We start from the raw sequence: 72,089 nt of genomic DNA on the forward strand, positions 1-72,089 counted from the left end.
GAATTCAAGGAATGTTTCTATAGTACTGGAGAAAAGGGGGGGGGTGCATACTAGTACATGGTGCATCTTCGGGTCCAATACATCCAGGCTGGCTCTACCCATACTACATGGCATAGATTCAATGAGCAAGTAGTTCAACACATGCTTGAGATCACAGTGAAGAGCTTACTGTGATCAGTAATACCAAATACTGTGAAAAAGAAAAAAAAAAAACACTGGAAATCAGAAGAGGGCTGGTTTTAGGTTCTGAACAGAGGCAAGTTTCCCCCCCTCACATCCCATGAAGGTCAGAGCTGCATGTGCAACATTACTGCAACTCAATTATTTTAAAACCAAAGTCACATTCCCTTGATGGAAAGGGAACAGGTTTTTCTTTTAGAGGCTGCATGACCTCAAAGAATCCTAGCAAGATTTATAACTAAGTTTTTTATCCATAGGAAAAATAAAGGAGGAAAATGCAGAAATGCATAAACCTCTTGTCATGATAAACCATACTCATGTGATCTGCTCTAATCTTGCAACATTACCTAGTTACTGACTTTGCAATTTATTCCACAGCCACACAAACTTAATATTAATAACTCTAAAAATAACCAAACACTGACTAGAGCATCCATTCGGTGTAATCAATTTAATGTAATGCTTCAATGAATTGGCAAGCCTTTCTTTCACAAAGAAATTACGGGTTGGAAACAATATACAAGGGGAAAAAAGGTCCTCCTCAAGATTCAAGAATGTCAAACAAAATTCAAGAGTAGTATGAACTGAATAAAATGACAAAGAGTAACAGATATTTTGTTGTTGCAGAAGTTCAGCCTTTTCAGATATGCAAATACTCCATTACTGAAGTCACAGTGGAGTGGTAGGGCTAAAATACCATGCTACAGAACCTGCTTACTGAAATTTGTACGTAAACATGAGTGGAGAATTGCAAAACCAGTGAGAGACAAGTGGCAGATGCATCTGGTTAGCCACAGCCCTTTATAGCTTGCAGCTGTCCAAAGATCCAGCTTATAACTGTTCCAGTACTCCTTTTGTTACCTGGCAGCAGATTCCTAACAGTACATGCTGTTACAGAAACAGACTTCCACAGACACAATTAGTAATGTAAGAGAATCTACCACCACCTCCATTACAGAAAAAAACAAATCTTCCTACTGTGCAACATACAATGACAGGTTTTATGACGCTGAAGGTCTTCAGTGAGTTTTGTCATCCAGTGTTCAGCATTAGTCAACAGTGTGCAGCACTAGCCAAGTGTAAAATCACACTACTGACTTGTAAAAACAATAACATACCAAATTAAAAAGCATTATTAAAACTAGACACATCAAATTTACATGAAAAAACAGCAAGTGGATGAAGACAAAGGATTGAATAAACACCTCTGCTTTGAGTACAAAGTGCTTGGAATAGCTTGTACTGCTCTTCTTGAGGCAACTGAATATGCACATCAAAGTATAAAAAGGTCACACAGACCAACCATTTAGTAAAAGCTACAAGAAAAACTCAGAGAAGCTGGAATCTTCCCTGTGTAATACTGCAAACATCCTGGAATTCCACAGGATACATAGAAATAACCCCTTAATGCTACACCATTTTTTCATCTACATGTCTACTGAACGCCCAGGAGTTTCAAGTGTTTACTGGTGTGTTCAGGCCAATACATCCAAACCCCAGCTTAGACATTCTATGTTTCTTTTGTCTGAGCTTGTCAGTATAGCTTAAGTGGATGGAGACAAGTTTAGAATGTTGATTAGGCTTGTAACAGATTTCCCAATACATGCCTATGAACAATAAAACAGACTGGCTTGCAGGCAAGCAGGTCTCTCTTTTTTGTCTTCACTTTGTAACACCATCTTGTACAGCCACAGTTTAGATAAGTAATTACATGGTCTGTAAGTGAAGACAGTACAGGACTAAGCTACTAACTCTGGACATTTTCAGTATGAAATGGCTTTACTTTTATTACAAAGGCAAAGAAATAATTTTCATCTGGAATAATTATGAAAACGAAGGTATGACCTAGTTAATTCATCCAGCCGATGCATTTACCAGTATGGTAAAGACTGCACTGAGTGGTGGCTGGAATGGTATTGAGGCAGCCCATCTCTGTGCTCCCTATATGCTACTCCATTCCAATCTATTCCATACCAACACACATTCATCTTACATTCACATCTTCATCTCGTCAAAGAAGAAAATATGGACACTATATATATATATATATATATATATATATATATGGACACTATATATATATATATATATATATATATATATATATATATATATATATATATATATATATATATATATATATATATATATATATATATATATATATATATAAAAATATAGTCATAGTTGGCAGCCTGCCTGAAGGACATGTGCTGATCCCCATCATACCTTTCAACTTTCAGAAATCTTGACAAAGCCATAAATAAAAATGGGACAAAAGCCCAAATGTAGGGACAATATATATTGTTCTTATTAGAAAGCTGACAAAATAACACATTTAGCATTAGCATGAAGTTTCTGAAAGGAATAAGTCTGAAACTCAAATATCTATCATTATTTTCCAACTTCAATCTTTAATGATTTGCCACTAAATTGCCAGAAAACCACATTTGAAAAACAGACCAAAAATGAGGCAAAAATCTGTACAGGTGAGAGGTATGACCCTGTGTTTTATTATGTATGGTTTGGAAGAGTATTACTGTTAAGACTGACACAGCACCCCCGTGAATTTTCAATGTACAAGAATTACCTTCAAAAGAAGGTTTCTGTGTCAATCCACATGCAGATTCTACTCCACACAATAACACTGTAACCAGCCAAACAGTTTTTATTTAACTGAACACCCTGACATGGCAGACCATCTATTTTTGGGGAAGGTACTTACCTGGCAAAACTTACTAGGACATGGGGTAACAAACCACAAAAATCAAGGAGAAAAAACAGAAATGCAAACAAACATGGTCTTGCCCTCCATTAAGGCAGGTGACAATCCCCCACAACTTTAATGTACTTCAGCCTTAAGGAGTACATTATGTAGGATTGTAGATAAATTAAGTGGGTTAAGAATGGGAGGAGAGGACAGACACACAACCCCAACTCACCAGTTGGGTAGATAAGGGAAATATGTAGCGGCACTAACACATGAATGAGCAAAGGCAGCTTAAATCCAGATATACTGTAATCGCACAACAAAGTGTAATGCGTGAACTACAATCAAAGCTTTAGATGCACAGGAAGACCATAGCAATTAAAGAAATGCGCATACGTCAACATATGCTAGCTCGATAATAGCTGCTACAAATGCAAAACAGATTCAAAATTGTAAGAAAAAGGACCAACACTGGCATATGGCACCAAACTGTTTATGTGCATACACAGCAAATTCTGCTAGAGATTAAAAATGATTCAGTTCCACGATTCTTCTATCCATTCAGTAAGATCCTGTACGTATATACTGATGTTTCCAATTAATTTGTATTAAGCATGCCACATTTTAATAGCAAACTACAAAAACGTCAGCACAATATAATAGTCCCAGACAGGCAACCAATGATTTCCAGCTCAAGAAACGTAATACCTCTTCACCAGTCCTAACCAGGTTTAGCACTCAGTACACCCACTAGTGTACAAATCAGCTTGTACACCCTCCAAGCTAGATGACTGGCTGTTTTACCTTCATTCTTTGACGGAGTGAAGACCTTGTGAAATTTTAAGTATAAACTGTTTCACCCCCATGTCTGCTAACCAGCTGCATTACATGGTCAATACATTAACTCCTTTCACTTGAAAGCTGAGAAGATCTGATCAAATTGCAGTTAAACTGTTAATTGAAAATGTGCACAGTTTATCAAGTGGATGAGGGTACTGACTGAGGTGTTGTTACGTTGCCTACTGCTGCAGCTCCACTCTCCTCCTTTTGCAAACGTTTAAGGAGTTTTCTCTTCTTTCTCTCCTCTTTTTCTATCTCTTTGACCATATCTTGGAATTTGGGGCTGCGTGGATCTATATTATAACCAAATCGCTCTCTGGCCATGGCTAGCAGCTGATCCCGCCTTGCTTTCTCCTCTCGCAATTTCTGCTTCTGCTCCCGCTTTTGCCTTCTCCAGTCTTCTACCATCTGTGGCATCTTGGCCATGTTCTCTGCAATCAGTTTCTCCCTAGGAAAACCAAACACAATAAGATGAACATAGAAGTAGATCAAAGCTTTCATCACAATGGGGAGCTGAGAAATTGTCAATATGCGAGTTACTGTATGCTCACACAGCTATAGATTTTTTTTTACTGGTTTGGCATTTATTTACCGGGCAAGTCCAACTGGTTCACGAGGCACCCATTTTCAGAGGAGGCCTGGGGAGAAAAGCTCCAGATACATATAGTTCACAAAATTAATGTTACGACTATTATTTCTGTCTAGTTTTTCAAGCATAAATATGAAACATTAGTCAGAATGAATCAGGCATAATAAAGTCACAGCATTTAAGTGCAAAAGTTGAAAAACTACACATTAGTTTGTCAGAATAAAAATTCAACAGACGTGATAAAGTTAGTGTTCAAGCACATATTATATGAAAAACTTGATAACAGAAAGATGCAACATTGTTTAACAGATAATTATAATAATTAATATTCTACAGGTCATGAGATATGGTAACAGATTATATTGGTGAAAGCGTATGATAGTATGAGTAGAGAAGGATAGGGTGTGATAAAGGGGATAGTAGGAATAGATGTGGAAAAGGTATGAATGTAACCTCGGAGGAGTATGTGTCCAGGAAGGAGGTTAGTAGTGGGGATATTAAGGGTACAGGTAGAAAAAGGGATAGGAGCACCTCAGCCTGGACTCATACAGGAGCAAATCCAAGCATTGTTGAAGTACTCTTTTACAGAGGTTTTGAAGGAGTGCAGGTTAGTAGCAGTTTTGATAGTTAAAAAAAGGGAGTTGCATAGTTTTGCCACAGAGCAGGAGTAAAGGCTTAGGCCAGGGGTTTTGTTAAGTTTATAAGTTGTGAGGAGATGTTTGTCTTCAGATCAGAGATGTTTATTTCTTGTTATGTGATATAGCTGAATATCTGTTAGTGTTGACCTCAGCAGTTTGTAGTGAAATCCTTTGTCTAGAGATCTGTTTTCTTAGTAAGAGAAAGTGAACAGAACTGGTTCAATCTAACCAAGGCATTCCTGCAACTGTTATTGTTTGGATAATTGGTCTGGTTTCTGTTCTGTGCCTTAAATAGCCAGCGTTTTAAATCAGATATACATGTTGCTCAGGCTGCTGCAAAGAGACTGACCTACTGCCAGCTGTGATATTGAGAAAAGGTAAGAGTTTACTCTGATTTATCATAGTCTGCACTTTTGATTTAATATCTCTGTAATCCGTACAACTGTTTTTTTTTTCTCACCCACCCTCCCAGTTCTTGTTATGGTCTTTTTTGTCTTGATGGCTTTGAATTCCCGCCTCTGGTATAAAGTTGATTCTGGACCCCCCCCCCCAAGTCACATTATATCAGTTCATTCTACTGAGAATAGTGAGAACTTAGCAAAGGCTCACCCCTTTAGCTCCTGCATATTGAATCATCTCACTATCTTCAGTCTCTTCACTTTCTACTAAAAAAAAAAAAAAAAGTTTCCTGCCTTTCCTGGAACTAGTGTAGTCCAGATACGGATTTGCTGTCTTCAGGATTTTTTGTAAGCTTCTGAGTGGTGCTCTTCAATTTTTCCCTTAGATCTGCTAGTTCTCTGCTCTCCTGCACTTTTTCTTAGCTTATTAGTCTAGCACTTTACCAGACATCTTTGTTGCTATTATTGTAGCACACAACAGTGCTACCACCAACTAAACGTTCTACAAGGAAACGGCTCCAGTAATTATTAATGCCCACCCCTCCAGACATGTCTAAAGATCAGTTCCCTGTGCTTTCTCCTATTAGCCAGGTGAGCGTGGGCATCCTGAGGCAATGTAGAACTGCCTCATGTACACCGACAACCCTCTCCTCTTACCTCCCCAACACTCAAGACTTGCGAGAGATGCACGTATATATCCAAATTGGAAGCCATACACTCTGCAGCCGACCGGAATAGCTGGTCAAGAGGAGCAAGTCAACACTTGCACCACAACATATGGAACACATAGCCCTACAGAACACACACCAGCACTGCCTTCACATAAAAACACAAACCACACACCCACCTCCTCGGAGGCTCACAAAAACCTATGCAAACTGCAGACACCTCCAAGGCAGAAATGAACTCTACCACCACGACACAACACTAATCATGAGGTATTTAACTCTCCTAAACAGTGTGCCACTCAACCAAAGCCCCCAAGGCAAAACAGCATGCCCAACACACTAGTCATAGGTGACTCGATAGTGTGACACACTGATGTCCCACTCACTAGGTTGAATAAGGAGAAATAACAGTCAGGTGCCAGGATCCGCCACATAACGCACACACTCAGGTCCCTCAACAACAGGTACAAATATGACTGTTATTGTGCACGTGGGTGTGAATGACCAGAGACGTACCTCCCTGGACTACATGAAGAGAGACATGGAGGAGCTCTCGGATTATGTAGCCCAAACGGGTATGACCCTAGCCCTGAGCAGCCTCCTACCATCTCCCAGAATAATACCACAGTACAAGCAGAAAATTACTGACTTCAACAATTGGCTAGGTTTCTGGTGTCATTCTAAGGGGATCCAGTATCAGTCTGCCTGGGATGACATAACTGACAGACCTAGACGCTTTGCCAGAGACGGCCTGCATCTGTCACCCCTGGGCTTCCTGATACTGGCCAAGGCACTTGCTACCCATATAGTGCCTTTTTTAGGTGGTGATCCAAAGACCAAATTATCACTGTAACAGCCACAAACAAATGCAATCAGAGGGTCATGCTGCTCAACACTAGAAGTCTAAATCTCAAAATCCACTCCTGTCGCTCAAAGCACTCCTTAAAATGGAGAACATCGACATTTGTGCTGTACCAGAGACCTGGTTCAAGGCAGCAGATAGCACTACTGCACTACCAGGCTATAACTCATTCCATATCTTTTGGTCCCAGAACTTGGACCGAAGCTCCAAAGGCGGTAGTGTTTCCATATTCATAAAGGATGCACACACCTCCAGACTGGTAGCCAAACATTACGCATCAGATATACTTCAGGTGCATCTAACAATGGGTAAGACAGCGATTCAGGTCATAGCCTGCTGTAGGTCTCCAACCATGACCCAAGACACACACTCCACTTTCCTAAGCACTGTGGAGAATATTAGGGTCCAACCTAACACTCTCATATTGGGCAACTTCAACTACCCATTAACTGGGAAAACTACTCGTGTACCAATACACTTGCCCAACGTTTCCTGGAATTCATTAATTCCAATGCCCAGGACCAGCTCATTCTTACCCCCACTAGAGATAGCAACATCCTTGACCTGGTCATTGCTAACATGGGTGACCATTGCTCTGTACCAACAGTCAACTCCTCCCTGGTTAGATCCGACCACAAACTATCACCTTGGAAATCCACCCCCCCCCCCCCACAAAGGTAACCACCATGAAAAACTTCTCCAAAGCTAACTTTGGGCTCCTAAAAACAGAGGTGGCTAACTTCATAGCACCCATGCAACTGGAGAACAGCTGCATGACTGCCGAATCATACACTAATGCCCTGTATGAACACGTACACAAATGCATGGATCTCGCCATACCAAACAGAACCAAGACGCTCTCCTCCAAAAAAAGTAAGCCAATCTGATGGCCCCCTGCCATAAACAAACTCTACAGCAGGAGGAGGAAACGGATGAGAAATAAGGTGAAGTCCCAAGACTGGAAAAACTTCCTTATCACCCTGAACAAAAAGTTGAGATTCCTCATCAAATCCTCTAAAGCTAGCTATAAAAACAGAACTGCAGCTAATAGTAAAGACAACCACAAAACAACCAGTAGGCCTTCTATAGTTAATGTAAAGAATCTCCACGGCAATACCCAGATTTGCTCAGAGCTGTTGCACAATGTCACCTCCTATACCAAGCCAACAGATATTGCCAATATACTGGCAGACAGATTCAGTGCCAACTTTACCCCTCTCTCTCCCCCACCAATGGGCCAATCACAATATCAGTTGACTGCCAAGCACCCAGTATTACTGCTGCACAGGTTAAAACAGCACAGTCCAAGGCCAAGAATACAGCTTCTATGGGACCTGACAATATACCTGGCTGTGTTCTACATGAACTACAGAGTGAACTGGCACCTCACCTGTGTGCCCTGTTCAATAACAGCCTCACCTCAGGCTTTGTCCCTACCGAATGGCACACTGCTACAGTCATCCCTCTCCACAAAGGAGTGACTACAGACCCTGGGAGCTATCACCCCATTAGCCTGAAAAGTCTGATATGCAAAGCTATGGAACGCATCATCATGGACCTAATACACAAAGAGATATGGAACCTCCAAACTCTGGATCCCACACAGTTTCGTTTTGTGAAGGGTAGATCATGCCTGCTCAACCTGGTCAACTTCTTTGAGTCAGTCACCAGAGCTGTGGATGAAGGCAAGGTGGTTTATACAGCCTACCTTGATCTGGCCAAGGCCTTTGATACCATTCCCCACTCAGGAATCATAGAAAAACTCACTAAGCTAGGCATCAACTCCTATATCACTAGGTGGGTTGCAAATTGGCTCACAGATAGAACCCACAGTGTGAAAGTAGCTGACTCCAAGTCAGACTGTCGACCAGTCACAAGTCGAGTCCCACAGGGTTCGGGTCCTGGGTCCTCTCCTGTTTGGTATCTACTTCTCTGAAGTCCAGGCCAACACGAAGGGACTCTGGCTGACAAAGTTCACAGATGATTGCAAGTTGGGAGCCATAATTAACTCCCCAAGTGATGCTGATATCCTACAGAAAGGCCTCACTGACACCAATGACTAGTGTCAGAACCATGGCCTTAAGCTCAATACCAAAAAAATGTGTCATCTCCTTTGGGAAAAACCCAGTTCCCATGAATTACCACATCGATGGTAGTCCACTGAACACGGAAGGTGTCATAAGAGATCTGGGACCACAGGTTGACAGCAACCTCTCTTTTGGAGCACCACATTGCCTCTGTGGTCAGAAGGTCCTTCTATGTGGCACATCTCATTACTAAGGGTTTGCATCCAGAAAGGAGGAGGTTTATTGTCTTCCTCTACTCTTCCCTCATTAGGCCAATCGAGTACAATACCCCATCTGGCATGTACCGACACCTACAACAACTGGAGAGGCCGCAAAACCTCACAAAGATGATCTTAGGCCTTAAACACTTGTCCTATATGGACAAACTCAAAAAATTCCAACTATTCTCAGTCTCATATCGCCTACTTAGAAGGCAATCTCTGCTGACTTACAAAGCCATGTCTGACCTAGCTCTGTTAGAAATGCTACATCTAAGAAATCCCAATCCCTCCGCACTACATGCTCCAGAGACTTCAACCTCATTACCACAAACAGAACAAGCTGGAGGGACAGGTTCATAATCCAGACTGCCCATGCATGTCAAGCAGAGCGCCTCACTGGTCCTCTTCAAGAGAAATCTTGAGTGGATGGGAAACAGAAAATTCATCCCAGGGATCACTCCAGTGGCTCTACTTGACAGAGGCACTGGGAACTAAGGTCGGGTGGCACAATGCCAGGGTAATCCTATGGGCTAGGCTTGTAAAGGCTCCAGGGCCATTAGCCTAGTACACACCTATGAACCTACATAAAAGTTGATTAATGGGCTAAGAGCAGGACAAGCTAGTGGGTGGTGGATGATTTTGTACACCATAGCAAGTTGTACAGTTGGAGAGGGAGTTAGAGCCATCTTAGGGAATGTAGGGCTTTACAGTGATTAGAGTGGTTGCGTTTGTGGAAAATTTGGCAATTCTGTTATAGCAGGTTTCTAGTTTTTTTTTTTTTTCTTAGGGAGGTCTGTAAATTCATTAGTGTTTACTAAGCTAATAACCACAAGGGCCTTTTTTTAGCTAGCCAGCATCCCAGCAGGGGTTTTTTTTTTTTTTTCCTTAGGGAGGTCTGTAAATTCATTAGTGTTTACTAAGCTAATAACCACAAGGGCCTTTTTTAGCCTAGCCACGCATCCCAAATCTCTGACACATTCTGATATCCCTGATAAGTGTAATCACGGGCCTGGGAGATGAACCAATTACAGGTTACATGTTTGCATTAGAGACAGAGGTGCATTAGAGACAGAGGTGCCAACCAGGGATGGGTTTCTGGTTTCCCATCCAATTGCCCAAATTGCACTTGAACTGGGTTAGGGAGGAACTCTGCTTCACATGGATGGGGAGCCTGTTCCATTGATGGGGTAGTCTCTGGGATACATACATCTCTCTCCAGCAGGTCCTATTTATATCACAGGCAAGTTTCAAGTCTTTAGAACAGGTAATTCTGGTACTGTGTTTTGTGTATATGCAGGAGGTCCATCAGAGTGGGGACTGACAAGCTGGAGGGACAGGTTCATAATCCACAGACTGCCCATGCTATGGAATAGACTTCCCATACATGTCAAGCAGAGCGCCTCACTGCCAGGCATAGATCTCCCCTCAAAATGTTGTGTGTGTGTTCTCATCGATTGAGGCACCTAGTAGTTTGGTATGCTGAACCAATTCAATTTCAGTATTGTTGGCTGAAAAGAGTTTGTTTTGCTGGAGCTATGGGGTTTGTGGGTGAAGAGAAGGAGCTTCGTTTTTTTAGGATTCAGTAGTTCAGCACTGGAGAGCCATGTTTCTATGGAAGAGAAAGCTTGCTGTGTTATATGTTAAGTGAGTTAGTGTGTCTGATACAAAGATGATAGTCGACGCTGAGCATAGCAGGCGTCCTATCCTCAAGGTCAATTTATAATTGAAAGCAATCACTTTGTATCCGGAACAAAGACAGATGCAAGTAACAAGTTTCCTGTCATTTCCTGCGACTAAAACACCTGGTATATGCAGTAGAAGACTACTGGTCAAGCAAAATGAGACCGTGGCCAACTTAGTAAGGGGTCCTACTATTTCACACAGCAGGCATGTATTTAACTGATTAACGTTAATACGCAGCAAGGTTCTTCATGATAAATATGCTTACGTGAAACAATGACAAAATCTCAGTCAACCTGTAGGTGTACGGCTTTATGACAGCGCTCCTGCAATACTGGGGTCAGATGTAGTGACCGCAGGCTATGAAATAATGATAAAAGTCCCAGTAAACTTGTAGGTGTAAGGCTAGATTAGTATGTCTGTACACCAAAAACAAGTTGCATCTCACATGCACAATTCTGTATATGTGGAAAGGCAGCTTATAATGACAAGACAGTTACAAGGCGATACATTTCTAAAAAAAGTGAGCATATGCCATCATTTGGCAGCTTTAAAACAGCAACAACTACAGGAGGAAACTTCCGAACATGTCTATAAGTCATATAAGAACAGGGTCATATCACTAACTGTAAAATCAGTTCTAATCCAAAATGACTTGAAAGGCAGCTAGTCAAGTTTTCCTCTTATGATGCCCTATAACACAGGGTTTGCCCTCCCAGTCTGCAACACTGAGGGCAGACTTTCTAGCTCCCAAGTTGGTGCTCAGGATTTCATGGCTCAGAGAGTTTTCGGATAGTTTTCATATAATGACAGCTCTTTTTTGTAAGTATGCAAAAGGAAGTGACAATGGCTAGTTTTCATAGCTCTGTAGGGGGAAATGTGCAAGTATGAAGGAGACAACTAGATAGACAAGCATCATAAGCTATTACAGTTTTTTTTAATACAGTTTTGCTTTATATTTTTTTTCATTACTAAAGCTCCTCTTGTGCTTTGCTTATATTACTGTACGTGACACTTGTGGTGCTCTGAGTGCCCAATTTCCCCAAGACAAATATGCAATTTATGTTCCATGAGTTACGTGCCTTTCTGCATCTGAAATTTTGGAAAAAAAATGATAATAAAAAAAACCTTGAGAGAGAGGGCAAGAGAGAATTCCAGACTGTCCCACTTTATTATACAACAGCTTGAATGGAAGCAAGAAACTGACCTATGAACATATGGCTGCACTCTAGCCCTTTTCAAAGTAAATGGGTCACTACTTCCACTAATTTGTTGGCCAGACCCAAATGCCTTCTTACTACCAAGTATGCCGAATTCATTCTCGATATCTTTCTTGGAAAAGGATGAACAGAAGCAGTAATGTCTATCACTGTCCACCGTCATTTCCCAAGTTGGTATAGCTACTAAGATTAAGAACTCTTGCACAGAATATCACCCTAATATCCTGCTGCTTGTAACTTCTTATATATCCCATACAATAACCCCATCCGAGGCGTATTTTCCTCTACATATATAAAAATACTTCGTACACCATTCTCTCTCTTCTAAATCAGCCCTCTACACCAGTGGCATAGAGGGACAGAGCACTAACTACAACTTAAGCAACCAGAGTTGTATTCGTGGTTTGGGCAACTGACAGAGCAGAAGGGAGGGTGGTGTGTCCTACCTGGCAGGAATGTGCTGAGGCACAGAAGTTGGCAGAATAGGTCAAACTGCCCTATGGCCTAGGGAAGGACCATGCAGTCCTCTCACTGCCTGCCCCAGCCTATGCAAAAGCTGTCTGCAAAGAAGTGGGGTGATGGGCCAAGAAAAAAATCTTTCCCACGGTGTGATGACAGCATCTCTGGTAGCCAATCCTACAATTTATCTGGCAGGGTGCTTTACTCAACATACCCCTATAGGAGACACCCTCCAGCATTCTTCCAGGAAGACTGCTCTCCTCAAATTAATTTTTCCTGGTTGCCTGTGACTGAAAAAAATTCTCTCCTTCCCCACTATTAGCCACTTAACATACCTTGCCTTCCTCTCCACCTAGCTGCCAACCTCCTTGCACGTTCAACATTTTCCTTCATAATTCCCATACTACAGTAAAAGCTCAGTTAACCAGAACTCAAGCAAGAAAACCGAATGTCTGGACACTACATGTAAGGCACCACACAAAGGATTTCTGGAAATAAATTCCTTTATTTAATGCTGCAAAAAGAGATAAAAAAGCATTTTTGTCTTATTCAGATTAAAACAATAAAATGGCAATTTCCATCACTTTATATACACCCATTAGTTAATTGATCGATCAAGTATTTCAAGCAACAACCATTTAAACAAGTATATTTCTAAACAACTGATATAAAATCAAGTATATGTAATAAATATATTCATTCATACCCTTCCTCCTATGTGTAAAAATGTCATTTTTTGGCAGATTCTAGGATGTTCTTAATGTGTCCCTTCTTGAACACATTTTTCACCTGACATAATATTCGCCACAATAGATGTGGTAGATTTATTTTCTGTCATTCTACACCATACAGGTATTACTTGGTTAGAAGAAGCTTTGAGGATGAAATCTGCAGCAACAGAAACAGAAATCGTCTTATGCTTAGAATTAGCACAGCTCGTCCTCAAGAACGATTTTCTATTTTTTGAGAGCGAGTTTTATCGTCAAGAGACTGGACTTGCTATGGGGGCCAGTTGTGCCCCTACTTTTGCAAATATCATAGTATCAGTACGGGAACAAAAATTTGTTCACAATTGTCATTATACTAGGTACTGGAATTTATATACCAGATTTCTTGATGATATTTGTATTTTTTCGTTACGGAGACTAGAACTTTTGGATGAATTTTTCAAATACTTGAATCAAACTACTGATTTTTTTTTAATTTAATTACCAGGCCACTATGCAAAGTGTTATCTAGATGTTTATTTGCAGAAGGTTGAACTATCTTAGAAAACCAACTTTTTCTAATAACTACATTAGTTTCAATAGTGCACATCCACTTTTCCAGAAAAAAGGGATTGTCAAATGACAATATGTATGCATAAGTCGTATGACATCGGACGACATTCACTATGAAACTGACTGTATGGTCTTAGAATGTATGTTTTTTTGAGTGTGGCTACCCTCATGAGCTTATAACTACCATCAACCCTCATGAGCTTATAACTACCATCAAAACTGAAGTCACAGATGGTAGGAAAAATAAATACAGTCCTATTTTGGGCATGGGATCTAACTTTTTCAACAAACATGGATCTAGACCCTGCACTGACAGTTATAACAGAGCCTTTGTCATTGGTTTCAGTGCCAATGCTTATCAAATTAAGAACACTGTACAAAGAGAATTGGGTAGATTCTCAGATTTACCTAATTAAATCCATTAAAGTAGTGTTCAAGAAGGGATACAGCATTAAGAACATTCTAGAATCTGACAAAAATGAAATTGTTTTTACACATGGGAAGAAGGTTACTTATAAATGTGGGGCCTGTACCCAGTGCACTTATTTCCAACAAGGAACAGATTTTTGTTACATCTAGACAAAAATTATTAACAGCTAAAACCTATAGTAACTGTAACTCCCAAGGCCTAGTTTATTGTCACCTGTGCTCCTGTGATAGGTTTTATGTTTATGTTGGGAAAATTGAAAGACAACTGAAACTAAGAATTTATGAACACATGAATTATGTTAATAAAAGAAACACTAACAATGCACTTTATAAAACATACATTATCATGCCCTAATGCCAGTTTTTCCTTCTTTGTTATTGAAACAGTCCCTAAAGAACTGAGTTATGAACACATGAATGATGTTAATAAAAGAAACACTAACAATGCACTTTATAAAACATACATTATCATGCCCTAATGCCAGTTTTTCCTTCTTTGTCATTGAAACGGTCCCTAAAGAATTGAGAGGGGGGCCTTGGGAGCACAAGTTAGAATATAGGGAAACTTTTTGGCAGATAGTACTGGCGTCCAATAGACCGCCAGGTTTAAATGACTACATCTCCTTGGTATCCCTACTTAAACTTAGGTCAGCTAAACTGTGGACATTATGTTGCTTTATTCAGTTTTGTTATTGTCATTATTTGTACTATCCAGAGGATTTATATATATATATATATATATATATATATATATATCTTTTTTTTTTATTTCTTAGACAAAACATATTTATTACATATACTTGATTTTATATCAGTTTAGAAATATGTATATTTTTAAATTTCAGTTCATAATTCATTTTTATAAAACATTTTATTTACAGTATACACATACTTTAGTAAATTTTCCACCAATTTTATCCAGCCTTTCACACGATTAATATTTATTTTTTAAACGTATTTACTTGTTTAAATGGTTGTTGCTTTAAATACTTGATGAATCAATCAATTAACTAATGGGTGTATATAAAGTGATGGAAATTGCCATTTTATTGTTTAATCTGAAGAAGTCTGAGGGATGACGAAAATGCTTTTTTCTCTCTTTTTGCAGCGTTAAATAAAGGAATTTGTTATTTATTTCCAGTAATCCTTCATGTGGTGCCTTAGGTGTAGTGTCCAGACATTTGTTTTTTTTTTTTTTATTCTGGACTGGCTCCTTTCTTTTGGTTTTCAGAATTCAAACAACCACAAAAAAATTTAATACAGTATGAACAATTCAGTTTTTCATGTGTTGCACTGTTTCCCCCCACAGAAATGCACCTTGTGTGTTTTATAGTTTTAAAAAGAAAGACACAGATAGATTCCCTCTCTCCCCAACCTGAGAACAATTCAAACCAAACAAGGCAAATCGCTGAAATGTCAACACTCGCTCCATACTCACTCATTTTGCATCAGATCGCACACCCTCTCTCTGATCTCTCATATACACAGTCACTTCTGCTTGCATTCATACATTCACTCTCCTGTCTCTATTCAATTCATTCAATTTCAGTGTACCACTGAAAACCATTCCATATGCCACTCTTTCTAGCGGAAATACAAATTTAAAATATTATTCCAGCCAGGCTTTTAAATTATTGTATTTCAATATTAAAGTCAAATCAATACAGTGTTTATGGTATGGTATGATATAGTATAGGGTACAGTATTTGTCAGGTCTGTTTTTAATAGTAACTCTCAAGCAACCAGAAACTACACTTATCCTGCAGCACTTTCAGTACAGACCTCACTTCTGTGAATTTGCACAGAGCTGATATAGACCAATTCTCCTGGCCAAGTTGGATGCTATTACCATCCAATACCCCAAACTGATAAGTACACTTTTTTGCAACTTGATTTGCACTGTGGTGTATTTGTATATCTGCCTTATTTACATATTTGCTTTATTGTTTCTCTCTGTTGTTTTTCCCATCCTCCCAAGTGTTGCTGTAGTCTTAAACGTAGTGCAGTGAGATCATTTGGGTAGGACTACCCCCTTGCTTCTTTGACTTTGAACACTCCTCCCAGTCTTATCTCATCAGCTCAGCACACTAAGTAGAGAGAGAGCATTTGGGAAGGCCAACCCCCTTAGCTCCCTAATCTTGAGCCATCTTTCGTTTCCTTCTTCTCCACCTAAAAAATCTACACTTTATTCAGCTGCTTTTACTGTAATTGTGTTCTTTATACTTTATTACCTTATTTCTGCTGTATGCTCAAGTACTTTTATTCTGGTGCATTTATTACTGCTTGTTATTAGCCTAATTAAATCTGTTATTCTAAGCATTTTAGCTTTGGTCTTAGCATTTGTGTTTCAGGCCAGTTACTTTACAAGAAGGTTCTTTTGATCTACAGTCTTGTGAAGACAAACCCTTATCAAAACCCTCTCTATATAAATCCGCCCAAGCATTCGGAACACTATATCTGGATAATTCCCATCACTTTCTCCTGGCAACCTGGTTGACATCGGCATAATGAGAAAGTGTAGCAACTGCATCATGTTTACTGACAACCCTTTTCGCCTAGCACATAATTCTTTCACCGGAGAGAAATGCATGTACATCAACAACCTAGAGTCCATGCCCACTCATGCCACAGTAAGTAATCGGGCGGCGCAGTGGTGCAGCGGTTAATGCTGTCGCCTTACAGCAAGAGGTTCTCAGGTTCGATTCTCGGCTGGGGTGCCTTCTGTGTGGAGTTTGCATGTTCTCCCTGCATTCGCGTGGGTTTCCTCCCACATTCTAAAGACATGCTTCTGGAGCATTTCTCCCCGGGCCTCCGCTGAAAACAGGATCTGTGGAACCTAGTCGGACTTTCCTGGTCAACAAATGTTAAATAAAATAAATAAATAATCCTGACAAAAGTGGAGATTGCCAGCACAAACACCACACCGTTCTCATCACACAGCCAAGCACAACACAGCCAGACATGCACAGACCTATGCAATGGTCCTCAATAAAAACTTAACTAAACAGCAGAGACCTCCAAAACGCACTCAAACATTCCAAACACATCACACATAGCAGACAACACACCAACACAGCCCACAAGACATAACAATAAATCACACACTAGTCATCGGTGACTTAATTATGAGGCACACCAATGTCTCCCTCACCAGGCTGGACAAGAAGGTCACGGTCAGTTGTCTGGTGCCAGAATCCGCCACATCACGCACACACTTAAGTCTCTCCACAACAAGTATGACTCTCACTGTCCATGTTGGTGTGAATGACTTGAGACATACCCCCCTGGACTATATGGAGAGAGACATGATTGAACTCTCAGAGTATGTGTTCCAGGCAGGTATGACCCTAGTCCTAAGCAGCATCCTACCTTCACCAAGAATGATACCACAATACCATCAAAAAAATGACTGACTTCAACAACTGGTTTAGTTTCTGGTGTCTTTCAAAGGGGATCCAGTATCTGTCTACCTGGGATGACATGGTCGACAGACCTTGATGCTTTTCCAGAGATGGCCTTCACCTGTCACCACTGGGTTTTCAGATCCTGGCCAAGGTTCTTGCCTCCCCACTGTGTCTTTTTTAGGCAATGTCCCAAAGACAAACCTTCCAACTTAAAAGATCTGTCAAAAAGCAAATTGAAGGTCATGCTGCTTAACGTGAAAATGGACTCACTGGAGGCCCTCCTTGCACTGGAAGATACCGATGTCTGTGCAGTCACAGAAACTTGGTTCAGGGCTGTGGAGAGCACCCCTACCTTACCAGGCTATATCTCAATCCATATATTCCGACCCCCAAAATGAGGTCGGGAAGACTAAGGGTGGTGGTGCCTCTATCTTCGATAAGGACAGGCACACCTCCAGACTGGTTTGCCAGTATGACGCACTGGAACTACTCAAGGTACAACTGACAATGGGCAAGACACCCATCCAAGTTACAGCTAGCTATAGACTCCCTCCATGACTCAGGACATCCATTCCTCTTACCAGGCCTACTTGACCCCATCATGGTACCCCCTAACACTCATCCTTGGTGACTTCAACTACCCCACCACAGACTGGGTGAACTATTCTTGCACTAATGCATTCTCTCAACGATTCCTCGACTTCATCAATTCTAATGCACTAGACAGCTCGTCTCATCGCCCACAAGGGGAGAGAACATTCTGAACTTGGTTCTTACCAATATGAGTGTCCGATGCACCACTCCCATAGTATGTTCTTCCCTGGTGAGATCAGATCATCGGACTGTCTCATTCGATTTTTCTTACCACCCCCCCGCCATAATTAAGCTGAAAAACTTCTCAAAAGCTGACTACAGTACACACTCTGGCCAGCCTACAGACATGGACATCCTTAGACAGTGTACCAGTCGTCTCATTTATACTGACAACCACTTACTCCTGAAACAAAGAAATACTTTGTGAGAGATGTAGTTACATTATGAAACTGGGGGCAAGAGTCTCACATAAGGACAAAACGAATGTCAAACAAGTTATCAGCACACGCGTGCACACACACTTTACATACTAAATAAGAGCACGATACAAACCCACATATGTGGAGGTACTCACTAGTAGCTTACCAAAAAAAGAGGCCTCCCAAATGGAAACAGCTTATGCACAACAAAGGAAAAAACAACCACAACACATACCACACACACCAGTGAGTGTCTCAATAAATAAATCCATATTGTACTGGTCATAGGTGACTCCACTGAGAGACACATGGAAGTTCCCCTCAACAAGCTGGATAAGGAGCGAGTTATGGTTAGTTGCCTGACAGGTGCCAGAATCTGTCAAATTATTAAAGCACTCAAGTCACTCAACTACAAGATCCGGTACAACTCATAGTCCATGTGGGAGTGAATGCTTTGAGGTGTAACTCAATGGACTACATGAAGACAGGCATGACTGAGCTCTCAGATTGTGTGTCACAGGAAGTCATAAGCCTAGCCTTAAGCAGCATTCTAAAGATGATGCCACAATACAAACAAAAAATGATCGACTAACAACTGGCTTAGCTTCTGCTGTCAGTCCACGGGGATCAAACATCTGTCAGCCTGGGAAGACATGGTTGAAAGGCCATGCTGCTTTGCCAGAGATGGTCTGCACCTGTCTCCTCTAGGCTTTCGGATATTGGCAAAGGCATTGGCAATCTCCTATTGTGCTTTTTTAGGCAGTGTCACAGGAAGTTATAAGCTTAGCTTTAAGCAGCATTCTAAGGATGATGTCACAATACCAATTGGCTTAGCTTCTGCTGTCAGTCCAAGGGTATCCAACATCTGTCAGCCTGGGAAGACATGGTTGAAAGGCCATGCTGCTTTGCCAGAAATAGTCTGCAACTGTCTCCTGTAGGCTTTTGGATACTGGCAAAGGCATTAGCCATCCCAATTGTGTTTTTAGGTAGTGTCAAAATAAGCATCAGTAAGCAAGTACTGCTACTTAATGCTAGGAATCTAAACAAGAAATTTCACTCCCTGGAAGCACTGCTCACTTTAGAAGATGCCGACATCTGTGCAGTCACAGAGACATGGTTCAAAGATGCAGAGAGCACCCTGGCCATGCAGGGCTAAACTGAGTGTGAAAGAACCAAAGGAGGAGGAGCATCTTCATTAAGGATAACTACACCTCTTGAATAGTCAAACAGTAGGACTACCTTGAGCTACTCTACGTCCAATTAATAAATATAGGCAAAGCCCCCTACCATATCATAGCTAGCTATAGATCACCCACCATGAAACAGGGAAAGCATACCACAAACCTGGACTTACTGGAGTCATCTCTCATACAGTCCAGCACCTTACTCATGGGTGATTTTAGATTATCCTACCATTGACTGGGAAACATGACCACAAACATGCTGGCTCTGAGGTTCTTGGATTTTGTCAATGCAAATGCTCTGGAAAGCTAGTCAGCACACCCACAAGAGGCTTACATGTCCTGGACATAGTACTCACCAACATGAGAGAGCACTGCACACCCCCCATGTGATATCATCCCTGGTAAGATCGGACCACAAATCAGTCTCACTCTACGTAATTATAAGATCAGATACTCCATCAAGCTCAAAAATGCTTAAGAATTATTCATAGACATCACCTTCTACTAAGTGATGGTATAAGAAATTTCAAATCCCTCTTGAAAGCAGACAACACAGACTCCTATGCAAAAGTGTACACCAACGCCCTGTATAACCAGGTGTACAGAATTAGAGAAACACTTCAGAATAAAAACAAAAAAAACAAAACAAAAAAAAAAAAACAGTTCTCAGCTGCAAAACTTGTGTAGAAAAAACACCAGGAGTCGAATTAGCGCTTTTGTTTCATTTACTTCCAGAACTTCATCAGAAATAAAACACCATTACAAAAACACACTTTAAATACTCAAATTAGATGACATCATCATTCAATCAAATAAAATGGGCTCTATTAAAAGTGACGCTAACCCAAGTATAATAAAAAATTCACATGCTAATAATAATATACAAAGACAGAAAACTCAAAATGCAAAAGTTATAATAATACATATGCTTAATAAAATATAGTCAAACATATTTATATTTTAATAGGCTCTTTATAGAAATAGCTTCATTTAAACCAGGGTGAACATCCGCCCTTAAAAGCATCTGCCATTTTAGTTCTAACATTTCTAAAAAAAATTATTGAACTGATCCACAAACCCGCTTGTGTTAACTTGTGACACTAAAAAATAAAACTTATGAACGCGCTAATTCGACTCCTGATGTTTTTTCTACACAAGTTCTGCAGCTGAGAACTGTTTTTTTTTTTTATTTTTATTCTTAGTTGTATAGAATTGTCTGTACCTGACTGAATTAAAACCAGGTCTTGCTGAAAATACAAGCCTGGACCCTTTGTATAAACAGGCTATACAAAAGAAACTAATGTCCAAGAACAAGGGGGAACTAGCTCTGCAGAGGAAAAAACTCCTCTCTAGTTTAAACAAACAAATCAGAGATTTTGTCAAGTCCTCCAATGCTAATTACCAAGCAAAAGCAACCTCCCTAAAAGCCAACCTGCTTGATGACAGATTTAAAGCAAACTTCACCCCCGTCCCCTCCAGTCATCTCCCAAAGTATACCTGCCACTATTCCTCAGTCTATTATCTCAAGACAGCAGGTCATCTCAGCACTCTCTAAGCACAAAAACAGGATATCAATAGGACCAGACATCCCAGGTTGCCTTTTAAACAACTTAAAACATGACCTAGCAAACCCCCTTGGTTCCTGTTTAACTCCAACAGGGATCCCTTTGCACAAGGGGGACCATCAACCAACCCTGGAAAACACAGGCCCATAAGCTTGAGCAGCCTCACGTGCAAGGCCATGGAAAGAATTATTACGGACCTTATTAGGAATATAAGTAAACTCCAAACTCTGAACCCAACCCAGTTTGGATTCGTTAAAGGTATATCATGCCTATTAAACATGGCTGACTTCGAGAAAGTTAGCAAGGCCCTGGACGAGGGAAAGACCGTGCATACCATCTACCTTGACCTAGCCAAGGCATATGACACAATCCCCCACTCAAGTATAAAACTCTCCCAGTTGAGAATTAACCCCTACATTACCAGATGGTTAGCCAACTAGCTCACCGACAAGGCATATACTGTCAAAGTAGGTGACTTCAACTCAAGACCAGTCACCAGTGGCATACCACAGTGGTACTGTGCTGGGCCTCAATGTTCAGAATTTATTTCTATGAAGTCTAGGCAAACTTGGACAGCCTGCGGCAGACTCAAGTTCTCAGTCTGCAAATTGGCAGCAATCACGGAGTCTCCCAAAGATGTTCATATACTGGGGAAAGGGTTTAATACAGACAAATTATTGGCGTGAAAGCCACGGACTAAAGGTAAATGTAAAAAAAAAATGCATTCTTTTTCCTTCGGGAAAGCTGACATCCCTGCTAATTACATTACAGACAGCACCCCCTAAGTGTAGACCCAGTGGTATGTGATCTGAGTACTTGGGTTGATAGCAATCTGAACTTCTACCACCATATATCCACAGTAGTAAGGAAATCCTTCTTTGTGGCACATCTTATAAGAAAAAGCATTGCAGCTAGATCTAAGGATGTTAGAATTCTATTATACTCAGCCTTATCAGATCAATAATTGCGTACAATGCTCCCTTCCACATGTACCTCACCACACACCTGCAGTAACTGGAGAGACCGCAGCGGTTTCTCACTAAAAAATGAATACGTACACAAAAGAAGTCTTATGCAGAAAGACTGAAAGCCCTGTCACTGTATTCTGTCTCCTACAGGTTGCTAAGGGGTGATCTGTGCCTGGCTTACAGTGCAGTCTCTGACCCACCCCTGATGGAAATGCTAAACATTCATAAATGAAACTGCAGGAGGGTCACTCGCTACAGGGATCTTCATCTAGCCTATAGCATAAACAAGTCATGCTAGACAGAGACACATCTCCCAGAGAATGCTGCTTCTCTGGAACAAGCTTCAAATTTATGTGAATCAGAGCCCCTCCCTGACCCTCTTCAAACACAACCTAGATCAATGCATGGGTGACCGCAAGTTCACTCCTTGCGGAGTGGTGCCCATGTCTCTCTTTGGCAGAGGAAGTTGGTGTTAACTACCATAGACCCTTACCTATTCATACTTCACTCACCTAACCACCGACAAATGGGGCAACTCAGGATAAATATGGCTAGTCTAGTAACCTCCTATGAACTTGCATGCACACACCTATGGCCAATTCACAGCGTCCAATCCACCTACTGCATGACTTTGGAATATGGGTGGAAACTAAAACACCCAGGGGGGGGGTACCGTTGTAAAACATTGCCTGCAGTCTATCCATCCATACTCAAACCCTTTTTATTTTTTTACACATGGGGTCGGTGTGTCACTTCAGCAGTGACAACCATTTAGAGCTGAGGTTTACCCCGCCGGGTGGCTAGCCCTGCCACGGTAGCTCATCTGTGTCACTCGTACCTAGGGCCAATTTTACAGTATCCAGTTCACCTGCTACGTCTTTGGAGCGTGTGAGGAAACGCAGATTCAGTACAGAAGGCTCCCCAGCTGAGAATCGAATCAGTAACCTCTTCCCATAAGCCGACAACACTATAACTGCAGATACTTACAGAAATCAAGTGCTCAATTAAAACAAATTGTACCTCTCCAAGAGTTTCTTTCGCTCCTCCTCTTCTTTAACTGCGATGTTATGTTGCATCTCTTGCAAAGAAGGGTACCACTCCCGTTCTTCCTCCTCAAACTCTCGTAGTTGTTCGGGATGGGGCCACAGAGTCGCTGGATCGACACCCGAGGCGCTACCGTAGCGACCGAATAGCTTAGCGTCATATTTCTTTTCCTTTTGCCATTCAGGTGTGTGCTCAGAGTCCTTATCCGGGATGTACACGCCGGTAATATTTACCCGCAAGGGCTTGTAACGATAAAAAGCTATTGGTACACATCTCCAGAAACAGCTCCAACTGTTTCTTGGACACTGTACAAAATGTTGCCTTACAATACTGCCACTGAATAACACACACCGAGGAAATAAGGACGTCGCCATTTGAGTAACCTCACGTGACTGATACGAGGTTCGGATAGATTGTAGAGGTGGCTTTTGATCTGCCTGCTGCAGCTAAGTTTTCGCACACAATTGGTATTAGACTATATATTTATATAGTTACATTTCTTCACATACTTCTTAGTTTTTTTTCTTGATCGCATTAGTCAGAATCTTTTTTTTTTCCAGAATGGACAGGGCAAGAAAAGTAAAAGTATAACACAGTTTATTTTATTTGTTAACCGCGTAATATTATCGTAATGACCCTTTTTAGCCAGGATCCTTGCTTAGAGGAGTGTCAGCTCTCAGCCAATCACGGGCAAATCTCACCCGATCAAGGACACTTTTAAAATATTACTAGTACTATTAACCTGAGACATTGACCCAATAATAACGTGAATTAACATATATTTTCTGAAGTAAAGGAAATCTATAACTCTAATTATTGTCATTATTTATAGTTATTATTTATTTATTTTACATTTGTTAAACGGGAAAGCCCGACTGGACACATATCTATTTTCAGCGGAGGCCCGGGGAGAAAAGCTCCAATAGCGTGTCATAAAGAAATTACACAAGAATATCATACAGAGATATAGGTTCCACTTCCACAGAAACATAAGTTCTGTATAGATTAACAATTCCTTTAGTAAAGTCAGCATACAGCATTCTAGTAGTAACGTTTATATAGTATAAAATATAAACACAAGAAAAAAAATAGTTTTTTTTGTCTTTCTAAATTATGAGTACTCTCAGTACTTTGTTACAGAAATAACCAGTGATTATTAAGCTTTACAGTCCGCGGTGGTGGTGCTGCGGTAGAGTTGTCGCCTCACAGTAAGACGCTGTCCGGTTCAATTCTCAGCTAGACCATCTTCTGCGTGGAGACATGCGTGAATGGGCGCACCTTCGTTGAAGGTTGTGCATCAGGCCTGACAAGCCGGTACGTAAAAATCAACTGCCAATCATTAGCGGACTGGAGTTCCGCTGTGGCGACCCCTAACCGGGAAAAGCTGAAAGACACTTATTAAGCTTTACAGTGAAAGGAATTAGGGGACCTTTAGAAGAATCCTTGAACATGGTATTGGTGGAAGTTAACCTGGGGAGTAGCATGAACAAAGCCAATTGTTTGAGAAGTGGGTTCTCAGGAGTTTCTTAAATTGAATTTATGAAGTATAATTCACCACCTTTTCTCTAAATCTAATCAATTTTGGGAGGGCTTAACAAGGACAGGTCAAAAATGTTTTGTCAAAATTAGGGACGTGAACATCCTTGGATGTCAGGAATAACTGACAGGTATTTTGTAGTGTTATTCCCCAGAGATGAGCAGTAGAAACCCTGCCCATAACCCAGCTAACCACGCCCACAAGGGTTCTGGCAATTCAAAGAAACATGCTACAAGTACTACAATTTTTAAATAGAAATGCAAAGTACGATATAACAGCAGTTGTACAAATAGTAATGCACTTGATAGTAATACAAAATTCCGTTAAAGTATAACAATAGCTGTGCAAATGAGTAATAAATGAAACAAACGCAGCTGGAGTGCAATTTTTATCACCCAATTCACTAATTCAAGCATCCATAAAAGAAAGAAAAGGATGACATAATAATAATTATACACACGATCATTTCTTGCTGTGAGATGATGATTTCACCTAACCTGTCACATTCAGAAATTGTATTTCTTCAGACATGGTTGGGGGAGGGGGCTGAAGCACATCTTTGTAATTTAGTATGTATAGAATTCAGTTATTATTCTTTTATTTAAAAACGCCATCTTCTTTCAGGTGTCTGTTGTGCTTTATACAGTATGCTACACTACAAGATCAGTAGAACCACATGCAGCTGTCTATTCTGCTTTATACAGCAGTTGAACCCATTAAGCATACATCTCAACTGTCCAGATTTTTGCCTCATATTTTTGGTCTGTTTATTGTTCCTCATAAGATTTGTGGTTTTCTGGCAAATCAATGAGGGTCGAAGTCACTCAATAATGACAGATTTGCATTTCAGAATTTATAGCTTTCAGAAGATGCACATTAACAAAAATCCTGTTATTAGTTTATAAGATCAATATTTAAAACCTGTCCCTACCTTTTGGGCCTTTATCCTCCCTCCACCATTATTTTCTGCTTTGTCTAGATTGCTTGGGTGATGTTATGAGGTTGTGCCATTTGTGTCAGGGAGAGTAGGGTAGTACATATGTACATATGCCAGCACAGCCAGCTGGAGTTTTGTAAAACAAAAAAAAAAAAGTATATGTCATTTGATTATCTCTCTGATTTGTACAGATGCTAGTGTTAAAATATGTTTGCAAAGTTACCTGTGTTAAAACTATATAAATGTATGTTAGGTTTTATTGCTATAACTGATCAAATGTGAATGTTTTATCAGAGAACCCTCGAATGTTTACTATCAAAATTTAGATAGTCACTTATGCGAGGCTTGGAAGGCCGAAAGTCTGTTTTAAAGTTCTCGTAATGCCAATCCGGAAAATGTTCGACTCCACATTAGTGAACAGTAGTGTGCATTCGCTAATGTGGAATCGATGTTCTGATAACAGATCACACTACAGTGAAGATTGTGAAATGTACTCTTTTTCTCACTGTAGTGTGATCCTGGAGTTGGAATATATAATATGCAGGGGATGTGGGGGGCTCAGGGGAGCTTGCCACCCTGCAAAAACGTTACCGGTAACACAGACTTTCGACATTGGAACCTCCGGTGATCAAATGTCGATTCTGTGTTACCATTTCTAAAATTTTGGTAATCTGCTATTACCAATTTCGGCTACTGGTTTGATCAAAAGGTGGAAAATTATTTTGATTTTCCACATTTTATAGTAAACCACCCTAGAAGGGTGGACATTTTGAAACTATGTTATAATTTTCAGATGTGCCACAGATCTTAGCAAAGCTCTGTATGTGTGTATTGTACGAGAATCAGGTGACCTGAGGTGATGTCATCCTCTAACCAGCATCTAGTTTCTTTGGAACCCCCGCAGCAGTATAGAATCTGACCGAAAAGATTTTTGACAAGAAAGATCTCTGATAGGAGGCATATTTATTTATATCACATGCATCCACACAGTCATTGATTGAGATTCATTCAGTCATTCATTAAAGATAGTGGGGCAAACATCATCTGGCTTTTGCTGTGGTAAGACATTCAGCACAAATCAGCTTGCCTTGCTTTAGTGAGTAATCAGGGAACAGTAATTCTTTACTTAGACGGGGACATCTAGTGAGAATAGTTTGATATTGTTTTCTGCAACTGTGAGAAACTAGCCAACTGCATTATTTTTGAAATCTCTGTGGTTGAAACTTTGTTGTTTATTGTATACAGCATTCTCTTGTTTTCTGTTTTATTATTTATTATTAAATATTTTAATAATTCTATTGTGGCTGGTCCTTTAAAGAATACTTTTAGCACTTTGAAAGTACTTATGCTTATTGTGGTTATATTGTGACTGCTCCTGAAAGCCTTGCTGCTTTGGCCACACCCCACTATTAGTATTAATATTAACTTTGCACAGTATAATTGGGTGCCCTTTGTAAGAACCTTAGAATAGCTGACTGGTGGAAGTGATTACCTCAGGGTTTGGGCAGAAATGAGCACAGCTAGTAAGTCTGTGCCAGCTTTTCCCAGGTGTGTGTGTGAAACTCAAATATTCGAGTGTGTGTGTCAGCTACTGGGAACAGAGACTCAGAGCTCCAAGATGGTCATTGTGGAGTTTTGTGTGGGCCCGGAGAGAGTAGAGAGTAAAGCCTTAAATATTGAGACTGCGCCCTGTGTGCTCTTAAGGGAAATTGTGCTTGGTGCAGGGACCTACATCTGATATACTTTCTGAATCCATCTTTACTCTGACTGTCCCTCACTGGAGTCAGTGGTGAGGATTGAGTCTCCTTGATTGCTGGCCCAGAGTAGAGACAACGTCACATACTGGAGACAGCTGGGTGGGATACTAATTGATCTTCTGTAGGCAATGGGCTGTTGTCACTGAAGGTGTTTGTACTCAGCAGCCACAAGATAAGTATAGAGAGTTTCATTTTCACAACAGTTTTATTTATTTTTGTTAGATTAGCTTAGTCTGGGAAAACAGGCAAGGATGTCAGCAGAGGATTATAGCAAGCTGACAAAAAAAAAAAACAGTTGACCAAGGAGTGCAAAGCCAAAGGACCGGTGCATGCCAACTTGACTAAAGAGGAGATGATTTCAACCTTAGTCACAGCTGCAGCATGGACCAGTAACCCGGAAGGCATCCAGTCTGATGATGGGGATGTGCAGTCTTCAGAAACAGGACAGTTCACCTTTTCTTCAGAGGACTTAAAAATCTTTCTGGAGATAAAGACACTTTAACTGGAGGCTAAACATTTGGAAGTAGAATCAGCAGAGAGGTTGTGAAGTCTGGAGGTTGACGAGAGACTGTGGCATTTGGAGGCTAAAGAAAATGCAAAACAGAGTTAGAATCAGCAAAGAGAATGTGGTGTTCGGAGGCCGAAGAAAATGAGAACTGCATCAAGAAAATGATAAACAGCACCAACATGAGAGAGAGAGATGCTGAATCTTCAGCAGGATCATGGAGATAATGAGAAAGGGAATAACAGACCTCAGAAGCAATAAAGATCAGTAAATGTCTTCTACTGTTTACAGAGGCTGATCATTCTGATAGTTTCATTTATGTATTTGAAAGGGGATGTAAACAGTTAATGTTGCTCAAGGCCTCGGGGTTCAGTTCCTGACCCCCTTACTCCATGGTAAAGCTGTAACTGCTGTTTCTAAATTGTCTGATACTGATTGCTTAAACTATGATAAGGTTAAACAATGCTTACTAGACTGCTTTAAGTTAACACCTGAAGCTTGCAAGCTAAAGATTTGTGAGCATAGACGCAAGGCAGATGAAGGTGTATGTGATTATATTGTTGAGGTAAACACTTAACTTTCATAGGTGGGTGAGTAGGTGTCAGTTCACCACTTTTGAAGGGCTGGCAGACCTTTTAGGGAGGGAACAAGCCTTTGGCACTTTGCCTGAGGACATGAGAATCTGGTTGGCAGCCTGGGAATGTAACTCTGCAGATGAGCTGGGGAGAAAAGAGTATCTATAATTAGCAAGCAGGGTATCACTACCCAAGTAGGGGATACCCAGTGCTGCACATGGATATAAGGGAACCCATGGTGGGCAGCCTAAACTACCCCAACAGAATACACCTGTAGCAGGGGAAGCTACTAGTTTTGGTACATGGCCAGGACCCAGGGTTAGATGTTTTAAATGTAACAAGGGGGACCATGTAGCATACAAATGTCCACTGAGGCAAGGTGGGGAACAAAAGGTGAAGGAGCAAGCAAGTGGGGATAAAAGCATGTCAGTAGTAAGTTGTCTTGAGACAACAGGGGTACCAAATTATCACCGGAGTTTTTATCCTATCTTAGTGGATGAAAGACAGGCCACTGCTAAGAGAAACACAGCCTCTGACATAACCATTGTGAAGCCTGTAGTGGTTAAAGAGGAGTAGTACTTGCTTAGGCATTCCACAGCAGTCAGAGCATTAGGAGGACCCCATTCCAAATACCTTTGGCCAAGGTTCACCTTGACTGGGATGGTAGAAAAGGAAGCAAGCAGGTAGGTGTGTTTGAGGATATCCCTGTAAATGTCTTGATAGGGAATGATTTTGGTAATGCAGGACCTTGTGTGCATTCAGTTACATGTAGTCAGGCTTGTAGACAGGCATGTGGGCCTGGTAGCATGGGGGAACCCAGACAGACCCCACACCTGAAGCTGTCACTGGTGAGGTGACTATTTCAGGGAGGGAGCTACCCTGTAGCAGTGAGCCTCAAAGTGAGCCACAGATGCTGGTAGGTGCTGATGTCCCCATGGACAGGGTGACTGCAAGGGCAGAGGTGAGTGATAGTACCCAGGCTGACAGTCAGGCCCCACTGTCAGAAGAGACCGGGCTTCCTGTGGAAAGGGAGCTACAAAGGTAGAATTGAGACAGGCTCAGCTTTTGGACTCCACATTATGAGGCTTGAGGGAGGTAGCTAAGGAGGCACCTGATTCTCAAGGAAAAGGGGAGACTGTATACTTGAAGAAAGGGTTATTGTATAGTGAGTGGACCCCTGAAGGAGGGCCAGAGGTTAAGGTAAGACAGCAGTTGGTAGTGCCCAGAACCTACCATCTGGCACTTCTAGCCATAGCCCATGACATTCCTTTTGTAGGTCATATGGACATAAAGCATACCAAGAGACGTATTATGCAAAACTTTTATTGGCCTGAGATTGCAAGGGATCTAAAGAGTACTTACTGCAGGACTTGTGAGGAGCCATTTCAGAGGGTAGCTATGGATATTGTGGGGCCTCTGAGTACCCCAAGTTTCTCATAGAAGAAGTATATCCTGGTGGTAGTGGATTATGCCACTAGAGACACTGAGGCTTTGGCTGTTTCCTCTATCGAGGCAGAGAAGGTGGAAAAAGCTTTGCTAGAGATTTTCACCAGAGTAGGTTTCCTGTGAGAAATACTGTCTGAGAGGTGCCAATTTCATGTCATACCTAATGGCTTGTCTGTGAAAGTGCTCTAGAGTGAAGCACCTAAAAAAAAAACCCTGCCACACCCAGACTAATGATTACGTGGAGAGGTTAAACTCTACACTAAAGACAATGCTGTGGACATTTGCAGACCAGTTCAAGAAGGAGTGGGATAAATATTTGCTGCCTCTGCTGTTTGCATACAGAGAGGTACCCCAGGAATCCACAGGTTTTTCACCCTTTGAGTTGCATATGGGCATTGGTTAAGGGAGCCTTTAGATTCAATCCATGATGAGTGGGATGGTGAGTGTGAATAACACAAGGAGTATGTTGTGGCATATGTCCTAAATTTTGGGATAAGGCTTAGGGAGCTCAGGGGCTTGGCCCAGGAGAACCTGGCAGGAGCCGAACAGCAGAAAAAGGTCCGGTATGACAGGAAAGCTCGAACCTGAGAGTATGCTATAGAACAGCAGGTTATGGTGCTCATTCCTGTCTGACACAATAAGCTGCTGGCAGCTTGGGAGGGACCCTTTGACATGGTAAGGAAGGTCAGTGATATTAATTATGTGGTAAACCTGCTAGGTAGGAGGCAGGGGCACAAATTCTACCATGTTAACATGATGAAGCCTTACCATGATAGGGAGGACTTTGTGGTGAGTACTCACAGTGGGTGGCAGGAGAAGTCTGTGGGAGATAATGTAGTGTGGACCCCAGCCTGCGAGCAGGCATTCCAAAACCTTAAAGGGGCTTTGGGAGGACCCCTGGTGCCCAATGTTAGCTAGTCCAGACTACAGCAAAAAATTTGTTGTGCAGGTAGATGCTTTGAACCATGGGGTGGGGGCTGTACTTAGCCAGGTTTCCTCAGGGGGAGAAGGACACCCAGTTTTTATATCTCAGCCATAAACTGCAACCCAGCGAGAATGCCAATTCAGATGAGATCTCAAGAAAGGGTGTAGATTGATGTATTCCCAGACAGGCCCCTTTCTCTCAAGCAACATTTTTCAAGGTCACTTGAAAAACTAGCTTGAATTTTCAAAGTAGGGGAGAGATATGATGTTATGAGGTATTGCCATATGTGCCAGAGAGAGTAGAGTAGTACGTATGCCAGCACAGCCAGCTAGAGTTTTGTGAAAAAAAAAGGTTTATGTCATTTGATTATCTCTCTGATTTGTACATATGCTGCTGTTAAAATATGTTTGCAAAGTTATCTGTGTTAAAAATATATAAATGTATAGTAGGTTGTATTGGTTTAACAGATCAAATGTGAATGTTTTATAAGAGAAACCTAGAAGGGTGGAAAGTTTGAAATTGTGTTATAGGTTTCAGATGCTGCCACAGATCTTCGCAAAGCCCTGTGTGTGAATGGTACCAGAGTCAGGTGACCAGAGGTAATGTCATCCTCTAACCAGCATCTAGTTTCTTTGGAACCTTCACAGCAGCATAGAATCTGACAGAAAATATTTCTGACAGGACAGATCTCTGACAGGAGACATATTTATATATATCACGCACATCCACACAGTCACTGAGTGAGATTCATTCAGTCATTCATTAGAGATAGTGGGACAGACATCATCTTGATTTTGCTTTGGTAAGACACTCAGCACACAACAGCTTGCCTTGCTTTAGTGATTATTCAGGGAACAGTAATTCTTTAGTTAGACAGGGACATCTAGTGAGAATAGTTTAGTAGTATTGTTTTCTGTAACTGTGAGAAAATATCTAACTGTATTATTTTCAAAACCTCTGTGGCTGAAACTATTGTTTATTATATTCAGTGTTCTCTTGTTTTCTGTTTTATTATTTATTATTAAGTATTTAATACCTTTTATTGTGTCTGGTCCTTTAGAGAATGCTTTTAACACATTAAGAGTAGTTATGCTTATTTTGATGACATTGTGGCCACTCCTGAAAGCCTTGCTGCTTTGGCCACACTCCACTATTAGTGTTAATATTAATTTTGCAGAGTATAATTGGGTATCCTTTGTAAGAGCCTTAGGAAAGCTGACTGGTGGCAGTGATTACCTCAGAGTCTGGGCAGAAATGGGCACAGCTAGTAAATTTGTGTGACAGCTTTTCCTAAGTGTGTGTGTGTGTGTGTGTGTGTGTGTGTGTGTGTGTGTGTGTGTGTGTGTGTGTGTGTGTGTGTGTGTGTGTGAAACTCAAGTATTCAGGTGTGTGACAGCTACTGGGAACAAGGACACAGAGTTCCAAGGTGGTTATTGTGGAGTTTTGTGTGGGCTTGGAAAGAGTCCATTCCCAAATTTGGAGAGTGCTCCCTATGTGCTGTTAAGGAAAACTGTGCTTGGTGCAGGGAGCTGCATCTGAAAATACTGTGTGAATCCATTTTTACTCTTAGTGACTGTCCCTTACTGGAGTCGGTGGTGAAGATTGAGCCTCCTTGAGTGCTTGCCTGAAGTAGGGACAATGTCACAGCTTGCACTAAGAGGTTGAGAGATCTGATAGCAAGAGTATTTTCTAATAGCCCTTTGCATTTTGCATGTTGTGTTTGTGTGTTTTATTTTCTTCTCATACAGATGCCACAGTTGCTGGCTATTTGTTCTTTTGGGAGGCTTCCAGCATTGACTAGGGATTACAACACCAGACAACAGGCTTCCTTCAATTCTAATGAAAACCCATAAGTACCTGACATCTCTTCTGAGATCACCGTTATGAAGGGTGAGCTGACCAGACTGTTGGAACTTCTATCTCAGTTTGTGAGTAAAACTTGCGTGAACACTAATCAACAAAACGTTCACTTATCTTCTATAGTCCATTCTTTGCATCAAAATCAGTCTTTTATGATTCTATAACTTGCAGGCAGAGCATGCATGATAACTCTTCAAGAACTGGTGGTTTCATTCAAGAAGCTTGACAAGGTAATACAATACTTGCAGCCAACAGACTGGCTCTGTACCTCAATTTAATGACAGACTTGATAATTTTGATATAAATGGATGGTTGCACAAGTGGCAATTTATTGATGTACGCTTTTATAAGTCTAATAGTAGTTTTTATTCATCTTTAGACTCTATGCTTAATGATTTTGATAAAAATATTGATATATCAAGTTTTGCAACTTGACAATGGGCACCTGCTAAAGTGTATTAAACATAGGATAGTGCTTTTGGGACTCTGTACTTTTAAATTTCCTAATGGTATTACTTGGAATTCCCCTCTGTTCAAGGATTTTGTTCAGTTGTACAACCAACACAACTTTGAGACCATGGAATTATTGATTAAGAGGAATAGCTTTCTTATGGACCAGATAAAAGAAGAACATTTCCAAACTTGATAACAAGATAAAGGAAGATTCGTTATTTTCTTCTTATAAACACAAAGAAGTCTGACTTTTTGATAAAGTGGGTAAGCACACCAAACTTATACAAATTAAGAAAAGTAAGAATATATTGAGGGACCTTAAACAGTATGAAAATAACACAACATATTTGCCTAAGGGGGGGGTTCAATTGAGCCACATAGATTTCCCCTTAATAGTGATGGGTTAGAAATGAATGCAGTGGTTTCAGATGACATAGTACAGTACACGATTCTGACAGATTTTAACTTGAATAACCCTTTGGAATTTCATCCCCTCTGGAGGTTCCAAAGGATTGCGAACAGGCAACAACAGCAGTACTGTCAGGGGTCCCAACAGTACCGACATCAAACACACTATAGGAGGGGATGATTCCACCAACAAGAACCACATGGAGGCACCCCCTGGGGACCAAGAATGCGTTGAACATTCATGGGGGATTTATACTAGCACAGATGGTATCCTCAATATGTATAAGGGGAAACAAGATTTTCAATTACAGTAATATTGAAATCACCTCGGATCATTTTTCTTTACTGAAGAAAGGGTTTACTTTTGTCTCCAGACAAAAGTTTGACCTGGTTGATTCCCTTATGGGACTTAAGGAGTTCACATGAAATCTAAATCTTGCGGTTATATAACATGATGCTAATACTACCTATACACCTAATAATTATTTTTTTAAAAGAAAAAGTATCTACAATTTGGCTCCCTACCCACTAATACAGGCATTTGAAAAGGCTTGTGAATCTGACGGCTCTAAGCTTCAAATGATCGGAGAAAAGATAAAGAGAAGGACATTCTTAACACCTTGAAACAAGATAAGACTATTAGAATCATGAAGCCCGATAAACGAGGGCGGTATAGTTATTTTTGGTTCTATGATTTAAACTAGAATTATGTTTGAGATGTTAGAAAACACTAATGTGTATACTTCATGTTTCTAAAAAATGAGATTAATATCACATACAGGAAGGTGGATATATTTCTACATGATTTATTTTCACAAGGAGCATCGCAGTTGATACTTTCAACTTTTTGAAAAAATTCGAAACATGTGACACAATTTTGGCATCTGAAAGGTACACAAAAACCTTTTGGAGCCACCTTTTAGACCTATACTAGCAGCCCACAACTCAAAAACATATCCTAAAACCTATTTTTCTCCATACCCCACACCATACATCTCAACTGTACAGATTTTTCACAGAACGTGCAGATTTTAGCTTCATATTTTTGGTGCATTTTTCATACAAGTGTGGTTTTCTAGTAAATTAGTGGTAAATCATTAAAGAATGAAGTTAGAAAATAATGACAGACATGTATGTGCCAGACTTCATATCCTTCAGAAAATTTGTGTTAATGCAAAACCTATTATTCTATCACCTTTCTAAGTTTGTAAGAACAATATTTAAAAACTGTCCCTATTTTGGGGTATTTATCTCACTTTTATTTATAGCTTTCTTCAGATTTCTTGAGAGGTATGCCCCACACTTGTTAAGGTACTCTTGGGATTTCCTTGGTAGGTTAAATAATGAAATGTGCAGTGATAATGACAGTTTTCTTTTTATTGATGTGGGGGATCTTTTCACATGTATTCCTAGGCACAGTGGTTTGGAATACTTTAAGGAGGCTTTGATACAGTAGTTTTCTGAACAAAGGCGTGATGCATGTTTGTTAGGAGATTTAATGGAAGTTATTTTAGACAACAATTTTTTTGTATTTTGAGGGAAAATTTTACCAACAGATTTGTGGCGCAGCTATGGGTGCTTTATATGCTCCTACTTTTGCAAATGTGGTTTTATATGGTTGGGAAAGGAGATTTATTTTACCAGTAATGTGTTTTTAAGTATCGTAAAGTTTATTTAAGATACCTTTATGGCATTTTTATTTTATGGGACAGCCCGATGAAATAGTGGGGGACTTCATTGGGTATTTAAATGCTTCTACTAATTTTCTCAAATTCATCTACACGCACAGCAAGAATTATATTAACTGTTTGAATATTATTATATCCATTAAGGATGGCTGTTTTTTATCTAGCATTTACAGGAAACCTACCTTCAGTAATTCTTATTTACACATTAACAGTCATCACCCCTACTATCAAAAAGTAGGGCTAATGAAAGGGCAGTTCATTACCCTATTAGACATGGTCTCTGACAATGGCCTGTTAATACACGAAGCCGACAAATTGAGGGAAATGTTTCTGGACAAATGTGTACCCCAAGGCACTGCTGAGTAAGATTTTGGTCAAAAGTTCAAGGTACAGAGAGTTTAAGTTTAAGCCCCTATTGTGGGTAGTCCTTGGAGATAATTCTGCACTCCACTCAACCAATTTGAACACAGGTGAGAATGGGGATAAATGGAAGAGAGTCCTAATTCCGAAATACCAGGATCAGTCTAAAGAAATTATGAATATTGTTAAAAAACAACTGGAATATATTTAAGACCAATGAATTCATCTTTAACAGGGTAGGTGAACAACCTGTGCTCTTGTATAAACAGATGACAACTTAAAAATTATTCTGAAAGTAATACATTGTCCCCACACAAGGTTGACAACTCTCAGATGATTACGAAATGTGGAGCTTGTGGGCAGTGTAATTTTATTTTAGAACAGGAGAGAATAGAGTTAAACAATATATTGGTGAGTAAAGCTGTTTTTAAACAGGGCAACTGTGATTCTTGTTGGGTGGTTTATTTGGCTATGTGCCAGAGTCGTCTGCATTTTATGTGGGCAAAACTGAACATCCTCTTAGAGAAAGGATTTGCAAACATCTTTATGATATTCAAACTAAAAACAATATGAATGCTTTATATAAACACTCTAGCCTGCCCTGATTTTAAGCAATTTGTTTTTGCCCTGCTCGACCAGGTTGACCCTAACCCTAGGGGAATGCATGGCAGACCTGTCTGGAATATGGAGTTGTATGGGCAGATTAGATTAGATGCCACCTGTAAACTTGGCATCAATGAGAATATTTCCATTTTTCCCATCCTAAAGTTGAGGTCTGCCAAACTATAATGTCATCCAGTTCATCCTAATGGGCTTTGGCCTTTTAAACCTTTTTGAATAGAAATTCAATATTTTTTACATGCTGCTGGGGTCTACTAATTCTTTAGGCATAATCTGATAAAGAGGAGTATTTAAAATTTATAATTAAATATAATTATCATTCCATGTTGACTGTTTTTTATATTGATTGTATTTTTTATATTCTTTATCTTTTATGTATATTTATAAAGTATGGTTCTTTAATATTTAATTAGTAGAGTTAACTGCTGTGATGTAACATCCTACAAGAATTTAAATTTGAGCTGTTTGGTTTTGTTTTTTACTCTGAAGAACTCCTATTCACTTTAAATGGATGAAAGTGCTTAGTGGTTGTAATTTTCTACAATAAATGATGTTGTTTGTCCAGTCAACAGTGTTTTGTGGTTTTCTTGTAGTCTTTTGCTTTCTGTACATTGTATTTGTGTGCTTTATAGCAAGCATACCTCTCAACTGTCTAGATTTTCACAGAATGTCCAGATTTTTGCCTCATATTTTTGGTCTATTTCTCATAAAATTTGTGGTTTTCTGCCAAATCACTGAGGGTTGAAGTCACACAATAATGACACATTTGCATTTCAGAATTCATAGCTTTTAAAAAATGTGTGCTAACACAAATCCTGTTATTCTACCAACTTTCTTAGTTTGTAAGAGCAGTATTTAAAATCTGTCCCTATTTTTTGGGCTTTTGCCCCTGCCCACCATTATTTTAGGCTTTGTCCAGATTGTTTGCACTAAGGTGTTGAGAGATATGATTGCAAGAGTTATGTTGTATGGAAATACATTTTTTATTTATGCATTTATATGACACCGGACGCAACTCCCAACTTATGAAGGAAACACCAGAAAATCTTATTTACAAGAAACAACCTGAACTGTAATTTCATGATTAAGCAAAACACCTGCCCGCATATGCTAAGACTTAATTTGAAACTTGCAAACCACCAGTACAGAAGAACTGCTAAACATAAACTGGTTTATCCCTGTTTAATTTCTCCAAGTCTTTTGGGTTTCTAGTACCCTGATGGGAATGGACCCCATTCCTATGTTAAAGTATGATTAAAGTTCATAAAATTAGCATGTTTCAGTCTTTAATGTTAGTCAAAAGTGCTATTTGCAGCACCTACAATGTGCCCAGAACTGACTCCTTCTGTAATTCATATGAAGTTACATGTATCGGTAGCATATCTAAATATAACTGTAAATTATTTTTATGAGACCTATTGCTCCTACTACTATTGGAACTGTCCAGGTATCCTTCTTCCACATTGCCTTCATTTCTGCCTACAAATCCTGGTATTTTATGACTTTGTGTCTCTCTGTACTTAACACACTGTAATCGCTGGTGTAGTAATTTCAATGATCAATGTTACTTTTGTCTTCTTTTCATGGAATACTATATCTGGTTTTCTTGTATCTAGTTTTTGAACTGTTGGTAATGGGTGAACCCATGTGATCTAAACTTCATCATTTACTGTAATGCTTTGTGCCTTGTGTTTCTAATGCTTCTCAGCTACTTCATTATTGTAATGTCAACACAACCCCCAATGCAACAGCTTTGCCGAATTATTTTGCCTTTTAGTATACAGCCCCTCTGCCATTAGTGTATCACACTCAACAAGATGTGCAACTGTTTCCAGTTCTGTTTTACATAACCTGCATTTGTGTTTCTCCCACATGTTCTATGGACTTTCTAAATAAATGTGTAAGTAGTCCATTATTCTAGGCCACCAATATTAACCTTTCATCTTTTGGTTTAAATTTACCTCTCCTTAACCATTCCTGCTTCAGATCCTGTTGTTCCAGGAGTTTTCTGTTCTTGCAACTATATTTAGGTCTTTTTCAAATTCCTTGCCTTCTCATCTGGTACTTCTCCTTCTATTCTTTCATTTTTTTGGCACATTCAGTTGCTGCCTGATTCTTGTCTATTTCTGGCCGGATCTCCATTCCCACTTGACACTGATATGTTTCTGTTAAACTAAGCAGGGAAGTCATCTTAGACTTATAATCTAGTAAAAAAAAATCTTATAAACTAGTACATCCCTGTACTGAATAACCTGCATAATCCCTCCTGGAAGCATTGGAAACTTGACTGAACTTGGATTCCACCTACCAGTCACAGTGAAAACAACCCTTCTAAGACTGATAAAGTACGTGTATATCCAGCTACCTGTACTTTATACCACTACTTAAGATTTAATGGTTCTGTCTCGCTAGGCCAGCTTCCCACCCAGAATAGCCAGCAGCCAACTTGCCCCTATTTTTCCCTTCTTGTTTTCTTTAGCTAACCCTTTATCCAGCCTTTTCTCTCTCTGTGATACTTCCTTACTCAAGATCTCCTCAGCCTGTTTCCCTGTATGAGAACACTTAGCTGTAGCTAAGCTACCATCCTCTAGGTGGTGCTCTATCTTTAGCTTTCTGCATTTCTATCCGTACACCAACTTCATTACCTTACTGCCCCAACCCTGCTTCTACATTTTTACTTTCACTGACCTATTCTATCACCTCTTCCACCCAAATCCCAGGGTACCTTTACCACACTCTAACTCTTTACTTCCCTACTTTTCTCTCTCTAGCCTCATTACATACTTCCACATACTTACCCTCTGACATACTTGCTTACATTTCCTGCTTTACACATTGTCTTCCTCGACAGCACTCTCTCTTGTCTCTACCCGCTCCGTTCGCCCTGCGGGCTCACTCCGCTCCCCTACCCTGCCCCCAATTCCCACCCGCCCCCAGTGGTCCTACCTTTATACTACTAGTAGACACACCCTATCCTTTCCATACCAATCAGACACCTAGCATCACTAACCCACCCAAATCTCTCATTTGAACACCACACCCACTAATTATCTAAACCACCTCCCCCTATCTACTCTCTTCTACAACTACCTTTCAACATACCTCAAACTACATCTTACTCTTTCCTAACCTCTATTCACACAAAAATGGGTATACCAATCACCCCTCCACAGCTTAAACAGCTCTTCAGCTTATCACTTATATCTTCTCTTATAATTACTTACATCCCTCTAAGTACACCAGTACTTATATATCACCTCTCTCTCCTTCACTCTCCAACCTTACCACACAACCCAACTATCTACATGCTAAATACCATAGAATAGCTCACTTCAAGTTAAGTAAACCTAAACCCAGGAAAATATCTGACATCTTCTACTTACTCCATCAATCAAAATACCTTAAACTCCTCCACCTTTTGTTAGATGGAGACATTCATCCTAATCCAGGCCCACAACATAATAAAACAAAAACACACAAAGTACTAGATAAAACTACATCTCTCTCACTTTCCATACCCAACAATTCTCTCTCTATTGCCCATCTCAATATACGAAGTATTTGTAACAAAATTAGTCAAATCCATGCCCTCCTTGAAACCCATCAATTTGATATGTTATGCTTAACTGAAACATGGCTAAAGCCATCAATCAAAGACAATGAAATTAGCCCACCCGGTTATAATATCATTAGACATGATTGCGCTACCAAAAAAGGGGGAGGAGTAGCTATTCTCTACAAAACACAACTCCAAATTAGTACTTTAAATCTGACTTTTAACCTTGACAATAATGCTGAAATAATTAGCTCCAAACTCCAAGTCAATACTACTAAAGCCATAAATATCATATGTGCATATCTCCCTCCTGGAAACAATATCAACACTCTCGAACATATCCTCAATTTTCTCTCCACCAACCTCCCTCAAGAAACACTAGTCTTAGGTGATTTTAACATCATTTGGTTCTCCTGTAACAGTACTAACCCCACCTCCTATATAAACCTATATGGCTTTAAACAACTCATTAGTAGTCCTACAAGAACTAATAAAACCAACAATAAGGAAACCATCCTAGACTGGATTCTTACTAATACTCCCCAACAAACCTATCAATTAGGCACCCTTCCAGATGATCTAAGTGACCACTCACTAACTTATATCATTAGGCACAAATCAAACCTAGCCTTACCTACCACCTACAAAACACTATGATCAAAAAACAATTCAACTCTGATCAGTTTCTTGCTGAACTAAGACAATGTAATTGGTCCCAACTAAAACACCTTCCACTTAATGATGCTGTTGAATACTTTAAGTTTACATTCCTATCCATACTAGATAACCATGCCCCAAGTCACACTATTAGAACCAAAGCTAAAACAGCACCCTGGCTAACCAACAATACTAAGCAAAAAATCATTCTCAGAAATAAATCCCGGGATAAATGGCATTCCACTAAGAATCTAACTGACCACCATAACTTCAGAGAGCTTAGAAATAGTACAAAAAAGCCATCCTGGCAGACAAAAATAACTATTACTTTCAACTACAACAAACCACCAAAAAAGAACCCAAAAAATTTTGGGCTAGTATTAATAATCTTCTATCCCCAGGCGAGTCATTCACACCAAATCCCCAGGACTCTAATCCAAACAATCCTAAACAAATAGCTAATGACTTCAACTCTTTCTTCACCAATACTATCCAAACTCTAGCAAATCACCTACCTCCTGACATCTCCAAATTACCCACACCTACTTTACACACTTTTCTTCCCCTTTACCTTCAACCTGTATCTACCTCATTTATCTTATCCCTACTCCATAAACTTAAACCCACCACACCCTCTGCAGACAAACTTCCTGCAGAATTTCTGCAGATAGGAGCTAAAGCCATTGCCTATCCCATCTCAAGCCTGATAAATAGATCTATAAAGGAAGGAATTTTCCCTTCCATTTGGAAGATATCTCACATCATCCCACTATGCAAAGGGGCAATTCTAATGACTTCTCTAATTTTCATCCCATAGCATTGCTGTCACCTATAGCCAAAATCATGGAAAAGTGTATCCATAAACAACTCCTTAACCACCTTCTCCATAACAACCTACTTGCTAACAGTCAACATGGATTTAGACCTTCTCACAGTACCACTACTGCATTACTCTCCTTTACTAACGCTATCAACCATAACCGTAACAACACTAATCTATCATCTTCTATCTTCATAGATCTTTCAAAAGCTTTTGACATGTTAATCATAAACTTCTTCTGCACATACTAAAATCTCTTTCAATTCATCCTTCTTCCTTATCCTGGTTTACATCTTACCTAGAAAACTGTCAGCAGGCAGTACTTTGGAAAAGCTCATTATCTAATCTCCTTCCTATCGCTTTAGGTGTACCTCAAGGGTCTATCCTTGGCCCACTCCTATTTTCTATATTTATTAATGACCTCCAGTCAGCTATTCCAAACACTACTTGCATACAATATGCAGACGATTCCACTATAATCTGCACTGCTTCCTCTCAGACTGAACTCCTGTCACTTACCCAAAAAGCTTTTTCCACTGTTGAACACTGGTTCTCTGACCGTTGCCTACTCCTCAACCCCAAGAAAACAAAGTTGCTATTGTTCTCACCTACCCACAAATCAAGCTCTCTTAATTTCTCTATTACTTCCTCTGATAACACTCTGATTTCTCCTGATGCTACTACAAAACTACTAGGAATAACTATTGACAACAATCTCAATTTTGATTCTCATATAAACAACACAATAAAAGTAATAAACAAAAAAATTGGTTCCCTTTATAGAATCAAACCATCCCTTACACCTGAAGCTCGGACCACCTTAGCTAGTTCTCACCTTATCTCTACCCTTCTATATGCTTCCACCATTTATACCAATCTCTCTAAAAATAACCTCAAGAAACTTGCTACATCTTACTATAATATTGCTCGATTTGCCACAGGATCCCTCTTCAGAACCCATCACTGTCATAACCTAAAACAACTAGGCTGGCTTGAACTTCCTAACAGGCTGATTTATCAACAGCTCTTAACTGCTCACAAAATTCTATATCAGCCTTCTAAAACACCAATTCTCTCTAACCTCATTACGCCTTATAATAACTTGAAACACCTACGCTCTTCAAACAAACTACTGGTTAATATTACCATACCCAGTAACTGCAGGTGACAGCCTTTTTTCTAACTCTGTTGGAAAAATGTGGAACAAACTGCAATCTGATATCTCATCTTTGTCTAGTCTTCCACTCTTTAAAAAACAGCTGAAAACACATCTCAATATACACTGGCTTTGTTCCTGTAACAACCCAGATTAACCTTTCTTTTTCCTTTCCTCCTCACACAACTTCCTATAGACATACGTAAAAAAAAAAAAAAATTTTTAAATATTTTAATTATTTTCTTTTTCACCTTTTTTCATATTATATACTTATATTTTTAAAATTTGTATAGCAAATATCTACCAAACTTTGTTTATGTAATTTCCTGCTATGACTATGCCTGTCTGCATGTATATCTCATGTTCTGACTCAATGTGTTAATAATTTTTACCTTGTATTGACTGTTTCTGTGAATTATTTGTAATATCATTGGAGCTTTTCTCCCCGGGCCTCCACTGAAAATGGACATATATCCAGCTGGACTAGCCCGGTCAACAAATGTAAAATAAATAAAATAAAATAAATTATTCTCCTCATGTTTTAAAACTTTCTCTATGTTTGGATCTGGTGAAGTCAGCAGGTATGTATGCAGTCCTACAACTGCAGATCTATACATGTAATCAATTTCAAGGAGGCCCATATCTCTTTCAGAACGAGGAATATGTAATCTTAGTATACATTGATTTTTATATATCATTCGATAAGCATTTTTCTTGTTTTCCTGTCTAACTGATCCAGTACCTTTTGGGGGCCAATCAGTCAATTACTCCAAAACTGTTTTGTTAGAACAGGAAGAGCAAATTGGTTTGTACCTTGGACTTTGTTCCTAGATGTCAGGGTTTTGTCAGTATTAATTTCAGTCTTCTAAAATATTCCTCACTGAGTTTTGTTCACATTTGTTCATGTTCTATTGTTGATCCTTCATTGAGTCCCAAATATTTATAGACTCCCTCCTGCTCAAGTTCTTTTATATCACATTCCTGTTCCTGTCCCAGATTGATGTTTTCTTTTTGCTGCGGCTTTCCTGCTTTAAAAGTTGATTTTGCACATTTATCAAGACCAAAGTTGTGCTTTCAGCTCCTCATCTGATAAAATTATGCAGCTTTAAATCATCCACCTGGTTGTTTTTTTAGAGCCAAAATGTAACCGTGACCCAATCTGTTAAGTAAATAGTTTAATGGGTTAAGGGCAAGATAAAAGAGCAGCAATGACAGAGTCACACTAAAATATCCCCCTTTGAATTTTTATTCCTGGGATAATAATTTGTCCTTTATCATAGTTTAGCTACAAAGTGGTTTGCCACTGTTTCATGGTCACTGTAGTGTAATTTATCATTGTAGGGTGTAATTAATACATCTGTAAGCACTCCTTAATCCTTGAATACGGGATGCTGTCAAATGCTTTGTTTGTAATCTATCCATGCCATACTTAAATTCTTCCCTTTTTCTCCATTATGCCTTTAATGTCATTGTCCCCCTTTAACCAGCCCTCATTAGGCTAGTTATTGAATGTAATGCCCCTTTGACATGTATCTGTCCAGACACATGCAACAACTGGAACGCCCACATAGATACCTTGCTAAAAGATTACAAGGCCTAAACAACATGTCATACATGGATCCACTCAAAGCCTTGTCACTATACTTGGTATACTACATAATGCTAAGGGGTGGCCTGTGTCTAGCATACAAGGCATCCTCTGACCAATTCCTGATGGATTTACTGCACATTAGCTAGTCAAATGGCATCAGAAATACTGTCTACAGATCTAAACCTCTTCTGCAACACCAACAGAATGGTCTGGAGGGATAGGAATATCTAGCGGAGGATACTGCTGTTGTGGAACAGACTCCCCATCCGCATAATTCAAAGTTCATCCCTGTGCATATTCAAGTGCAACTTATATCTATGGATGGGAAGCAGAAAAGTTACCCCAGGACTGTCCCCTGTACTACTAATGGACAGATGCAGCTCCTAAATGTTTTATCCCATTCATGGGTCCCCTCAAATTATGTATGGTATAATCCAAGTATTTATCATTAGTGGTAATATATAATTATTGACGATGAGATGGGTAAAGCCAATCTATAACCAAATAGGATAGGTTACTTCTAGCACAAAAAGGGAAATTGACTAGACTTAAAATGGCTTGCAAGGTGTAATGTTTTGCCCTGTCTCTCATAAGATGTTTGATTTTCTAGTAAATAGGTTCACAGGTTCATAGGTGTTTACTAGGCTAATGCCCACTAAGGCCTTTTTAAGCCTAGCCATGCATTCCAAATCTCTGACTATTTCTGTTAACCCTTGATAAGTGTAAGTATGGGTCTGGGAGATGAACCATTTACAGGTTACCTGTGTCCATTAGAGACATAGGTGCCACACCAGATGAATTTCTAGTTTTTCATCCAATTGTCCAAGTTACACTTGAATTGGGTTAGGAAGGAACTCTGCTTCACATGGATGGGGAGTCTGTTCCATGGACGTGGTAGTCTCTGGATACATACCTATCTCTCCAGCAGGTCTTATTTATATTACAAGCAAGGTTTAAGTCTTTAGAAAGGGTAATTCTGGTGCTGTTTGTTTTGTGGATATGCAAGAAGTCTGTCAGAGTGGGGTCTGACAATGCCCTGTATGCCAGGCATAGCTCTCCCCTCAAAAGCCTGTAGGAGACAATATACAGGGATAGGGCATTGAGGTGGTCTGCACAGGACATTTTAATTACACCCTGTTTTCTTTTAGTGAGGAACTTTTGTGGATGTTCCACTTGTTAGATATGCCTGGTTAGGTACATACAAAAGGGGGCATTGTACTCAATTATAGGTTTGATAAATGCCGAATACAGTGGAACAATGACTTCCTTGGACTTAGATGCCATACCTTTGTTTATAAGTTGCGCAACATAGAAGAATGATTTCCTCACCTCTCTAGACACATGATGGTCAAAAGCTAGATTACTATCTATGTGTGTCCCTAAGTCCCTGACTAATGGGTTAACTGAAAGGGGTGTGTTGTCAGTATGATAGTTAGCAGGGATGGATGACTTCGTAAAGGATACTATTATACATTTATTGGCATTTAGTTTTAGTCCATGTCTCTGACACCAGTTGTTTGTCTGTGTCAGACCCTCCTGGCGAACAGTTGTGTCAGTGTAAGATTCATGAGATGATTTGTGATCTGCAGTCTGTCAATAATGGCAGACATTAAAGTTTCATTATTTCTTATTTTTCCGAAAAATGCATGTTAATGCAAACCTTATCATTCTGTTACCTTTCCAAGTGAATCAGAATAATGTTTTAAAAGTGTTTCTGATTTTCAGCCTTTGTTCTATATTATTATTTTTTTCATTGCTCCTGACTCTTGAGGAAAGAAGTTGAGAGTTCTGCTTCCCTGAGACATTCTTTTAGAAACCTGTTTTAAGTAGATGGGGTTGCAAAAGTTGAGGCTTTGGGGGATGGGTCAAGAGGGAAGTCACTCCCACAACAGAAAAATCCACACCGGTAATTAAATCACTAAAAATGAAGGTTCTTGCAGTTACTTGTAACTATAAAGTATATACAATGTGATACTAACAACTGAAAGTCATTGAGACTTTGGCCATAAGCCTTGAGAGGTGTCAAAAAACATAAGTCTCAAATGTCTGCACCTCACTCACTCCCTAAGCTTAGAACATCACCTTAATCCTCTCTTCTTCTAATGCCCTCTTCCTCTGTGTCAACTGGGCTTTCTATTTTAAGGCTATAAAGTGCTTGGTATAGTCCAGAGTTTGATTCCATTAACCTCCATTTGCCTAGTTTGTGACTCTTAGCAAGTCACTTAACCAGGGAGTGCTCTAGGAAAATTGGGATAGGCTCCTTACTGGCCTCCTGGGCCACATAATTAGGAAATACCAATAAACTTGCACTCCTGTGCTGCAGTCATCCACAACATAGTCACAGAACATTCTTAGTATGTCCACGATCCATCTAGCAAGGACATCTAATGCTATATCTGTAGCAAGACTAAAATTTTGTAAAGTTTGGCTATTGAACAGTACATGTAAAATAACTCTACTCACCTTCAAGAAAATGCTAAACGTGTAACTATTTAGTCAATCTGGATATATTCAAAAGCATAAGCCTGCATCTCCAAATATATCATCACAATTTAACTGACTTAAGTATGATCACAAGTCATTTTCACCACTGTTTCTATTAACTGGCATATCGGTGGTATCCAGCCAGAATGAAATAGAATTCATATTGTTATGGCTACTAAGTACTTTATATAGTAGTTGTAAGACATCTAGTAAAGTCAATGTCAGTGTTGTAACAGGTCGTACACTTGACTTTGGTGCAGAAGGCTGTGGATTCTGAAAAATTAATTTACTTAGGTGCTGGTGTGCTGTACTGGAACCAACGTCTTCCTAAGACACAAAGTCTTGTTGGCTGTTTACTGCTGAATCAGAGTTTGGTTATAACACAAAAAAATTTGTATGACTGTATCTGCAGTCTGTTTAAAACACAGAGCCTTGCGAAATCCTTCAAAGCCCCCGGGCCTGTGGAAAATACGGCCCAGACTGCAGACTCCTTTATAAACACATTCTATGAACACCTTCAGGAATGCATGGATCATGCAATCCCAAATAAAACCAAGACCCAATCCTCCAAAGGCAGACGTCCTGTCTGGTGGACCCCAGCCATAAACAAACTATACAATAGAAGGAGGAAGCTACTACATGATAGAGCAAAATCCCAAAAAGGGAAGGCATCTCTGATCAGTATTAGCAAAAAACTATGGGCACTCATAAAATCGTCTAAGGCCAGCTTCAGGAGAAAAATTGCACAGGACTCTAAGGATAATCACAAGGCTTTCTTTAGTTATGTTAGGAACCTGGGTGGGAATTCCCAGATATGCTCAGAATTAGTCCAAAATGACAAAAATACACCGAGCCCACAGACATTGCCAACATCCTAGCTGACAGGTTCAGTGCAAACTTCTCCCCTCTCCCCACCAAAAGGGCAAATATCTATCCCAACAGAGTGCTGCCCCTGACATCTCAGATGCTCAGGTAAGAGCCGCCCTCTCCAAAGCAAAAACACAGCATCAATGGGACCAGATGGTGTCTCGGCTCAAGTCCTACATGAACTCCAAGAAGAGCTAAACCCAAACATAAAACTACTGTTCAATCTTAGCCTTACTACAGGATATGTACCCAAAGAGTGGCGACAGCAACAGTGGTCCCTCTCCACAAAGGTGGTGCCTCAACGGATCCTGGAAACTATCGCCCCATAAGCCTGACTAGCTTGGTCTGCAAAGCTATGGAAAGGATCATCATGGACCTCATAAATAAAGATATTGGGGACCTACAGACACTGGATCCTACCCAGTTTGGCTTTGTTAAGGGCAGATCCTGCCTCTTAAACCTGGTCGATTTCTTTGAAACAGTCACCAAGGCCATTGACGAGGGGAAGGTGGTCCACACAGCCTACCTGGACCTCGCAAAAGCCTTCGATACAATACCCCACTCAGGCATTATAGATAAGCTCACCAGCTTAAATATAAACCCCTATGTCACTAGATGGGTTGCAAACTGGCTCAAGGACAGAACCCACATGGTTAGAATTGCTGGAGCCATGTCAGACTCCAAACCAGTTACAAGTGGCATCCCACAAGGCTCAGTCCTGGGACCTCTCTTGTTCGGTATATATTTCTCGGCGGTACAGGCCAACACCGAAGGACTGTGGTTGACCAAGTTCGCAGATGACTGCAAACTGGGCGCCATAATCAACTCTCCAGCCGACACAAGCATCCTCCAAAAGGGCCTCATAGAAACAGACAACTGGTGCCAGAGCCATGGCCTCAAGCTAAACGCCAAAAAGTGTATAGTCATCCCCTTTGGCAAAAACAAAGTGCCCACAAATTACCACATAGGTGGTAATCCATTAAGTACAGAAGAAGTCATTAGGGACCTGGGGACTCAAGTTGATAGCAATCTCTCATTTGACAACCACGTGGCCAAAGTGGTTAGAAAAACATTTTATATAGCCCACCTAATCATGAAGGGATTCACATCTAGATCAGGGAGGTCATTGTACCTCTTTACTCATCCCTCATCAGGCCCATAATTGAGTACAATGCCCTTTGGGATGTACCTTACCAGACACCTGCAGCAACTGGAAAGACCCCAAACGTACCTCACCAAGAGGATCAAAGGGCTCAAACAGATGCCATATGCTGCCCGGTTAAAGAAACTCCAGCTCTACTCAGTGGCATACCGCCTGCTCAGAGGCGATCTGTGCCTGACGTATAAAGCCATGTCCAACCCGGAATTAATGGACATGCTGCACCTCAGAAAATCCAAATCCCATCGAGCTACGCGCTCGAGAGACTTGAACCTCAGCACTGAAATAAATAGGACATGCTGGAGGGACAGATTCATAACCCAGAGGCTCCCTTCACTCTGGAATAAAATCCCAGTCCAGGTTAGGCAGAGTCCCACATTGACTCTCTTCAAGAGGAATCTTGATGAGTGGATGGGAGATCATAGGTTTACCCCGGCTATCATTTCTGTGTCACTGTTAGACAGAGGCACAGTATACTAACCTCAAAAAAAGGCATAGCAAAATTAATTTAAAATGGGTGGCGAAAGCCAAACACACTCTGGCTAGGCTTATAAATGCCCTAGGGCAGATAGCCTAGTATGAACCTATGAACCTATGAACCTATGAACTGCACCGATGAGAAAATATACTTTGCAGCACAATACTATTTTATTGTAAGCACAGTTACTAATAAATAACTTATTCTTATAACAAATGACACATACTATTCTGACAGCTTGTAGCATAGATGTACAAAGTTTTACTTCATGATCAGCATGGAAGATTATTCTCCTACACAATACCTCAAAACAAGTGTGTTCTTACAAAATACCTCTAACATTAGATTGCTTTTCACAGTCTATTTATACTGTTCTTGGATCTTGTTTTTTTTTCTTTTTGGACTTTGTACAGAAACATCCGTTTGTTGATACTTGTATTTTTAGACTTATTTTTCAAGGAAATATCTTGTGAGAAAGCAGTACACATTTTTTTTTTGCTGATTATGCCCATTTATCTGTGAGAAAGTACGTCAAGCTTTTTCTAATATTGTGATAAACATGTCTTTCAGGAAATATCTTATAAAAAGCACGTACTGCTGATTTATAAAAAAAAATGTCCATTCATCTGTCAACTTCTTTGCTGATAACATTGATATGTATCTTTTGGTCAGATTACACAGAAAATACATTAGGAAACAAAATCTTTAGTCTTCTTTTGATACAAGTCAAAATGCAATTTTACACAGTTAATACAATGATCAAAAGTAGTACTACCAGAACTGAGTGTATAATTCAGTGTAAAACCATTTTCTTTTACAAACCATTCTGTGAAAATATCCCACCAATTATGGGCTGTGTCTGCTTTAGTTTTATTCTCTAACTTGATTAATTTGTTCTTTTACAATCACATAACTTAATTTATGACTTAGACTTGTTTTATTAACTTTCTGAAGCTGTTGAATTAACTGTTTACTTTTATTAATCACCTCATACCAAGAGTTTAGAGACAGACTAATATCTACAAGAGGAAAGGACTATGTGCTACTGCAAGCATTATTCAGTGCTGAAAATATACCGTTTCAATGTCATTTTAACCATAACATTGTGGTCATATCTCTGAACTGCCCATGCACTTTAGTAAAGTACTGAACTGGGCTTAGATAATGATGATTACATATTACTCTATTAGCTGTAAGAGTACAATATTTTAACATAATTTTCCTCTAACTGGGGTAACCAGTACTGGTACGGATAAAATGGTGGTCCAAAAACCAGTGATAAAATTACAACTTAAAACCAGTGATAAAATTACAACTTGACAAATTACTTTTGAAGTTGTTACATTATAATGTGTCCTGTACAGTATGTATCTACACAGACTGTTTGCTACCCATGCATTTCAATCTAGTAGGTACCCTGGACCCATTTTTTTAAACATGCTTTTTCACATATATTTATTAGACATTAATGTTATTTACACTGAATTCTTTTGCATTTGTACATACAAAAACTGTAAAGTACATATAGTCCAATCTACAAATTTAGTAACATTAACAGCAAGCAAAATTTTTTTGAAAATGTTTATGTCTCTTTAGAAGTATCTAGTGGAACTGGCACCAGGGGCATGACCCCTTCTATTTTAGGTATTAAACTACATACCCAACAATCAGAAACATTCATGCTTTTTGCATACCAACATTGTCTTGCCAAAAACATATTAAAAGATGGTGACTAGTATTGCTCATTTTTTCACATATTTTTACTTTCTTGTTTGTATAGCTTTACAGTTTAACAGGTTGTAAATACAATTTAATACTAAGCAATACAATAATAATTATAATTATAGCTATTAGCAACTTGTAAAATGTCTTGGCCTGTCAGGTTTAATCTGTTTACCAGTATTTCTAATGCACTTAAGCCTGTTTTCCCCTCCCACCTAAAAGAGTCTTGTTTTTTACAGTCAGTATTGTCAAGAGGGAATGAGATATTTTCTTCCTGTAGATCTGTTTTAGACCCTTCTGCAGTACTGTTTATATAGTCAGTGTAAAACTGAAAGAATGCCTTTTTTCTTGCAGTATGCAACATTTATGAAGATGCATTTTCTGTACATTGTGAGAGTTTGACATATACTTGTCCTCTGGCTGTCTTTTAGACTAAGACACTCTGAGAATCTTTCCTTTGACCAATGTGACATTTTTGTGTAAAGATATGTTTACTTTACATTGTGAAAGCTGGATATATATCTCTGTCTTCTATCTGTCCTCTCAAGTTTTTTAACATGGCATGTTTGTCCCTCTGGACAGGAAATATTACCTTGAATTTTATTTATAAATATTACCTTGAGTTTTATTTGTAGTATCATTTACCTAGTACAACCTTATATTAGTCATATTACTTTTGAATGCCTTTTTTTCAGGGTTTCTGCTATTTTAGGTACTATTATATAATTACAAAAAACTGTATTGATTTGACTAACATACACTTAAATTTACATATTTTTTACATAATTATTTATATTTGCTGTTGTATGCCTTTTACTCTTCTGTATTGTAAATAAGTACAATTTAGGCAGCTTTATTTTTATTTTCCGAAAAGAAAATACATGCATGTCACTTTTGTGACTTTATATCTTTACTCCTTTTAACTATTCTCTTTTGACTTGTATACACTAAAACTGTTCTGTTATCTTTTTTACCTTTTGAGTTATCTGGAACCCAAAACAAAGCACCCTGAACCACTGCTAGGTAGGCAAACAGAATTTAATAAGCCGAACAGTTCACTCAAATACACAAACGTTGAAGTAAATCACCATACGTTTTCGTCCACAACTTCATCAGATAATGCTAATACATTCTGCTTTGCATCCTCCGTTTTTCAGTTATCTGGAACACTAGTTTAAAATGGTCAGCTCATACCATTAATTTATCTGAGATGGTGATTTTGAACTTATTTAATACCTTAGCTGTGAGAGGCTGTTTCTATGTGAATGTCATTAAAATGACAGTTATACACTCTACTTTACTGTCTAATTTATAATTCTTTTGATTTAACTGGATGAAAGTTTTAAAACATTTGAGAATAGAAATCCAAAAGCATTTAAGTAAAGTAATGTTCATACATTGGATTTTAATGTGTATGATATCCATTTTTTAAATATAAGCATGTTGTAAAATATGCCTTTTTGCACAGATCAGCTGCAGTTTCCTGCTCTTTTGCAATGTTTTGTTAAGCTCAGCTCTTGTGTGCTGGAAGTCAGTTTCTGTTAGCTCAGCTAATTTATTTTCTTTATCCTGTAACTGTTGTTTTTTTAACTCTTTACTACCCAGATTTTTCTTGTTTTGTGACTACAGTTGCAGAGTTTCAATTTCTTTCTGCAATTCTGCACAGGGCTACCTGATATTTTTCAGTAACCTGTTCTGTTGAATCTAAAGTTCCTGTGCATTTCTGAAAAAGTGTTTATATAATTTGCAGTGGCGGCTGGTGACTTCAAATCAAAGGGGGGCTGCATGAGATAGCCGAATGGGTGGGGTCAATGGGAAGGGGTGCGGACAACTAGAAAGGGGAGGAGCTATGCTCAAAACCACAAAAACTAAACATTAATTAAATATGCTACCCTGGGCCCAAAAATAAGGACAATTTTTAAATATTGCTCTTATAAACTTAGAAAGATAACAGAATAGTAGGTATTGTATTAGTACGAGTTTTCTGAAGGATATGAAATCTGAAACTCAAATGTCTGTCATTATTTTCTAACTTCAGTCTTTAATGATTTACCACTAATTTGCCAAAAACACAATTTTATGAAAAATGGACCAAAAATGTGATGCAAAAATATAAAATAGCCACATAATACAGCTGGGAACCTGTCAAAGAAGGGACATTTTTTAATAATAGTACTGCTAACTTGAGCAGCTGACAAAATAAAAGAATCTACATGCATTTCTGAAATAAAAGTAATCTATAACTCTGATTATTACAGTTATTTCTAAATTGTAAACCCTCCATGTTTTCTTCCAAAATTGCTATTTTGCGGAGGGATTATTAGGGGAAGAGCAACATTTTGAGACAAATTCGGGGACATTGAGAGGTTTGGCTATGCCTAATTCTATAAAGCAATTTATTTGTATGTACCTCTCAACCTGTTAATGCAATAAATCTGGACAAGGCCAAATATATTGGGGGAACATAAACAGTACTAAAAATTGCTCTTGTATAAACTGAGACATTTAATAGAACAGGTCTTACTTCAGCATGCATTTTTCTGAAGGTTATGAAGTCTGAAACTCAGTGTCATTAGTGACTTAATTCCTAAATGATTTTCCAGAAAACCACAAATATTATGAGGAACAAACCAAAAATAAGAAGCAAAAATCTATTCATTCTGTGAAAATCTGGACAGTTGGGAGGTATAGTTCAGCTGGGGCTGTCTTTGAGTTTGCCGCCCTTCCCCCTCACAAAATCATGGTCGAATGGAGCCCTCCCCCTGCAGCCATTCCAATGATCCATTACTTGGCTATATCACTCCATTTACCATAAACACTAATGTCATACTGCTTTACTTCTATGATGATCTGGATTTCATTTGAAAGTTTTATTTTGCATTTTACAGCACAAACACTAAGATATCTGCTAAACAAAGCAACGCAGTCTCACAATGAAAACAGGCTTAGCATTAAAAACTTCTCTGCCCTTGAAACGCACATTCAATGAAACAGCATTGAAACCCACATTCAAAGAAAATACATTTTGCCAGTGGCAGATAAAGATTAACTTTGGGCTGTTTTCAAATCATAGGCCCCTTGCACATGAAACATACATGTGCTCTTTGATACACCTTCCTGATTCTACTAAATTATATTCCTTGTACAATACAGTATAGTTGTTAGATGGCATTTTAAATTTATTGTTTTGAACATTTTTCCAGTAAACAATGAAACAAAATGCATGCACCAATGACAAAACTACCCAATTCAGAACATTTCCATCATAAAAGTCTACTCAACCTTCTGCAGTCCACCAGTATCAGTAAATATGCACAATCTCTGAAGTAGTAAAAGTCATCTAAATAATTCCACATTAAAGAAATCTGTAACAATGAAGAGGTTGCTGCTAGCAAACAACTTTATATGTCACTGTTTATTCATCTACAAATAAAGTGCCTGTTGCCCTTGAGGAATAAATTGCCTATGTTGCATGCATTAAAAAAAAATAAAAATAAGCTAGTAATATCGCAATAGGGACTCTATGGGAAACAGATAACGGGTTCATAGTTACTACTCTAGGTATCTTTGCCGAAAAGACTGCAGCATCCACCCACTTTACAACACAGTACAGTATCAGCAATGCATCTATCTACTGTGAGAGTAGAACCCACAGCCTTCTGCATCAAAAGCAAGTACACTACCTGTTGTGCTATTAATGCAAGCAGACTCAGAATAAGCAGCACTAAAGTTTTGTTCCCCTGCAACTCTCAGCTCCTTGTAAAATCTACTCGACACGCAGTTGTATCTCTGAACTTTGCGGCACAAGAAATCTGGAAAAAGCCAAAATTTATTTGGTGGGGGGGGGGGCAACCAGGGACACATTTTAAACATTGCTTGTATAATGTTGGAAAGTTGATAGAATAAAATGCTGTGTTACCACCATACATTTCACTGCCATGTCTTTAACCCAGGGGACCCTGTGCAAAACAGTCAGAGAAACATACCACTATGCCAAATCAGCTGTTTTGTAAAAGAGAGGAAGATAAACTTAAATGGCTACCATTTAGTGAATTCAGTTCTCAGCATAGCTGTCAACCTCTTGGCACAAAACACCTGAACAAAGCCAATAATGGGGGGGGGGGAATACAGCCCCCAAACATTCAGTGAATTCAGTTCTCACTATAGCTCTCAACCTCTTAGCAAAAAACATGTGGACAAAGCCAGTAATGGGCAGAGAATACGCTACCAAAACATTCAATGAATACAGTTCTCACCATAGATAACTCTCAACCTTAGCACAAATACCTGGACAAAGCCAATAATGGGGAAATACAGTCCCAAAAATAGGGACACATTTCAAATATCCATGTTATAAACATAGACAACTGCTAAAACAATTTTGTGTTAACATGTACTTTCTGAAGAATATGAAGTCTGAAATTCAAATGCCTATTTTTTAAACTTTTAACCAGGAAACTAGTCTGACTTGGAACAAAAGACAATTTTCAGCAGAGTAGAGAGAAATGCCAATCACATCTTTGCAAGTAAAGAGAACATGCAGACACCACACAGAAGGCACCCCAGCCAAGAATCAAACCAGAGAACCTGTAGCTGTTAGGCAACAATGCTTCCAGTGCACCACTACACTACAGACTTTGCAAGGAAAAATGTAGATACAGAAACCACAGATTTTATGAGGAACAGAACAAATATAAGGCAAAACTCTGCAAGTTTTTTTTAGAAATAGTGGTGGATAGGGAATTCAGGTCCAGCAGCAAAATGACCTAACCTCCAGTCAGGAAGCAACTCACTTACCTGATACCACCCGAACAATCCAGCGACCTGAAGCAGCAAACTCACTTACCTGATACCACCCGAACAATCCAGCGACCTGAAGCAGCAAAATCCACCCGTGACACGGAGCAATCCAGCCAGCGACCAAAACCTGCTACACCTACCTCCTGAATGAGCCCACGCAATGAAAGTCCCGCAAGAGCAGCTCACCTCTCTCAGTCCTGATTGGATCTGCCTGCAGCCGAAGCAGTCTGGACCTCCTCTTCTGTGCATTTGCAGCAATGACTGCTGGGAACCTGTGTTTCTCTATCCGGACTGCAGTCTAGATTTTATTTTTTTTTTCTGTTTGTTTTTTAGTTTTACAGATTTTTCTTTTCTTTTTTTAAGGTGGGAGGGCTGCAGTCTGGCAGTCCGATACCACGAGCCGCCCCTGATAATTTGTCTAAACTTCATGAACTCATTTTGTCTATCTTTTAGAAGTTTATTAAATTCTTTTGTAACAAGATGTACTATAGGGTTTGTCAATAACTGATTTGACTTCTGTTATAACTCTGAAATTAACCTTTCACATGTGGTGACAGGACATAATGTAAACATATTCCCTGGGATTCAATAAGCATTTTTTTCTGTGCAGGAACATTGTAGCCACTCCTGCACTGAATATGGGCACCGAACAATCCAGTAAACTACTGTTCTGATGTGCACGAGCCTGCTTACATTATTCCTGCATGGACACCACTGCATAATGCTAATTACCTTAATTGCTGGTGAAAACCATGCAAATAAGGTGAATTAATGATTCTGCAAGCAGGCAGGCATCCGTGCAAGAATAGTGTTAGTGGCAGAAATGTATTCGACTAGTAGCAGAAGGGGCATGACAGCTCAAATAAAAGCATGTATTATAATCTTTAGGCATGCCAATGTCCAAACATATGGCCATTGGCATGGAAAAGTGTTTAATTTTTACAAAAATAAAAGTTTTTTTTTTTGGCTGATCTTGGTCATTTAAGTATAGGGCAGCGGTGCACAGACAGGATCATGCCAAAAATAAAAAAAAAATGAGAAAACTTAGTTTTAAGGGAACTCTACATTTTGCCATTATAGTCTATGGCATGCAGAATCAAACCAATACCAAGGCACAGTGGTTGTTAAGGGGTAAGGCTCTGGGGTAGTGCAGTAACTATGGACTAAGGCAGTGGGATATGCAAATGAGGGGAAATTTACTGAATCACAGAAATATTCTAGGTGCCAAACTGCATCTAACTGTGTAGGTGCTATAACACGATCATGTAAGCAGGAGGAGCAAGAGACATGAAAAGGGGGTGTGTCATGCATGGTGTAAGCACATTGGAGCTCTATGACCCCCAGATAAGCTTAGCTAAGCACAGCTAAGCAAGGGTGTGTGTCTGAGGCTGTATTGACTTATTCCATGAAATGAAGAATGTGTTTGTGTCCAGGGAGGGCCATTTCTTAGTGTTTACATTAGCTGAATGGGTTTGCGTGGCATGCACTGGGTCTAAAAAAAAAAAACAAAAAAAACAGAAATAGCAGAACTGTTTACATTTGGGCACCGGGTTTGCACAATGCATCTCAGGGCTTAAAAGGGGCAGAAATGAGAAGGTAAAAAAGGAAAATAGCGAATAAAAGCAATCATGAACAAATTACATAGCTAGTAGGTGGAATGCATCATAGTCAGCCAATCATACAGGCAGCATCTGCAGCACAACAGTATAAACTATGGAAACACTTTACAGTCTGTTTTTTTTCCACAAACTCCACACCATTGGTGTACACATGTGGGGGAATTTTAACTGGAAAGATATTAGGGGCTGCCATTGCTTTGATCTATCAGTATATGCTGAGGGCAGTGAGGAGGATAATGCTGACAACTGCCACAGACTGAGGAGGAGGAGAAGAGTGTTCAGACCCAGGGTGATCTAGCAGGGGCTACATGATCTGGTGATAGTAGAGTGCTACAAGGTAGACAGACACATACTTCAGAAAATCATCGAGCTGTGCCTGCCTCAACTCAGACCTAGAGTCAACAGAGGGGAACCCATCCCTGTGGATACCAAGGTACGTGTAGCCTTAAGAATACTAGCTACAGGTAATTTCCAAAGACCTACTGGGGACATCATGGGGGTCTCACAGGCATCTGCATCCAGGGTACTCACCAGTTCCTGGATGCCATGCTACCACATGACAGTGAGCACATTTACTTCCCCAACACCCGTGAGGAGAGGACTAGCAATATGCATCTCTTCTACCATGTAGCAGAATACCTGGAGGTACTGGGTGCGATAGAATGCACACACATCCACATCAAAGCACCACCCGGTGAACTGGGTAGGGTCTACATAAACCGCAAGGGATTCCCCTCCACCAACTGCCAGGTCATGTGCAATGCCCAGGGCATTATCATGAATGTGTGTGCTGGCACCCCTGGAAGCTATCATGACACCCACATCTGGCATTCGTCACAGCTGTACCAGGCATTTGCCAGTGGGAGCATCCTGTATGGCCATCTGGTGGGGGATGCTGGCTATGCACTAGAGCCGTGGATGATGACACCCATCAGAAATGCACACACACCCACACAAGAATGCCATAATGAGGCACACGCACAAACCAGGATCATTGTAGAGCATGTGTTTGGGATGCTCAAGTCATGGTTCCGCTGCCTTGACATATCTGGTGGAGCCTTGCAGTACTCTCCAGCTACATGTGCACACATGTTCATAGTATGTACCATGCTACACAATATGATCCTGTGGAAACAGCTGCAGCAGGAACAGCATGAGGAAGGGCCACACAGTTCACCACCATTGACAAGGTTCCCACAGGCACAGAGGGACTCAGAGGAGGAGGCCCCTGAGCCTGCTCCTGTAGGCAGATGGAGGTATGCCCAGTATGCTCAGGCCTTGGCAAAGAGGCAATGCATAGCACACACACTGGCACTGTAGGGACCCCAGGGACTGACACCTCTCTTTGACTTGCACACACAGTAAAATGGATGACACACACATCACATTACCTGTAAATTACCATGTATAGGCAGTGTACTGTGTGCATCCAACATGGGCAGCCCTCAAGCACCATCCTCACAACTGCCGCAGGCACAAGGTAAGATAGTCTTCTTAACAATAAATGAATGCATTAGTATGTTTTGGTAGCATATCTATGGTAATACTGCAAGCTTGCAAGGGAATGGGGTGGCCTACTGGGATAGCAGCAGACAACTGACAGCTATGTGGGACACCAGGAAATGTCTGTCCAAAACTGGTGTACCCACACTATGCAGTAGTACCCAAGGTGGCAAATCTCACTGCAGTATATGCGTGGGGACAACTAACTGGGGGGGGCATAGGTCACAGCCATGGATGTCAGTGTGGGGTTCCATACCCACCCCTCACACCCACACAGCAAGTCAGCTGTAGAAAACCAGAGAGAAATGTCTGGTAAAGGCACACAAATGGCAGCAATGTTGAATTACCCCCCTACAGACTCACACAGTGATAGCACAGCAGGCCTCACAGTTGTAGTAAGGCTATGAAGGGTAAGAAGTCTGAAACTCAAATGTATGCCATTATAATCTGACCTGTGGTCTTTACTGATATGCCTCTAGTCCCCAAGATAGAGCACAATAGTATGGTAAATGGAACCAAAATGCAAAGCAAATAGCACAGTCTGTGCAAATGTGTACAGTTGGCAGGTGTAACCCCCCCCATATACGCACAGAAATGCAGTAACGTGTGTTTGCAGGGAAATAGCAACATAGCACACATTGGCAGGGCTGTATCAATACACATGAAAACATGTTGCCTGTCCACAATATGCAGGGGTCAATGAGCTATGTGTATGAGTGGTTAATACTGCTAGGATCTGGCCAGCAAGTTCTCCTGGCAGTCATCTTGTAGTGCCCTTGGTAGAGTGCCGTCTTTGACAGGGCCATGTACAGATAACTGCATTGCCAACCGTTATGCATGTCAGTGACACTCACTGCTCTGCCACTGACATACTTGGAAGTCACAGTGCTATGTGGAATATACTAAACCTTTGGACATCTTGAAGGATGTGTAGCTGAGATGCTAAGGCTTTTGTGAATATAGTGCTTGTTGGTACTGTTGCCAGTGGTTATTTTCAATAATCCTTTTTTCTTATGTTTGCTTTTACATATAATGGACATGCCTGCACAGTAGAATGCACTCTGTATCTACTCCCAACCTCTAACAGCAAGATGTCTGGACAAAGGCAGAAATAAAAGTGGAACAAAAGCCACAATGATAGGCATGTGTTGTAAATATTGCCCTTACATACTGAGAAAATTAGTAGGGTGAGGGGTTTGCAGTAGCAGGAATTGTTTGAAGGTTATGTAGTCTGAAGCAGTAATGTCTGTAATTATTTTGTAACATCACTTTTCAATTATATGTAACTAACTTGCCATAAAAACACAAGTTTACGTAGACAGGATGAAACCTGGGTCTATATTAGAACACCGAACATTCAAAATTTCAAGTGTTCTAATATCAAACCCTATTAATCGAAAATTTAAAACATCAAACATACAGAACAGTAAATTTTTTTTCCTAGGGAAATAAATTGCTTTTCCAAAACACATACACACAACACAAGCACACCAAACAAACAGCAATCCACACACATACACCTAAACTCTTACACCTAACCCTACACTAAACTATACATACACCACTAACTATCCACTTACCTTAACCCAAACCCTAACCCTAAGGTCCATCACTATCGCACAGTCACCTCACCCGTGCCCTAACCCTAACTCACCTACCCTGCCCTAACCCTCACATCCACACAATCGCACACTTACCTAAATCCGACCCGTAACTTTCCACCACAGTGCTGAAAATACCGAAGCAACAGAAACGGACAACCGAATTCTTTCCCTAGGAAAAAAATCGGTTTTCTGTTTCTTCAATATTTTCAGCCAAACACCTGGACAACTTGCCAAAAAATGTACAGGTGAGAGGTTTGGCCACACAATGACATCTCAGGTTAGAAAGATACCACACAAGCAGGAGATCCCTAGCCAGTATATAACCAAGTTGCTGGACTGTTTACACAGCACTTCATCATTCAACTGGCTGTAGCCACACCTCACAAATGGCCTTGTTGGGCAATAATGTATATAGCTGCCCTCATAATATTGGTCTATGCATCATGGAACTAATATTCCTCTGGTAAAGCACTGTGATGATCTGAGGATGTTTGGCACTAGGTAATGACACAGTACATTGCAGTGTCAGACTACAGATATGTCAGAAAATGTCTGCTAAACAAACCCAGTACCCTGAGGAAAGTCATGTGTGCTCCTGAGAGGCATGGCTGTAGCACACAAAACCCTGGACTGGAGTACACCTATCTCTGGAATGCAGTCCCATTCTGACTATAGAAGGTCAGACTGGGCATGTTCCTACACTTAGAGAATCACAGGACATGTTGGAGCCCACATTGGACTATATGACTATATTGTGTGTATATATGTCTGTGCATACAGACAGTTATGTATTGGAACCCACATTGGACTATATGACTGTATTGTGTATATATGTCTGTGCATACAGACAGCTATGTACATCTTAACTGTCCCCCCCACCCACACACACACACATCAGAGAGGATTACCCTCAGCTAGCTGGAGGTGGCCCATATGTGATATCTGCATTTGTTGCATGAGATACACAGACATATATATGGGCAACAGATAACATATGTCAAGCATACACACACATAGATGTGGGGAGGTGAGAGACAGAATGATAGAGAGTGAGGCACAGGGGGACACAGACAGAGTGAGTTACACACACAGATACCCTGATGTCCCGCTGTGGACAGTGGCATGCCAGTTGTAAACAGTTGCACGTGCCAGCATAAAAGGTGAGCCCCATTGTGTAATAGTACTGAGGTTGGGTTTATAATATCACATCACCTGCATGTGTGTGTGTGTGTGTGTGTGTGTGTGTGTGTGTGTGTGAGAGAGAGAGACAGGTGTGTGTGCAAAAGTGAGGGAGTGTGTGTTTGTTTGTAGATGAAACAGTTTTAGGCCATTCCCACCCACACTTCCCAGTGCCCCACTTTATCAGTCCTGCTGTCATTCCCGTTATCAGCACCTTTGGTCAGTTGTCAGCCCAGTAAGCTCTGTAGTGCATGCGATAACAGTGGAAGACTATAGTACAAATCACTAGATAGGCAGGGGTTCTATTCTCAGATCTGGTAAATGTGTGTGCCGGTGTGTAAGTGTGTATGCTTGTGAGAAGAAATATTTTGATGTTTCCCACCCAGTGCCCTACTTTATCAGTCCTGCTGATCTCATTCCCCTTATCAGCACCTTTGGCCAGTTGTCAGCTCAGTAAGCTCCATAGTGCATGTGATAACTGCGTAACACTATAGTTCATATCACTAGATAGGCAGGGATTCTAATCTCAATACTGACTGTGTGTGTGTGTGTGTGTGTGTGTGTGTGTGTGTGTGTGTGTGTGAGAGAATTATACCATGTGTGGGTTATACCATTTTGAGTTGTGTACCACCTTGTACACTTCCCATTACCTTACTCTTCAAGGCCTGCTGATGTCATTCACCTTAGAAGTACCTTGGGACAAGGTGAATTCATATAAGCTCTGTGGTCCATCTGATAACTGCATAACACTATAGTAGAAATAACTAGATAGGTAGGGGTTCTAATCTCAATATTGGCAAGTGTGTGTGTGTGTGTGTGTGTGTGTGCGTGCGTGTGTGTGTGTGTTGAGAATCATATTGTGTGTGGGTTATACCCATCACCCTGCTTTACAAGGCCTGCTGATGTAATTCCTTAGAAGTACCTTGGGACAAGGTGAATTTATATAAGCTCTGTGGCGTGTCTGATAACTGCGTAACACTATAGTAGAAATAATTAGATAGGTAGGAGTTCTAGTCTCAGTACTGGCAACTGTGTGTGTGTGTGTGTGTGTGTGTGTGTGTGTGTGTGTGTGTGTGTGTGTGTGTGTGTGTGTGTGAGAGAGAATCATATCCTGTGTGGGTTATACCATTTTGATGTGTGTACCATCCACGCCTGTTTACCACCTCCCAATGGCATTACTTTATATAGTGTGTTAATGGCATCTGCCTCACATGCAGCATGCTAAACCATTGTACAGGCCATACCAGTCATCTGTACAGATGTCTATGGAATATCTGGATGTTTTCAACTCATATGTGGTCTGTGTCCCCTAACAATGGCCATGTATGTGATATTGTTGCCAAACAGGCCACAGTTAGTGTACTGACACAAATGCCAGCATCAGATATCATACCTGACTGAAACTTCATGCTGATACAACATCTGGTACCCTATCACTTGTCCAGGCTTGTAGGAGCAATAAATGACTCCAGTTGCTATTTCTGGTGGGTTATCTCATCATCCATGAAGGCATTCACAACGTTACATGTTGTAAGATGTAGTGGGTTATGTCCCACACATATAATCTATGTGGGCATGTCATGTGTATGTAGTACTATAATACATTAAAGTGGATATGTAGGTTTACAAATCTGTCTATTGCCAACTGTGTTTGTGTTACTGAATGCACATCCCCTGTGTCAGTCTTTACTGTGTGTATGCAAAGGATATACCATTTTGTCTCCCTGTTCCACCCTGTGAACTCAGGAATACATACTACAAACCTGTCATACACAGTACCATGCATGCCCTCACCAACTGCATCAGAGTTGAGTGTATAGGAAAGAAATGGCAGGGGCAACAGGGCTGACACTTGAATCTATTGCAGTCAATCTAATGGCTAAACTTGTGAGGGACCTACTGACAGTACTCCAGTAACCTGTTCCATATGTATGAGCCTGTGGTACTACACAACACTGAGGTGACATGTCTGAAGGCTACCTGTCTGTGACAAGGGGTATATATAAAAGGTCACACTGTCTGACAACAGTGTCCAACACACTGTTGCATTCATACACACCAGGTAAACGTACATATAAAGCTGTACCTTGGCTATGAAATGGTCAATGTATTTCCACTCTGCCCTACTCCACATTGGTAATGTCTGTAGGGCCACAGCCTGCAGACACACAGACACCTGGAGCACAAACAGAATATGGCATATCAGATGACATTCAGTCAGTGGTACTAACAGCAATAATGCATCACGGCTAATAAGGTACATACATCTTTATGTGTACCCATAACAAATGCAAGCAAACAGCACCTTACACAGTATTACAAAGCTACACTGTACTATATTCACCCTGTGCATCAGACCCATATTAGCCTGTCCCTGCATCGATGGTATGGATGACAGGGATGTGGCACAGGTAGCATCATATGCACAGGGTGTGATGTGAGTTTGCCAGATGCCTAGGGTGGAACATATGGTTGACATCCATATGTGTGTGTTTGGAGGGGTATCCTATAGATGGGCTCTGCAGAGGTGCTGTGTGTGTCTGGAGGTGACCTGCCTGTGAAACAGATGTGTGTGTGTGTATACACACACATTCACGCCATGTGGCTGCCCTACATAGGAGTATGTTGGACAGTTGTGTACCGTACATGACAGGGTGTCCACTTCACCATCTCTGGCCACGGACATGTGAACTGGCCCTGCCAAGGGTCTCGCTGGCACCACCAGGCTCAAGGCCAGATGCAGTACTGCTTCCTGATGGTGACTGCTGTCTGCTGGATCTGTGTCCCTGAGGGGGACCGGCCAGGACCACGTGCCCATGGCCTGCTCCGTTGTGATGTGGACAGCAACCCCCCCTTTGGTAGTGCTGGTGTCACTGCCACTATGGGAGTGTGAAGGAGTACGGCCCTGTAGACTCTCAGCTGATGTTGGTGCTAACCTGCATTCATATGGCCAACACCCATCTCCCACTACACGCTCTAGCACAGACATGCCACAGTTGAAAATTGCTAAGGTCTTACCCCACCATCTATTAATGACCTCAGTATTTTGGCATCTAGGCTCAATAAGGTCATGTATGTCGCCATGTAAATCAGGAAGAACTGCATCCAACACCCTAAGTATTTGTCTGGTGTTGCATTCACTATGTGCCTGTGCATCCATGACATCCCAAAACATGCGTCTGGTGACACCTGCTGTGGCACTTGCGACAGTGGCTTGATGAGCAGAAGTCCTCCTGCAAGCACCTCTGTCCATCCACCTGTGTGGGACCTCGCCTGCACTCTGGCTATGGCCAGTGTCTACACTCACACCTGCCATTGTCACCACACTAGCCTGTTCCATAGCACCACCTGCCAACTGTTCATCTGTCCCTGCTGGGGACGGGGCATGTGTGGGCAGTGTAACTGTGTGCGGGGACATTGTGGATGACTGTGTGATGCCAACCAATGGCACAGATTCAGCTCCTGACAACATCACCTGTGCCTGAATATGACCATCATCATTGCCAGAGTCTGCAGAGACACTGACATCAGATTCTGAGCATGAGGGACCGCGACCACCATGACCACCTGTGGGGGAAAGACACCATATGTAAGTTAATACCTGCACTATACCATTTGCTGCTACATATGCACACACAAGCAGACACACGCACACATATGCACACACATGCACACACATACAGGTGAGGTGGCAGACAGGCATTACACCGACCTCACAACTGCCAACTGGTGACATTCACAACACGGCCAGAACACTACATACACACCCTGGACAGGCCCTCATCATTATGCAGTGCAGACCTTTCCACTTAATGTTACTACTTATATATACCTCTGCGATATGGGAGTAGTGTTAGTAGGTGATGGGCCTTCAAGTAGTGCACACTGTACCCATGTACACATAATTGCTGTTCACCTGTACAGCTCAGTGGCGACTCCTACAGAACATACCTCTCAACTGTGCAGAGTGTCGCTGAATGTCTACATGTGTGACTCATATTTCCGGTCTGTTTGTCATAAATACTGTGTTTGTCTGACACATTACTGGGATGATATGAGGACTGGTGTCACTAATAAATTACATATTTTGAGTCTCACACTTCAAAACCTGCAGTACATGTATGTTACAACAGAACCGGTTACACTAACAACCTTCTAAACTTACAGTAGATATTATAAGTGTAGACACCCCTGTTAACATGCCAGGTTTGCCTGATATATATATATATATATATATATATATATATATATATATATATATATATATAAAACTAACATGAGACCACAGAAATCATGTGATAACATTTCCCACCTTTAATGTGACCTATAACCTTTGCAATCCAGTTGAAGAACAAGCACATTGGTTAGGGGTAGCATATAGAAGTTGAAATACGTAAAATAGGCTGGTTGCATGACTGTGGACACCCTTAAACTAACACTTTGTTAAAGCACCTTTTGATTTAAAACCAGTAGTCAGTCCTCTTGGAAAGGTGTGTATCAGCATGGCACATCTTGACTTAGCAATATTTCTACATTCTCCCTTGCAGAAGCCCTCCAACTCTGCCATATTGCAAGGGCATCTCTTCTGCACAGGCCTCTTCAGGGCACCCCACAGATTTTCTATTGGATGTATGCATGGACTGTGGCTGGGCCATTCCAAAACATTGATTGTCTTCTGGTGAAGACAAAACAGTGTAAGAAACTCCTTTGTGTGGAAGATTTTCAGTCCATATATCTCTAGTTAATCACTGTATATTAATCAGATCAGACAATAGTAGTAGATGTAGCGAACTTAAACTCGTCTTAAGTAAAAAAAAAAAATAATAAAAAATATATAATTGTACAGAATTACTAAGTATTCAAAAGTAATCCAAGCAAGGCAGGCAGTCTGTTTCCATTCAAAAATCCTTTATTACATACACAGACAAGTGATCAGGAGCGGCCTTAGGTCAACTGGTGCCGTAGGCAAAAGGGCACCACGGCACCCACCACCACACCACCCAGTGCTCCCATCCTGGTCTACCTACACCAAATAAATACTGGAAAAGTGCCCCTACTAAAGCGATGCCCTAGGTGGCCGCCTAGTTGGCCTATGCCTAAGGCCGGCTATGGATCCAAGAAAAACAAAAATAGAGTAATAGTTTCCTCACAAGCTTTCTAAATGTATATATACTTTTTAATCAGGCAAGGGAGTGGTTTATTGTGCTGTAAAACAAAGTGTTATTGGTACACATGTTAAATTCACATCCCTTCCCCCATCAGTGTGACATTCGAGCTGGTCCTGCCCTACTTAGTAGCTGTCATAATAATATAACCCTTAAGTACTTTAATTAAAATTTATAATGATATGGTACCTCTTATTTAACCAGATTATTAAGTCTGTGATTTTATCCAAGACAATATACTACATGGATGGAAATATATCAACCTTAGTCCATTTGGCAATCAAAAATTATATATAAATATATGCATATATACTTTGCATGTAAAAAATCAATTGTAAACATCAAGGCGCCCTGACTTACGCCACCCAAGAAAGTTAATTTCCTGTGCCCCTGTTGAGCAGAGCCACAGAAGTGATCCCCAGGGTGTATTTCCTATTTCCCATCCATTCATCAAGATTTTTCTTGAAGAGTGCTAATGATGAACTTTGCTTGACATAGATGGGTAGCTTGTTCCAGAGTATAGGAAGTCTCTGGGACAGGAATCAATCCCTCCAATGCGTCCTGTTTATTGAGGTGAAAAAGTTTAGGTCCCTAGAGCATGTAGCTCAGAGGGATTGGGATTTCTTTAGGTGTAGCATGTCCAACAGCTCTGGGTTTAACATAGCTTTATATGTTAGGCAGAGATCTCCTCACAGTAGGCGATGTGCTACAGAGTATAGTTGGAGTTTTTTGAGACGGTCCATGTAGGGCATCTGTTTGAGGCCAGTAATCCTCTTTGTGAGGTACTTCTGTGGCCTTTCCAGCTGCTGCAGATGTCTTGTGAGGTACATTCCAAAAGGGGCATTGTACTCTATAATGGGTCTAATGAGTGTCGAGTAGAGGGGAACAATGACCTCTTTTATCCTGGATGAGAACCCTTTGTGATGAGGTGTGCCACATAGAAGGATTTCCTGACTACTGTGGTGATGTGATTATCAAAGGAGAGGCTACTGTCCACCTGGGTCCCAAGGTCTCTTATCACACATTCGGCATTAAGTAGACTGCCATTTATGTGGTAGTTCATGGGTACTGAGTTTTTACCAAAGGGGATGACAATGCACTTTTTGGCATTGAGCTTGAGGCCATGGCTCTGACACTAGGCATCTGTCTCAGTGAGGCCCTTCTTTAGGATGTCCACATCATTTGGGGACTCAACTATGGCTCCTAGTTTGCAGTCATCTGCGAACTTCATTAGCCAGAGGCCTTCTGTTTTAGCCTGTATTTCAGAGAAGTAGATACCAAACAGGAGCGGTCCCAGGACTGAACCCTGTGGTACTTCACTTGTCACTGGTTTGAAGTCAGATTTGGAGTCTGCAACTTTTACAGTGTGGGTTCTGTCAGTGAGCCAGTTGGCAACCCATCTTGTGACTTAGGGATTTATACCTAGTTTACTGAGTTTAGCTATAATTCCAGAATGGGGAATGGTGTCGAAAGCTTGGCGAGGTCAAGATAGGCTGTGTGAACCACCTTACCCTCATCTATGGCTTTGGTGACTGCCTCAAAGAAGTTAATCAGGTTCAGAAGGCATGATCTGCCTTTCAGAAACCTGAACTGGGTGGGGTCCAGAGTTTGGAGGTTACCAATGTGTTTGTTTATGAGTTCCAACCCCCCATTTCTCGGTCACCCACGTCCCCCGGAATCTTTTTTTAAAGTTTTTCGTCTACCCTTCTAGCATGTCGAGGGATCAGTTGCTAGTGTCCTCTCCTGCTCAGCTGGTGAACCTGGGAATATTGAGGCAATGTTTCAATTGCCTCATGTACACAGACAACCCTTTCCTCCTCCCACAAAACACAAATACATGCGAGAGATGCAACTATACGGCCAAACTGGAGGCTGAGCTCTCTCAACATAGGACTGGCAAGACCAGTCAGGAGGAGAAGGTTACCACACACACTATAGACCCAGTCTCACATAGTACCATTACAACCTCAAATCATACACATAAACACACAAAGACATACTCGGAGGCTCTGATCAAAAATCTACCAAAACAGCAGAGGCCACCAAAGCAGACACCCAAACAACCACCACCTCAGAACACAACACCGCAACACATAGACCTCACAGTCAGAGTGTCAAACAGTCACAGCCCTTAAGGCCAAACACAATGCCAGACACACTAGTCATTGGTGACTCCATAGTCAGACACACTGATGTCCCGCTCACCAGACTGAGTAAGGAGAAGGTCACAGTAAGCTGCCTGTCGGGCGCTAGAATCCGCCACATAACGCAAGCACTCAGGTCTCTCAACAGCAGGTACAAATATGACTCAGTCATTGTCCACGCTGGTGTAAACGACCTGAGACGCACCTCCTTGGACTACATGAAAAGAGACATTGAGGAGCTCTCTGATTATGTAGCCCAGGCAGGTATGACCCTGACCTTGAGCAGTATCCTACCTTCACCAAGAATGATGCCACAATACAGAGATAAGATGATCAGCTTTAACAATTGGCTTAAACACTGGTGTCATTCAAAGGGGATCCAGTATCTGTCTGCCTGGGATGACATGCTGGACAAGCCACGCTGCTTCGCAAGGGACGGCTTGCACCTGTCACCCTGGGATTCGGATATTGGCAAAGGCTCTTGCCACCCCATAGTGCCTTTTTTAGGCAAGGCTCAAATTCTAAACCTACCACCCTAGAACACAAAAAGGAAAAAACTAAGGGTAATGCTGCTCAATGCCAGAAGTCTAAATCTCAAAATGCACGACTCGAGGCCCTTCTCAGTATGGAGAACATCGATGTCTGTGCTGTGACAGAAACCTGGTTCAAGGCTCCTGAGAGCACCCCAGCTATCAGGTTTTACCTCATATCATGCCCGCCCCAAAATCCGGACAATACCAAGAAAGGAGGGGTATCCATATTCATCAAGGACACCCACACCTCAAGACTGGTGGCAACGCACGATGCATCGGAGACCATCCAGGTGCAATTAACCATAGGCAAGACTGCTCTGCAAATTGTAGCATGTTACAGGCCACCCTCACAAACTCAGGAAACTCACATGGCCTTCCTGAAAACACTAGAGGGATAAATGTATCACCAAACACCATCATACTAGGTGACTTCAATTACCCTAATATAGACTGGGAACACTACTCAAGCCCAAACACCCTAGCCCAAAAGTTCCTGGAATTCATAAACTCAAATGCCATGGAACAACTAGTCACCATCTCCACAAGAGGAGATAACATACTTGATCTCATCATCACGAACATGGGAGCACAATGTTCAACACCGAAGTATACCCCTCACTGGTGAGATCAGATCACAAACTAATCTCGCTGGAGGTCCTCATCCCACCCCACCTGAAATAAAAAGACCACAGTAAAGAACTTCTCAAAAGCCGACTTCACACTTCTAAAGACTAGTGTGGTCTCCTTTCAGGCCCCGAGCCGGCGGAAAACAATACTCAAGCCGCTGAATCACTTACAAACGCCTTCTACCAGCACCTGCAGGACTGCATGGATAAGGCAATCCCAAGCAAAACAAAGACTCTTTGTACCAAAGGCAAGCGTCCAGTCTGGTGGACCCCAGCCATAAACAAACTCTACAACAAAAGGAGGAAGCTACTACAAGATAGAGCAAAATCCTTAAAAGGTAAGACACCCTTGATCACTATAAGTAAAAAACTAAGAGCTCTCATAAAATCATCCAAAGCAAATTTCGAGAGAAAAATAGCTAAAGACTCAAAAGACAATCATAAGGCCTTCTTTAGCTATGTTAGAAACCTAGGAGGAAACTCCCAGATATGCTCAGAACTAGTTCAAAATGATGTGAAGATTACTGATCCTACAGACATTGCCAACATACTGGCTGACAGGTTCAGTGCAAACTTCTCCCCTCCCAAAAGGAGAGATATCTATACCAAATGAGTGCAGCCCCCAAACATCTCCAGCCCAAGTGAGAACTGCTCTCTCCAAAGCAAAAACACAGCATCCATGGGACCCGATGGTGTCCCCGGCTGTGTGCTCCACGAACTCAATGAGGAATTAAACCCACAGCTAGGACAGCTGTTTAATCAAAGTCTTACCTCTGGATATCACTCCAGGAGTGGCACTGCAACTGTGGTCCCACTTCACAAAGGCGGTGCCTCCACAGACCCTGGAAATTACCGCCCATTAGCTTGACAAGCCTTATCTGCAAAGCCATGGAGAGGATCATAATGGACCTCATAAATAAAGACATAGGGAATTTGCAGACTTTGGATCCAACCCAGTTTGGCTTTGTCAAAGGCAGATCATGCCTTTTAAACTTGGTTGACTTTTTCAAACAGTCACCAAAGCCATTGATGAGGAAAGGCAGTCCATACAGCCTACCTCGATCTGGCTAAGGCCTTGATACAATACCCCACTCGGGTATCATTGAAAAACTCATCAGCTTAAATGTTAACCCATACATCACAAGATGGGTTGCAAACTGGCTGAGTGACAGAACCCACAGGGTCAGAGTTGCTGGCGCCATGTCAGACTCAAAGCCTGTCACAAGTGGTGTCCCACAGGGCTCAGTCCTGGGCCCACTCTTGTTTGGCATCTACTTTTTCGATGTACAAGCAAACACAGGAGGGTTATGGCTGACAAAGTTTGCAGATGACTGCAAACTGGGCCATAGTAGAAAACACATCTGACACAGATATCCTTCAGAAGGGTCTCACAGAAATGGATAACTGGTGCCAGAGCCACGGCCTAAAGTTAAATGCCAAAAAATGCATAGTCATACCCTTCGGGAAAAACAAGGTTACCCCTAGCTACCAAATAGGTGGCAATCCACTGAGCACAGAAGAAGTTATCAGGGACCTGGGGACCCAGGTTGATAGTAGTCTGTCATTCGACACCCATGTAGCTAAAGTAGTTAGGAAGTCCTTCTACATTGCCCACCTTATCATGAAGGGATTCTCATCTAGATCAAGGGAGGTCATAGTCTCCCTTTACTCATCACTCATCAGACCAATGATTGAGTACAATGCCCCATTCGAATGTATCTGACCCGACACTTGCAGCAGCTGGAGAGGCCACAAAAGTTCCTCACCAAAAGGATAAAGGGTCTCAAAATCTGTCCTATGCTGCCCGACTGAAAGAACTCCAGCTCTATTCAGTCGCCACCGCTTGCTCAGAGGTGACCTTTGCCTAACATACAAGGCCATGTCAAACCCAGATTTGATGAATATGCTTCACCTCAAAAATCTAGATCCATCAGAG

General features: G+C 40.7%; 1 protein-coding gene across 1 annotated transcript; it reads right to left on the reverse strand.

Moving 5' to 3' along the window:
• Nucleotides 1–3,367: 3,367 nt before the first annotated feature.
• Nucleotides 3,368–23,897, reverse strand: GADD45GIP1 (GADD45G interacting protein 1). Its single transcript, XM_044084665.1, has 2 exons — nt 23,395–23,897; nt 3,368–4,178 (listed from the first exon to the last, which is right to left on the reverse strand). Exons 1-2 carry the CDS (start codon nt 23,790–23,792, stop codon nt 3,869–3,871), a joined length of 708 nt encoding a protein of 235 aa, XP_043940600.1. The 5' UTR covers nt 23,793–23,897; the 3' UTR covers nt 3,368–3,868.
• Nucleotides 23,898–72,089: the final 48,192 nt, after the last annotated feature.

Source organism: Protopterus annectens, chromosome 9.part0 (assembly GCF_019279795.1).
Source record: "Protopterus annectens isolate FY-2018-M chromosome 9.part0, PAN1.0, whole genome shotgun sequence".
Lineage (NCBI taxonomy): Eukaryota > Metazoa > Chordata > Ceratodontiformes > Protopteridae > Protopterus > Protopterus annectens.

Excerpts from the sequence above, each read along its gene's own strand:
- GADD45GIP1 (XM_044084665.1), bottom strand. The coding sequence starts at position 23,792 with ATGGCGACGTCCTTATTTCCTCGGTGTGTGTTATTCAGTGGCAGTATT. Across the intron at positions 4,179-23,394 it reads CGAAAGAAACTCTTGGAGAG|GGAGAAACTGATTGCAGAGA; the intron begins GTACAATTTGTT and ends TGGTTTTCCTAG.